This window comes from Arachis ipaensis, chromosome B6 (genome assembly GCF_059453495.1).
Source record: "Arachis ipaensis isolate K30076 ecotype BB chromosome B6, ASM5945349v1, whole genome shotgun sequence".
Lineage (NCBI taxonomy): Eukaryota > Viridiplantae > Streptophyta > Magnoliopsida > Fabales > Fabaceae > Arachis > Arachis ipaensis.
This window is the reverse complement of record NC_142441.1, coordinates 113,295,609-113,367,697: the sequence shown is the minus strand read 5'-3', so window position 1 is coordinate 113,367,697 and position 72,089 is coordinate 113,295,609. Positions and strand designations below refer to the sequence as shown.

General features: G+C 35.0%; 1 long non-coding RNA gene, 2 other non-coding genes and 1 pseudogene across 5 annotated transcripts; 3 read left to right on the top strand and 1 right to left on the bottom strand.

Annotated features, from left to right (window-relative positions):
• The first annotated feature begins 8,545 nt into the window (after positions 1-8,545).
• Positions 8,546-8,653, top strand: LOC148562355 (small nucleolar RNA R71). The gene has a single exon (XR_015886732.1). It is a non-coding gene; the product is annotated as a small nucleolar RNA R71 (small nucleolar RNA).
• A 22,845-nt stretch (positions 8,654-31,498) lies between these two features.
• LOC107647112 (transcription elongation factor SPT6 homolog) lies at positions 31,499-34,641 on the top strand (annotated as a pseudogene). Its single transcript, XR_015885922.1, has 6 exons — positions 31,499-31,622; positions 31,759-32,013; positions 32,101-32,195; positions 32,273-33,001; positions 33,569-33,641; positions 33,747-34,641. The product of XR_015885922.1 is annotated as a transcription elongation factor SPT6 homolog (transcript).
• Positions 34,642-35,887: 1,246 nt separating this feature from the next.
• Positions 35,888-69,891, top strand: LOC148562353 (uncharacterized). Of its 2 annotated transcripts, none has more exons than XR_015886225.1 (4): positions 35,888-36,038; positions 43,251-43,372; positions 66,216-66,466; positions 66,601-69,891. It is a non-coding gene; the product is annotated as an uncharacterized LOC148562353 (long non-coding RNA). The 2 variants fall into 2 exon arrangements; XR_015886224.1 differs by having other exon boundaries at positions 35,888-36,057.
• LOC148562354 (small nucleolar RNA R71) lies at positions 66,784-66,891 on the bottom strand. The gene has a single exon (XR_015887808.1). It is a non-coding gene; the product is annotated as a small nucleolar RNA R71 (small nucleolar RNA).
• Positions 69,892-72,089: the final 2,198 nt, after the last annotated feature.

Here is a 72,089-nt window from a genome sequence, read left to right as displayed (position 1 = left end):
TTCAAGCCATTGTGCAGCCTTATCCCTTAATGAGAACGGGAACAATAGAAGCTTGTAAGTTTCAGGATTCACGCCATTGGATTTGACAGTGTCACAGATCCTTAAGAAGGTAGATAGATGTTGATTTGGATCCTCCAATGGTCCTCCCCCAAATGAGCAATTGTTCTGGACCAATGTGATGAGTTGTGGCTTCAGTTCAAAGTTATTTGCATTGACATTAGGGGTGAGAATGCTACTTCCACAATGTCTAGCATTTGCAAAGGTATAGGAAGCCAATACTCTCCTCTGTTGTGGTTGATTATTGACTCCTCCTTCTGGATTAGATGTATCTCCTTCCATCTCGTGGAATTCTTCATCTGATTCCTCTTCTCCAACAATACTTTTCCCTCTTTCAGCTCTTCTTAACCTCCTGAGAGTTCTTTCGTCTTGTTCATGAAAATTGGGTATGGCTCTTCTTGTACCTGACATACAAGCAGAACATAAGAGCACACAAACCAGTTACACTTCAATCTACTGCTAGAATGAAGTTTTAGTTAGCTTAAGCAAAAATTCAAACAGTTAGTGGGTTAATCAAAAATTAAAGAAAAATAAAGAAAAAGTGCTTGATCTAGACCACCACCTCACTTAATCATTGTCAATCTAATCAATCCCCGGCAACGGCGCCAAAAACTTGATGAGATATTTTGGAGGAAATATAATCTCTCCCAAAACACCCAAAACTAACCGGCAAGTGTACCGGGTCGTATCAAGTAATAAAAACTCACGGGAGTGAGGTCGATCCCACAAGGATTGAAGGATTGAGCAATTTTAGTTTAGTGGTTGATTTAGTCAAGAGAATCGAGTGTTGGTTGGGTGAATTGTGATTTGCAGAACATAAATTGCATGAAAGTAAAGAGTGCAGGAAATTAAATTGCTGAATCTTAAAGAACAAGAAATTAAATGGCAGAAACTTAAAGTGCAAGAAATGTAAATTGCGGAATCTTAAAGTGCAAGGAATATAAATTGCTTGAAATGTAAAGGGAATTGGGGAATGGATTTGCAGAATTTAAACAAGGAAAAACTAAATTGCATCAAACAGAAGAGGGAAAGGGAATTGGGATTGAACCGGATCTTGAAGCAGTAAAGTAAATGAACAGAAAAAGCAATAAGCAGGGAATTGAAATGAGAAATTTAGATCTCAGGACCCAGAGACTAGAAAACCAAGTCTAGATCTCAATGCCTTCCTAGATCCAACAAGAACAATAGCAAGGAAATTGTAAATTGCAAAGAAAAGAGATGAAGAACAATGAACCGGAAATGAAATTCAATTAACAGTAAAGAAACAGAGAGATCCAAGATTGAGATTGAAACAGAATTTCTTCAATTCTCCAATCCAAGATCCAAGGCAAATGTAAAATGAAATTGAAAGCAATGAAAGCAAGAAATTAAAGTTCACTCAAGTTCAAAAGCTCTCCAAAAACTATTATGAAAATTCTAAAAGGAAAGCTCCCGAATAACTTGAATTCTATCCTATTTATACACTTTCCAAAATGATCTTCAAGCCTTGAGTTGGGCCTTTGTTCTTGGTGGAATTGGGTTGAAAGAGGCCTTGGTTGATTGCTCTTGAAGTTTGAAGAAGAACCGAAGTGAACCAATTGAACCGGTTTTGAAGTTAGCCATAGTTGGTCCCAACGTTAGGGCCAAAGTTAGGGGTCTAACTTTGACCCCAACTTTTCATAGCAGCAAGCATGATTTTCTGGTTTGGACGTTGGTGCCAACGTTAGGGGTCTAACTTTGACCCTAACGTTGGCCTTGCTTAGTGCTAGTGGTGCCAACGTTAGCCTCCAAGTTAGGGGGCTAACGTTGGCGCAAACGTTGGTGCCCCTCCCTTTGTGATTCATGTGCCAACGTTAGCCTCCAAGTTAGGGGGCTAACGTTGGCTCAAACGTTGGCCTTCTCCCACTTTATAACTCATGTGCCAACGTTAGCCTCCAAGTTAGGGGGCTAACGTTGGCGCAAACGTTGGCTTGCCCAGGGATGAATTTCAAGTTCCAACGTTAGCCTCCAAGTTAGGGGGCTAACGTTGGAGCTAACGTTGGCCTCTTTCTTGCAATGTCATGTGCCAACGTTAGCCTCCAAGTTAGGGGGCTAACGTTGGCTCAAACGTGGGGAGCCCAGGGAGTACTTCATGCCCAACGTTAGCCTCCAAGTTAGGGGGCTAACGTTGGGGCTAACTTCATGCCTCCAAGATCAACTTCCATTCTTCACTTCTAGCCATTCCTCTTTGCTTCAACCTTTCTCCAAGCTTTCTTCACCTATCATTAATCAACCAAACTAATCAAAGCTATGCTCAAAATCATGAGATATTCATTCTTTCATAATATGCAACAAATATAGCACAAAACCTCATGAAATGGCATGAATTCACATATGGTTGGTTCAATCAAGGGAAACATGAAAATCTACTCAATTAGCTTGCTTGTAGCTCAAGAAAATGCATAATTCTAATGAAAACTAAAGAAAAAGACTAGCTAAAATAGGCTAGGATGACTTGTCATCACCGATTACTTTGCCGGTGTTGTTGTCTCCATAGATCACGTTTCCTCCGTTTGTAGGCTCTATTGCGGTGAACTTTGATTCATCGCCGGTCATGTGTTTGGAGCATCCACTATCAACATACCAATTTGTATCCTTAGCTCCAACACGTACCTACAAAACAATTAAAATTGGGATTTAGGTACCCAAGTGAATTTGGGTCCTTGATGGTTAGTATGAGCATAATGCCCATAAGGTGCCCATCTCGTATCTTGACTACGAAAGTTTATATGTTTAATTCTAGTAAAGCATACGGGTGCTATATGACCTACTTTATTACAATAATGACATATGACATTTGGATTATGCATCCTATGCATGTTTCTAAATGGTTGCCTAGGTTGTTTCCTAAATGCAACATCTTTTGATCTATATGCATTGTGATTATAATTTCTAAATGAAGCATGTTGAGGAGGATGTTTAAAGGCTTCATTCCTTTTAGGCATGCTTGCCTTTTGGGCTTGCGGTTGCCTAATAGGAGTTTTAGTATTTTTAAATTTTCCTTTTTCAAAACCTAAACCTTCCTTATTATGAACATGCTTTTGGTTTTTCAACATTTTATCTAAGTTCTTTGAAGATTCATTGAACTTAGCTAAAGTGTTCTTAAGATTTGTAATTTCATTTTCATGCATTTTACAAGATTTGTATGGATCACTACTTGTGCTACACTTATCTTTTCCAAGATTGATATTCTCGTTTTTCAACATCTCATTTTGTTTTAAAAGATCCATATTCTTTTTCTTTAGGAGAGAATAATCTTGGGTAAGTTTTGTGTACACCTCAAGTAAGGCATCATATTCATCTTGTAAATTAAAAGAAGTGGAGTTGTCATCACTAACCTTTTCTTCGCTTGCCATTAAGTAAAGATTTGCAACCTCGTCGTCATCGGAGTCGGATTCATCCTCGTTCTCCCATGATATGTATGCTTTCTCCTTCTTCTTAAATTTCTTGTTTTTGTCCTCCTTTTGAAGTTTTGGACAATTGGGTTTAATGTGTCCAACTTCTCCACACTCATAGCATTTTGGTACCTTTGTTTTGCTCTTGAAGTTTTTCTTCATTGCAAACTTATTGAATCTTTTTAATAAGAGTGCAAATTCTTCATCTCCTTCTTCTTCATTATCATCACTCTCTTCTTGTAGTGATGTTATTTTAAGGGCGAGACTTTTCTTCTTGCTTTCTTCACCTTTTTGTCTATTTAGCATAGTCATTTTATAGGTGAGAAGATTACCTCGTAGTTGATCAAATGTAAGTTGATCATAGAGCCTTCCTTCCACAATGGCGTTCACTTTTGAGTTCCATTTTGGTGTAAGGCTTGTAAGCACCTTGGTCACAATTTGTTTATCATCGTATTTTGTGCCAAGCATGCTTAGGTTGTTGAAGATCTTGGAGAGTCTTTCAAGAGCTTCTTCAATGCTCTCTTCATCTTTCATTTTAAAATTTTCCCATTCATGAACCAACATAAATACCTTTGATTCTTTAACGTGGTCGGTTCCTTCGTAAGTGATTTGGAGTTTATCCCAAATCTCTTTAGCGGTTTCACATGTAGAGATCTTCATATAATCATGCTCGTTAAGTGCACAATGAATGAAGTTGATGGCTTTATCATTCATTGCCACTTTCTTCCAATCATCGTCACTATATTCATCTTCTCCTTTCGGTACTTGCTTTGAGACGGAGACTTCTCCTTCTTTAGCGCTTGTTGTCTTTGTTGGAATGTGATTTCCATTCTCAATCCCTTTCCAAATTCTCACATCTTGAGAACGGATCCAAATTCTCATCTTATTTTTCCAATAAGAGTAATTTGTTCCGCTAAAAAGAGGAAGTCTAGCGGTTGAGTTACCTTCACTAGTGTTGTTGTTGTTAAAGCTTGTGCTTGCCATGATCTTTTCCCTTAAACGGTTAAGTCTTTCAAAGGGTTAAGCTCTGATGCCACTTGTAGAACCTATGCACAATTACTCAAGAGGGGGGGTGAATTGAGTATTGCAACAACAATGAATCTTTTTGCGAAAGTTAAAGACAATATACAAAAGTGTTATTGTACTAGTATTTTTCCAAGAGCTTAACTCAATTGCTAAGCATTTATAAGGAGCTTTTACTTTCCAATAGACACCAACTCAAATAAATTGATCAAGCTTTTCACCAATCGGACTTAAGCTATTCCTTAAGTACTTACGAAGCTACTTTTCGATCACAATTTATTTGCTCAAAGGTAAAAGACAATAATATTGAAGAGATGAGTTTGGAGAGATGCAAACGCTATTTAGAGTGGTTCGGCACAATCCTTGTCCTACGTCCACTTTCTTTCTCAATCGCTATTGAGAAGTTCCACTATTGCCAAGCTTCAAGGTGCTCGCGCAAAACCTTTTACAATCCGAGTCCTTAGTTTCTAACACCTCACGGTATATGATCACCACTCGTATACTAACCCACTCCACTTAGAGATACCTTCTCTAAGATTTGCCTTGAGTACTTAGTATACTTCTTTGGTATCCTCACCGACTATAGTGTTTATAACTCTTGACTCAACCTTGGAGATCACACTCCAATTTACAAAGTGTACAAGAAAACAATTCTCAAAGAATTGTTGAGACGAAATGAGTACTCTCTAGAAGAGTGTATGATTACAAGTTTAGCACTATTGAACCAATTGATATTGCTCTCTCAAATTGTGTATTATAACACCTTAAAAAAATGTGTAGAATGAAAGAATATGAACAAGATAGTTTGCAAATACTCAAGTATCTGAAATAAGGCTTCAATCCATCTATTTATAGACTCCCCAAACCTTAGAAACGTTGGGGAGTTAATGGGATGGAGCCTTTTTGTCAAAACTAGCCGTTTTTTATGTTTTTGAATCATTTGCATCGATGCATAACACTTTGCATCGATGCAAATGTGTCTTTGAAGCTGAAATTTGAATTTTCAGCTAGGTTGCATCGATGCAAACATCTTTGCATCGATGCAACAAGTCGTCGCATGCTTTGCATCGATGCAAGATGAGTGTGCATCGATGCAAACCTTAAAGAATGGCTTAAAATCACTTCAAAATACTTAGGATTGATCTCAAACTTGTTGGAGTCAATTCTTATGCTTTTGTACCTTTGAAAACAAGTTTTTAAACCATTTGGCTAGCATCGAATTGCAAGATGTGCATCAAAACATTTTTGTGAGTGTGTGTTGAGAGATTTAGCAATTGGTTCTTAACAAGAAGTTACCTAAGTCCTAAGACACTATACTTGTCTTCAAATGTTGTGGACTTGAGTTTCTTGTTGTTGTTGTGTTGCTTTCAACTCTTCATTCCTCAACGTTGAATGTTGGTTGATCTTTCAACATGCTTGTTCATTCAAGTTGTTTGTTGGTTTGTCTTTCATGTCGTTTGTTGGTTTGTCATTCATCAAAACCTACGAATACAAACTTCGCATACAAGCAACATGATTTACACTCATGACATTCTACACATTTCATATTGTATCTTCTACGGCATGAGTCTCTAAACCCCATTTTTAGGGGTGAGGAGCTCTGCTGTGTTTCGATGAATTAATGCAATTACTACTGTTTTCCATTCTATCACGCTTGCTTCTATTCTAAGATATTCATTCGCACTTTAACCTGATGAATGTGATGATCCGTGACAATCATCATCATTCTCACCTATGAATGCATGTCTGACAACTACTTTTGTTCTACATGCAATCAAGCTTGAATATGTATCTCTTGGGTTTCTAATCTAAGATTAGAACCTTCGTGGTATATACTAGAATTATTGGCAGCCATTCCTGAGGTCCAAAAGTCTAAACCTTGTCTGTGGTATTCCGAGTAGGATCTGGGAAGGGATGACTATGACGAACTTCAAACTCGCGAGTGTTGGGCATGTGACAGACGCAAAAGGATCAATAGATCCTATTCCATCATGATCGAGAACCGACAAATGATTAGCCGTGCGGTGACAGCGCATTTGGAATATTTTCACTGAGAGGATGGGAAGTAGCCATTGACAATGGTGATGCCCAACATAAAGCTTGCCATGAAAGGAGCCTTGCGTGTGTGAAGAAGAAGATAGTAGGAAAGCAGAGATTCAGGGGACAGAGCATCTCCAAAACCTCAACCTATTCTTCATTACTGCATAACAAGTATTTATTCATGTTCTTTTACTTTTTACAATTAAATATGAGAATTATTGATATCTTGACTAAGAGTTACAAGATAACCATAGCTTGCTTCAAGCCAACAATCTCTGTGGGATCGACCCTTACTCACGTAAGGTATTACTTGGACGACCCAGTGCACTTGCTGGTTAGTTGTGCGGAGTTACAAAAGTGTGATTGTAATTTCGTGCACCATGGTTCAACACCAAACTTAGAGTTTGGTTGTGGCTTCCCAACACCAAACTTAGAGTTTGACTGTGGGGGCTTTGGTTGACTCTGTAGTGAGAGAAGCTTTTCATGCTTCCTCTCCATGGTTACAGAAGGAGATCCTTGAGTCTTAAACACAAGGTTGTCCTCATTCAATTGAAGGACCAACTCTCCTCTGTCCACATCAATCACAGCTCTTGCTGTGGCTAGGAAGGGTCTTCCAAGGATGATGGATTCATCCTCATCCTTCCCAGTGTCTAGGATTATAAAATCAGTAGGGATGTAAAGGCCTTCAACCTTTACTAACACGTCCTCTACTTGTCCATAAGCCTGTTTTCTTGAGTTGTCTGCCATCTCTAATGAGATTCTGGCAGCTTGCACCTCAAAGATTCCAAGTTTCTCCATTACAGAGAGTGGCATTAAGTTTATTCCTGACCCCAGGTCACACAGAGCCTTCTCAAAGGTCATGGTGCCTATGGTACAGGGTATTAAGAATTTTCCTGTATCCTGTTTCTTTTGAGGTAATTTCTGCCTATCCAATGCATTCAGTTCATTTGTGAGCAAGGGAGGTTCATCTTCCCAGTCTCATTACCAAATAATTTGGCATTCAACTTCATGATTGTACCAAGGTACTTAGCAACTTGCTCTTCAGTAACGTCTTCATTCTCTTCAGAAGAAGAATACTCATCAGAGCTCATGAAGGGCAGAAGGAGGTTCAATGGAATCTCTATGGTCTCTAGATGAGCCTCAAATTCCTTTGGTTCCTCAAAGGGATACTCCTTATTGGTCACTGATCGTCCCAGGAGGTCTTCCTCACTAGGATTCACGTCTTCCTCCTCCTTTGTAGGTTCGGCCATGATGGTTAAATCAATGGCCTTGCACTCTCTCTTTGGATTTTCTTCTGTATTGCTTGGGAGAGTACTAGGAGGAGTTTCAGTGACTCTTTTACTCAGCTGGCCCACTTGTGCCTCTAATTTTCTAATGGAGGACCTTGTTTCATTCATGAAACTCACAGTGGCCTTAGATAGATCAGAGACGATATTTGCTAAGCTAGATGGATTCTGCTCAGAATTCTCTGTCTGTTGCTAAGTGGATGATGGAAAAGGTTTGCTATTGCTAAACCTGTTTCTTCCACCATTATTAAAGCCTTGTTGAGGCTTTTGTTGATCCTTCCATGAGCAATTTGGATGATTTCTCCATGAGGGATTATAGGTGTTTCCATAGGGTTCACCCATGTAATTCACCTCTGCTATTGCAGAGTTCTCAGGATCATAAGCTTCTTCTTCAGAAGATGCCTCTTTAGTACTGTTGGATGATTCCTTCAATCCATTCAGACTCTGAGAGATCATATTAACTTACTGAGTCAATATTTTATTCTGAGCCAATATGGCATTCAGAGTATCAATTTCAAGAACTCCCTTCCTCATAGGCATCCCATTACTCACAGGATTCCTTTCAGAAGTGTACATGAACTGGTTATTTGCAACCATGTCAATGAGTTCTTGAGCTTCTGCAGGCGTTTTCTTTAGGTGAATGGATCCACCTGTAGAATGGTCCAATGACATTTTAGATAATTCAGACAGACCATCATAGAATATATCCAGGATGGTCCATTCTGAAAGCATGTCAGAAGGACACTTTTTGGTCAGTTCCTTGTATCTCTCCCAAGCTTCATAGAGGGACTCACCTTTTTTCTGTTTGAAGGTTTGAACATCCACTCTAAGCTTACTAAGCTTTTGAGGAGGAAAGAACTTGGCTAAGAAAGCTGTGACCAGCTTATCCCAAGAGTTCAGGCTGTCTTTAGGTTGAGAGTCCAACCATATTCTAGCTCTGTCTCTTACAGCAAACGGGAAAAGCATAAGCCTGTAGACCTCGGGATCAACCCCATTGGTCTTAACAGTATCACAGATTTGCAAGAATTCAGTTAAGAACTGAAAAGGATCTTCTGATGGAAGTCCATAAAACTTACAGTTCTGTTGCATCAGAGAAACTAATTGAGGTTTCAGCTCAAAATTGTTTGCTCCAATGGCAGGGATTGAGATGCTTCTTCCATGTAAATTAGAATTTGGTGCAGTAAAGTCACCAAGCATCTTCCTTGCATTGTTATTATTTTTGGCCATGTCTCCTTCTTTTTCGAAAATTTTTGTCAGATTTTCTCCAGAGAGTTGTGCTTTAGCTTCCCTTAGCTTCCTCTTCAGAGTCCTTTCAGGTTCAGGATCAGCTTCAACAAGAATGTTCTTATCCTTGTTCTTGCTCATATGAAAAAAGAAGAAAACAGAAAATAATAGGGATCCTCTTTGCCACAGTAGAGAGGTTCCTTTATGTGAGTAGAAGAGAAGAATAAAAGAAGGGGAAGAGAAAAACTCGAACACAGAGAGGAAGATGGTGTTCGAATTTTGGGTGGAAGAGAAGTGTTAGTAGATGAATAATTAAATAGAAGGAGATGAGAGATGAGAGAATTTGAAAATTAAATAAAATAAAATAAAAATATTTTTGTTTTTAATTTTAGATTAAAATTAAAATTCGAAAATTAAGAAAGGAAAATTAAATCAAATTAAATTAAATTTAAAACAATTAGTTAATTTAAAAAGGAATTTTGAAAAAGAGGAAGGTGATTTTCGAAAATTAGAGAGAGAATTAGTTAGGTAGTTTTGAAAAAGATATGATTGAAACAAAAAGATAGGATTAGTTTGAAAAAGATTTGAAAATCAATTTTAAAAAGATAAGAGGTTAGAAAAGATTTTGAAATTGAATTTGAAAAAGATGTGATTGAAACTTATTTTGAAAAAGATTTGAAAAAGAAATTTAGAAAGATTTGATTTTGAAAATTAGAGTTGATTACTTGACTAACAAGAAACAAAAAAGATATGATTTTAAAATTTAAAGATTGAATCTTTCTTAATAGGCAAGTAACAACTTGAAATTTTTGAATCAATCACATTAATTGTTAGTAAAGGTTTTGAAATTATGAAATAAAATAAGAAACAGATTTTTGAAAATCAATTTGAAATTTTCGAAAATTATGAAAGAAAAATAAAAAAGATTTGATTTTTTGAAAAAGATTTGAAAAAGATAGAATTTTTAAATTGAAAATTTGATTTGACTCATAAGAAACAACTAGATTTCAAAAAGTTTTGAAAAAGTCAACTCAAATTTTTGAAAATTTATGAGAGAAAAAGGGAAAGATATTTTTTTGTTTTTTGAATTTTTAATGATGAGAGAGAAAAATAATAAAATTGAAACAAAACATGAAAATTATGAATCAAAACAACTAATGCATGCAAGAACACTATGAATGTCAAGATGAACACCAAGAACACTTTGAAGATCAAGATGAACATCAAGACTTATTTTTAAAAAATTTTAAGAAAAGAAAAACATGCAAGACACCAAACTTAGAAATTTTTAATTTTTAGACACTATGAATGCAAGAATGCATATGAAAAACAAGATGCAACACACAACAAGAAAATATGAAGATCAAACAAGAGGATTCATCAAGAACAACTTGAAGATCATGAAGAATGCAATGCATGGATTTTTGAAAAATGCAAGAAAATTATAAAAGTATGCAATTGATACCAAACTTAAAATTTGATACTGGACTCGAACAAGAAACATCAAATTATTATTTTTTTATTTTATGATTTTATTAAAAATTTTTTGGTTTTTTTTTCGAAAAATTAATTGGAAAAAGAAAAATAAGGATTTCAAAATTTTTAATATGAATTCCAGGAATCATGCAACATTAGTCTAAAACTCCGATCCAGGAATTAGACATGGCTTACTAGCCAGCCAAGCTTTCAGTGAAAGCTCCGGTCCAAAATACTAGACATGGCCAATGGCCAGCCAAGCTTCAGCAGAACATTACATTCAACAGCTAATTTGCTAAGAAAGACAAAGAAGCTCTTCTCTTGAGAATAAGTGAAACCTCGGTCCAAAAGATTAGACATGGCTTAACAGCCAGCCAGGATTCAACATATCTCTTGAAACTCTAGAATTCATTCTTAAAAATTTTGAAGAACATAGAATAATTTAATAATTTTTTTTGAAATATTTTTTTGTATTATTTTCGAAAATAAGAAATAAAAATCTTGAAATTAAAATAAAATTACCTAATCTGAGCAATAAGATGAACCGTCAATTGTCCAAACTCGAACAATCCCCGGCAACGGCGCCAAAAACTTGGTGCACAAAATTGTGATCCTTAACAACGGCGCCAAAAACTTGGTGCTCAGAACGTAATTCACACACTTTGTCACAACTCCGCACAACTAACTAGCAAGTACACTGGGTCATCCAAGTAATAAACCTTACGTGAGTTAGGGTCGATCCCACGGAGATTGTCGGCTTGAAGCAAGCTATGGTCACCTTGTAAATCTCAATCAGGCAGATTCAATTGGTTATGGGGATTTAATAATTAAAAGATAAATAAAACGTAAAATAAGGATAGAGATACTTATGTAATTCATTGGTGAGAATTTCAGATAAGCGTATAGAGTTGCTTAATTCCTCCTGAATATCTTCTTTCCCACTGCTTTCATCCAATCCTTCATACTCCTTTCCATGGCAAGCTGTATGTTGGGCATCACCGTTGTCAATGGCTACATCCCGTCCTCTCTGTGAAAATGGTCCAATGCGCTGTCACTGCATGGCTAATCATTTTTCGGTTCTCGATCATACTGGAATAGGATTTACTATCCTTTTGCGTCTGTCACTACGCCCAGCACTCGCGAGTTTGAAGCTCGTCACAGCCATCCCTTCCCAGATCCTACTTGGAATACCACAGACAAGGTTTAGACTTTTCGAATCTCAGGAATGGCCATCCATGGGTTCTAACTTATACCACGAAGACTCTAATATCTCGGACTCGGTCCCCTGTATTAGATATCTAAGAGATACTCATTCTGTCTCGTCCTCATGTAGAACGGAAGTGGTTGTCAGGCACGCATTCATAGGTGAGAATGGTGATGAGCGTCACATAATCATCACATTCATCATGTTCTTGGGTGCGAATGAATATCTTAGAATAGGAATAAGCTTGAATTGAATAAAAAAACAATAGTACTTTGCATTAATACTCAAGGAACAGCAGAGCTCTACACCTTAATCTATGGTGTGTAGAAACTCTACCATTGAAAATACATAAGAACAAGGTCTAGGCATGGCCGAATGGCCAGCCCCCAAAATGTGATCAAAGGATCAAAAGATAATCCAAAGATAGATCCGAAGATGTAAATACAATAGTAAAAAGTCCTATTTATACTAAACTAGTTACTAGGGTTTACAGAAATGAGTAAATGATGCAGAAATCTACTTCCAGTGCCTACTTGGTGTGTGCTTGGGCTGAGCATTGAGCTTTACACGTGTAGAGGCTTCTCTTGGAGTTGAACGCCAGTTTGTAACCTGTTTCTGGCGTTTAACTCCAGAATAGGGCAGGAAGCTGGCGTTGAACGCCAGTTTGTGTCATCTAAACTTGGGCAAAGTATGGACTATTATATATTTCTGGAAAGCCCTGGATGTCTACTTTCCAACGCAATTGAGAGCGCGCCATTTAGAGTTCTATAGCTCCAGAAAATCCACTTCAAATGCAGGGAGGTCAGAATCCAACAGCATCTGCAGTCCTTCTTCAGCCTCTGAATCTGACTTTTGCTCAAGTCCCTCGATTTCAGCCATAAAATATCTGAAATCACAGAAAAATACACAAACTCATAGTAAAGTCCAGAAATGTGATTTTTTATTAAAAACTAATAAAAATATACTTAAAACTAACTAAATCATACTAAAAACTATATAAAAACAATGCCAAAAAGCGTATAAATTATCCGCTCATCAGTCTGCACCGCCATCATCGTCCTCTTTGTGAAGCCACTGCATGAGAGAGGGTGGGTCATACCTAGTCACCGTTGTCGTGCTTCGCCGTCGCCGTCGCGGAAGGAGTCAGAAGAGAGGGAGCTCGCGAGGGAGTCACCATTGCTGAGATGCTCGCCGTTTGGAGTCGCGCCATCATGTTTGTGGCCGTCGGGAACGTGGCTGTGACCGCCGAAAGTCGCTACGGGAGCCGTTGTTAATCCGATTTTTGGTTCTTCTCTAAGTACAAAGAGTTTCCTTGCCCCGGAGCCCTTACCGCTATTTTTTCTGTTATAAGTTATTGAGGATTTGACAACGTTGATATCTTAGGCTTGAGTTTTCGAGGTTGTATGTTGCGATTAGAGTTACTGCTATTGTTGTGGAAACAGTATGGAGCTGTAGTTACGGCTGCTGCTGTTGCGGGTCAGGAGAAAAATGGTATTAAAGCGTTTTGTGGCTTATGGTTTTGACAATCAAGGTAGGGGCATTTTCTTAAACTCATTTTACTTTAAAGAATTGTTACAAGTCGATATTAATATGAAAAATATATTTTTATGATTGCACGAGTCTTATGGATTGGACTGAACTGTTTTGGATGGGTGTAATTATTTATCTGATTGATTTATTGAATTATAAAGGAGGCTGATTATTCTGATTTGTTAATTTAGTTTGTTGAGTTGGTCGTTGTTGGACTGATTTCTTGAATTTGGTTTCTGCATTTGATAAAATGATTTGAGATATTGGAATTGGTTTTTGTTTGATTTATCGAAAATGATTTTGAGAATTGTAAATGTTTTGAGATATTGAAATTGGTCTGATTTTGGAAATGATGTGAGGAGAGTTTGAGAAATGGCTAGGTTGGGACCCGAGAAGGTTGGAAAAAGTTTGAGTTTTAAAGGAAATGCTGCTAAAATTTTATGAGAAATTGAAAGTTTTGTTTTTGTTAAAATTGATTAAAGAACTATGTTATTTGATTTTGATTTTACTAAAGGAAGGAGTATGTTTTAAGGCGTGTTAGTGAATTTTTAAGAATTATTGAAGTCTGTTAAATGAGTTTTGAATATTTTGAAAAGAATTTAAATTTTAAATGGTTTTAAAGGAAAAAGGATTCGAGGAAAAGGTATTGAATGGAGTGTTGTAAAGAAAGTGGGAATGTTTTGAAACTAAGAATGAAATGGATAAAAAGACAATGAATGTGATAAGTTTGACAAGGACGGTGGTTGATCCCGCTTGTCTATGATTTCTCGCTGGTTGCTTATGACAGGGTACATATTCCCTCTAATGGTAACAGGGTACGTATTCCCTTTAATAGTGACAGAGCACGTATTCCCTCGAATGGTGACAGGACATGTATTCTCTCTAATAATGATAGGGCATGTATTCCCTCTAATGGCTAGCCGATGGGCTGAGATATTAGTGCGCAACCTAGAGACACTGTCCAGGTTAGGTACCAGATATGTCGGGTTCTGGCAGTTTAATCGACACCTGAACTCATGGCCAATAGGACAAGCATGCATCATACTACATTTGTTTGCTATTGTTTGGGTGTGCTTAAGTGTTTTGGTTTGCCTATCTGATGAATCATGTTTAACTGTTGATTGTGGTACTTTTTGTAATTGTTCTCTGATTGTGTTTGCCTTGTATTGTTTGTGCATGTGATTGATTCTATTTTGGGACTGAACCAAGATTTGTTTATATGTTAGGCCGGAGGCCGAAATATGTTTGTATGTTGGGGCGGAGGCCTAGATTTGTTTACATGTTGGGCCGGAGGCTATGACTTGGTTTTGTATTGGGATATTACTTAAGCTTTGAAAATTCTTATAATTAAAGAAGAGAACTTTGAATCTTGGATAAGTAAATGTCGCGTTTTAAGAAAAAATATTCATAAGATGAACGGAGATCTCTATTTTAAAAATTCTATTCTTCTTTTTATACGTATCCTCTTATGACAATTCTTAAACCCTCTACTGAGAACTACGAAGACAATGTTCTCACCTCCTTACAGATTTCTCTTTTCAGGAAGGACGAGGAAGCTGATAAAGTTTTTGCTAAGTCCTTAGTTGTGCTGTTTCTATTTGTATATATATAAGTCATAGTATTTTTCTTGCATTTGTCATTATAACTGTATAAGAGGGATAGGAGTTGTATATTTTATATGTATATAATATTTATAAGTTACTTGTATAAGAATTTATATATATATATATATATATATATATATATATATATATATATATATATATAAGAATATATATATATATATATATATATATATATATATATGCATGTTTGTTATTATTGAAAAAGAGCTTTTGGTTTCTCAAAGAAATAGCAATTTGATATTCACGTTAAAGGCTCCTATTTTATTATTAAGTATAGAAGTCGTTGTAATATCCTAGCTATCAGAGTCGGCGTAGCCAGAAATGTGACATTCTAGTAGTAAGGATGTTACAATAGATATTTGTGTTAATTGTGACATGGATTGATTACTGAGTTATTAAAAAAAAGTGTTTGTACTTGATGACAAACCGAGTTGACTTCCACTTCAGTTTTAGGCATGAATAGGAAGGCTACATTGAAGACAAAAATAAATAATTGCTTTTGTTATGTTATTGAGTGTATTAATATGTTTAGAGTTGGTGAATTAATATGTTTAGAATTGAAAATTAATTGTGTTTTGATCAGCATTAGTAATATATATAATTTTTTTTGCAGACATGACGATAGGTAACAAAGATAGATCAAGTGGGTCACATGGTTGTGGTAGAGTGCGGGCTTCCACCGAATCCCCAAGGATTGCCGAGTCATTGCCCTATATCTCGATTACTTCGTCGACCCCTGTGACGTCACAGGCAGGTCCAACGGACTAGCAGTTCAACATGGTCCCAAACTCGAATTGGTGTAGTCTCAGTCTTTGGATCGTAAGGCTATACTGGCGGAGACGTTCAAGTATAGACATACCTTGAAGGCGAACAAGGAGAGATTTGCTGACGTGCGGTCTGCGGCCTAATATGTGAGTTTCAATTAATTCTAAGTTTGAAATTAATTTGGTTTACTTTAAAGTCAATTAAGCGTTATCCTAATCACAAGGAGTGTGACACAGGAGCAATACACGCAGAGACTAGAGGCCGCGATCCAGCAAAATCAGCTACCTAGTGGGGATGACGGAGCCAGCTCGGAGGCCTCAGTGGTAGATTCTGATATAGTTTGGCGCTAGACTGCCTCTGAACCTAACAAGAATTGTCGCTTTAGATTGGGGTCGTTCTTTGCCAGTGGCCTCTGCTCCTCCGCATTGGCGGCGTCCTCTGCTCAGCTTTGCCACCATCCCTACCAATCGCTAGGAAGTTGTAGACTTGAGGGAGGAGGTGCAGAAGCTGACACGGGAGCTTCACCAGCATGCGGAGTAGGCTGAGGAAAGGTACAACGACCTTCTTGCACATGTTGCCATGAACTCAAAACTCGAGCAGAAGCTTGAGCAGGTAGAGCATTTGCGGGAGCAGATGGACGTGTACGTCGCGCAGATGCAAGCTGGAGGCAGCGCTGCTGCTGATACCGGCGTCGCTGTTAGTTCCATCGGCACCGCTGCTGGTGGGGCACTGATATCAGCACCTACTCTGCTGCCTCAGTAGGGGGAGGACGAGGAGGAGGACGCCGACGACTATCGCGGTCTATAGGGTTTATGGATTTAGTTTTTTTTATTCCTACTTCTTTTGTATTCTACTTCTGTGAATGTTGAGTTTGGAAAACTGAAATGATGATCAAACATTATTAAAATATAAATTAGGAAATTATTAAAATATTAAGTGTTCAAATTATCTTCAATTGGTTGTTTGATGAATTTGGTGAGTGTGCAGGAAAACAATTCATTTTCCATAATGGGCCAGAAGCCAAACAAGCCCAAGCTGAACATTGAATTAATTTAACCTTGTGCAAAATTAATAATAGCTGAAACCTTGGAATTAAAGAAAAAGAATCCTAGGCCCAAATCAAAAGCCCATGAACCAAAGTTGATAAGTCAAAGAATGGAACCTAAGGTTCACAAAGCAAGCTTCGGTTACCTACCCCTGTGGTGCAAGTAACATGTTTTCCAAGTTTCAATTCAATTTGATTTACTTTCTTGGTAACTGAAACTTGGAATTCAATATGATTTAATTTCCCTAATAGCTTCCACCGAAAGCTTTCTTCTTCATCTCTTCTCTCTCCTCTGCTTTGGTCACATCAATCCCTCAAAGAAGAACCTAATTTTCATATGAGATAAGTTTGAAAGAATTTGGAGGTCAGGAAGTCGAGTTATGGCTCGCCAAAGTTCGGCCAAAAATTAGATTTTCACCAAAGTTCTCAAACCTCTATTTTCATCAAATTACAACTCAAAACCAACTTTCTATGCTTATAAACAGCACCAAAACATACCATATTACATCAACACAACCCCATATCCTACTACAACTAATCATACCTCAATTTTTAAACAATCTCATATAAATCCATGAAGCTCAACTTCAATAATCAACAGAATCTCATATTCAAACATTTATATATTACTATCATTCATTCAATTCATCATCTCATCAACTATCCACCACATTCATATCATTAGCCAACACCCAATTATTCACAACCAAACTCAACACACATTGTATTAACCAAAGTCACTAAACATGTATCAAACGTATAATTCAACTTATCCTATGTCGTCTAGCCTAAGTTTTCACGACACCGTACATATTATATACGAGAAACCAAAATCATACCTTGGTTAATTTCCTTGTATAGCTCAAAGACACTCAAGGTCACCGATCCTCAAAATTACACAGCCCCAAGGTTACTCCGAATGAAAATTCAACCACCAAGATACCCAATTCAAGCTCCCAATCTCTTCAAAAGTGTTCCACAATCATATATTCACTACCTAATACATATTACCACATCCATATACAAAATTTCAACACCCAACACACAATAGTCCAAGAATCCACAAGGTTTAGAGAGACCTTACCTCACTCGTGCCTTAATTGAACAAAACTCGCTAATCCATCAAGTTAATTTGATTCTAGAACATCAATTCAACCAAAATCTCAACATCCAACTCATAAAGTTTTTGAAAATTATGGAAGGAAAAAATCAAAATTGAAAAGAGACTTCCTTCCTTATTTAATTAATTACTGGGCTTTGTAGAGCTCGACGCTGTGGTTATGTGGCCGCAAACGGTGCGACGATTGGAGTTCGGAATAGGAAATTATCTTGATTTGAAATTGGAGTTAGGGTTTGAGCTCCATGTTCGGCCTCTCCCCTCTTGATTCAGCGTTCCTCTTGGAATGAGAAAGATAGATGGTTGAGTTTGTTATTTATATGATGGGCTATGGGCCCATTTCGGGTCTGGTTCGTCTGGTTTGGCTCATTCGACCCAATTTTGGGCCAAATCTTTTAAAATTAGTGTCAAAATTATTGTTTTAATTAACTTTATCTTATTAAGCTATAAAATTCATATTTTTAATTTTTTAAATACTAATTAATTTATTGGTTAATTATTTACTAATCTTGCGGGTTTTACATTCTACTCCCCTAACAAAAATTTTTGCCCTCGAAAATTCTAGTTACTAAAGAAAACAGTTGGAAATACTCTCCTTGGCCTCAACTCCTAGTTTGATCCCAAGTTTAACACTATGTCTAACATTACCCGTCCTAAACTTTCAACTTTGTCATGTAACCTAGACGAATGCGGGGTTCCAGCTCCAAACAAAACAAATCCAACTTAGGTGTTCGGTATCACACTTAACTCGATCCAGTTGCGGCCATCCTGCACTTGTGGCTCTCCCATGCGGACAATCCCTAGACATGTGCCCCGATGCCCCACATCGAAAACACAACCCCAGTCCGGCCTTGTACGACTCATCTGGAGCAGTCTCATCACAGTCTTCCAGTTACAGCAGCCATTTCATGGAGCAATCTTCCACAAACTGGCTCTTGTTAACCAATTCGGTGAAATTCCTTATCATTTGTGGATATATATAATTAAAGATATCTCATCTAAGTCCTCTCTCGTACTTATCACAAACCCACTCTTCATAATTGGCTGGATTTCCTTGGCAAGTCTTTGAAAAACAGCACAAGTCGTTGAATTATCGGGTATACTCAGCAACAGACATATCCTTCTGCTTCAGTTGCATTAGCTCCAACTCTTTCGCAATGCAAATTGCGTGCGAGAAATATTTTTCGTAAAATTCTGTCTTGAACCTATTCTAAGGAATATCCGTTAACTCCACCTGCGAAGTATGACACAGCTCCTGATACCAATTCTGAGCATCTCCTTCTAACATATAAGTTACTATCTCCACCGACTGCACTTCAGGAACACGCTGAGTGTACAAAAACCTCTCCATGTCTCGAAACTACTGATCATCCTCCAAAGCGTTGACATTCCCATTAAACCGAGGTGGACCACTCTTAAGGAAGTCAGTGAGGGTCATAGACCTATAATGTCAACCCACGTTACTTGTACCAGCACCAGAGTTTTTGCCTTGACGTCTTTGCGTCAGTTCAACCACGGGATTTTCTCTCTGAGTACCTCGCCCGGATCCATGAGACGCCATTTGGTCCCTGTTCACACCAAATAATTGATATTAAGGTGATTAGTCTCAATATCTCAAGTTTAGTACCTTAGAGCCCCAAATGCATTCTCACGAACAAGTATGCTACACATATCAGTCAAATATCCTAAGTAGCACATATACAAAACATAGAGTATGCCCAGAAGCATAGTCAGTTCGTCCCTCAGGCTCTACAGGAACGAACTGCTCTGATACCATAATGTAACACCCTACCATACTTAATCTTATGCTTAAGTTATAAAACTGAGATGGTGAGGTATTACAACCTCTAAAAGTAAAATTATATAATATAATATAGGTAAAAAATTGTTTTATCTAGGAGCCTTTGAAAGAAAGTTAAAACAAAAGCGTTAAACCGAAAAGCGCAACACTCACGAATACGATAACATAAAACAGATAGGATAAGAGTAAAGCAAAATATTTATATACAAGAGGTGACTTCCAAGGATAAAGATAACAAAGCTTCTGACTTGGTTGGCAAAGTTAAAACCGATCAGAGTATATATATACATACATATATACAAGGATAACCCAAAATACATAAAAGTAACCCTAGTTCTCCATAAACTTCTACGAGGTGCAAAAGTAAAACATATATACATAAGGAGAGTCTATACGCTGTGGTCGTGTGGCTACAAACGGTGCGGCGATCGGAGCTCAGAATAGGAAGTTATCTTGATTTGAAATTAGAGTTAGGGTTTGAGCTCGATGTTCATCCCCTCCCCTCTTGATTCAGCGTTCCTCTTGGAATGAGGAAGAAATATGGCTGAGTTTTTTATTTATATGATGGGCCATGGGCCCATTTCGGGCCCGATTTGTCCAGTTTGGTCCGTTTAGCCCAATTTTGGGCCAAATCTTTTAAAATTAGTGTCAAAATTATTATTTCAATTAACTTTATCTTATTAAGCTATAAAATTCATATTTTTAATTTTTTAAATAATAATTAATTTATTAGTTAATTATTTACTAATCTTGCAGGTTTTACACAAGCTTTGTGTATCCTAGTCCCAAACTTTGAACCTTTCTTTCCTAGCTGCTATTACTACTACCACCAAGCAACTTGTTCAACTCCACAACTCTGCTAATACCTTTTACAAAATTAATTAACAACTTGGCTAAAGTCCAAAGCATCAAAAAAATCATTCAACTTACGATTCTTCTTCGATTTTTGCAGTTTGATATAGTGCTATACGAAAAAAATAACTAGAAATGAGATAGTGAAAAATATGAATTAAAAAATTAAAAATATAAAACAAAATTGCTTAACCTCAAAAAGAGGATTAAAAAAGGCCTATGAAGCACACCTGAACAAGACCATAAAGTGTTAACTTAGCCTCATCGTCCACATAAATTTCCATTGGCTGAAAGAAAAGAGTCATGAATAAGATGGCTAAGCCAAATCTCATTTAAGAAACATAATTTAGTTATTTGAAATTACAAAGCAGAATATTTGCAATAATAACAATGACTAAGACTTAAAGCTTTTAACACACATAATCACCAAAGAACAAAATTGACACAATAAATTCAAAGTATTTCAAGGAAAAGGAAAAATCAATGTGTTAAAGGTAGTTATGAAAACTATGCTTCTAGAATCAATCCACTAATAACCACATAAATAGAATATTACATCTTGCAAATATTTCTTGCAAACAGGTCAAATCTCTTTGCTAAGTGTAGCAGAAAACATCATGACTTGCTTTTCATAGGGAGTCAATTTGAAAATTTCTTGCACATCTCTCCTTATGTCTGCAACGGTCAAACGGTAAACATGCTAGTACCTAATAAGCACAAAAAGTAGAATAAGCTTTATGTACCATTGCATCAGCAAGAAAATTAAAAATTAAAAGCCATAATTAAAGCAATAGAACACAATCACAAAATCAAAAATTGCAGAGAGTGGACCAAAATCAAAATTTGATGGAACTAAGAAAGCCAAATAAGCAATCAATCATCATTATTATTATCCTCATTTTATTATTATTGTTGATCAAAATTACAAAAAGATAAACCCTAAATTCGAGAATTTGATAGTAGAACATCACAAGAAATGAACCAAAATAGAACTTTTATGAAACTACTAGGAAGAAATAAGCAATAAGGAACATCGAATCAATTATCAAAGTCGCATAAAAGATAAAATGCTAGAAACAATAATTAAGAGGGAATACAAAATTAAATCGAACTAAAACATTATTGAGAGAGGATGTAATTAGAATAATTAGCAGATAACAATTATTAAAGTAATTAGAACAAGAGGATGTGAATTTAGTTACAGATTTAGAAGTGAGAAGTTAGAACGCAAACTGAGAAACTGATCAAGGAGGAGAAGGCATGTTAATGGATGATGAGAAGCTAGCAGAGCAGAAGCTCGAGGAAGGAGGAGAAGCTCGCAGATTTGGAGAAAATCTTGACGAAAGAGGTGAAGCTCGAAGGAGGAGAACGAGTTGCTGGAGGAGATCATTGCTAGAGAGATCGTCCCTAGAGAAGGTAAGAAGGAGAGCATTTGGATTCACAACACAGAATCTCAATGGAAAGGAGATTCTAGACAGAGGAGAACGCCATTGAGAAGATCGTCATTGGAGCAGATCGTCGCTGGAGCATATCCCAATGGCAGTGTCTTTCGTCCTTCCTTTAACAGTGGCAGCGTCATTTTTGTTTAAGTGTGTAATTTTAGGGTTGAATCAGAGTTTTGGATTATTTTAAATAATGGGCGCACAGAAAATGGCGGTTTAAAACGGGCAAAATTTTCCAAAACTGCTATTTTATACAAATTAATTATGGCAACTAGGGGTGTTCAAAACCGATCCGAACCGAACTAAACCGACAAATCGAACCGAAATAACCGAAAACCGAAAAAACTGAAAAAAAACTTGTTTTGCTGTTTTTGCAGTTCGGTTCGGTTTTCGGTTCTTACCATGAAAACCCTAACCGAACCGAACCGAATCGGTTTAGCAAAAACCCTAAAAATTACTAACCCCACCCCCCACCCTCCAAATGAGTGCTAGTGTGCTAGTGCTACTGCTGCACGTCCCAGCCGTCCCTAACCCTAATCCCCAATCGAAACCTAACCCAGCCTCTCTTTTCTCCAAATCTCGCCCTTTGCGCACCCACCACCTAGCCACTCACGTCCTTGAGTCTCGAGGCCAGCGGCACCCACGTTCCTCCCACCACCTCGAAGACTTCCTCCGAAGAACCAACGCCAAAGCCTTCCTCTTCGCGGACAGAGCAAAGAGCCAGAGATCCCCCACCGCCGGTGTACCACGAACACGAAGCCGTTGCACAACAGGCCAGCACCCACTGACCCAACAGGCCAGCACAGTACCACGACAGAGAGGCGCCATCACCCAGCAGCGTTTCTGGGTTCTGGCCATTATCAACAGTTCAACACAGCACCTCCCAGTCTCCCACCCAGCCACCGATTGAAGTCAATATGGAGCTCGAGCCACCGATTCAGGTAATGTTTACCATTTGCTGTTTACTGATGCATTGTTGCTACTTGCTGTTTGTCAGATAAAGTTGGTAACTTGGTATTGAATTATTGATGAATTATTTAATTGTTGGTATTGTTGCTGGTTGCTGTTTATTGTTCAGTTTATTGAAATTAGTTTATTGTTCATTTTGTTGTTCATGTTATTTTTCAGTTTATTGTTGGTAATTTGGTATTGCTGGTTATTGATTTATTGTTCAATTTATTGAGATCAGTTTATTGTTCAATTTTTGTTCAGTTTATTCTTGATAATTTGGTTTGCTGGAATGCTGGTTATTGATTTATTGTTAAGTTTATTGAGATCAGTTTATTATTCAGTTTTTGTTCAGTTTATTCTTGATAATTTGGTATTGCTGGTTATTGATTTATTGTTCAGTTTATTGAGATCAGTTTTTTGTTCAGATTTTGTTTAGTTTATTCTTGATAATTTGGTATGTAATTTGGTTAAATCATTGATTCATTGTTGCTATTTGTTGTTATTGGTGTTGTTTACTAGTGTAAAACCCGATTTTGTTTAACCTTGCTGTTGGTATTGTTTACTATTGGTATTTTTGAACTTATTCTTGCTGTTAGTTTGGTTAAATTATACTCAGCATTGGTATTGTTTACTTTATGGTTGCTATTGGTTTAATCATTGCTGTTTATTGATTTATTGCTGACTTGGTATTGTTGCTGTTTATTGATTTCTTGAAGAACTCATCGAGGAATTGGAGAAGTTGGAATTAGGTATAGTTAAGTTTCGACTTATAATTTTCTTTATTTTAATCTAATTTTTATTTATATATATAATTTGTTATGATTATTTCTTGTTTTATATATTTTGTAGAAGTTGCACCCACTCCTAACCCTAATGAAGAAGATTCTGGTGTTGAGTCTGATTGAGTACATCTTGTTATGATATGAATTGTTTTCTTTATTATTAGAATGTATAATTAGATTAGAATGTTTTTTTACTAGTGTTATATTATTATTATTGTTGTTCTTATTATGTAACTGCTTTTTTATTTCAGGTTGGTTTGCGTTAAGAAGTTTAACTGTTTTATTCGAGAAGACACCATAACTTGGCTATCTTTTAATGGAATTTTATTTTTATTTTCAGTTGTGTTGATTGTTGAACTTTTAAACTTCTTTAATTGTTGTATTTGAATTTCTTTTGTCATTAAATTTTATTAGACCAAGACTTTGTTAGTTATTGTGTACTTGTGTTGCTCGATTTCAATGTTATGACTTTGTGAAATAGTATGGTAGTATTTTTTTGAATTGATTGAAAAAACCGAACAAACTGAACCAAACCAAACCAATTTTTGGTTTGGTTTGGTTTGGATGGCTTCGATAAAAAAACCGAACTAAACCAAATCGCAGTTTAATTAGATGATCGAATCGGATGACTTTTTCTTCAAAAACCGAACCAAACCGCACCGCGAACACCCCTAATGGCAACAATATAAAATGCCATAATTTCGAATATTATGGCAGTTCTTTAAAACCGCCGTAATATAAATACTATTTTAAACCACTTTTTTTGTAATGTCCGTGGAGAAGACTCTTTGTCGGTGGACTATTCTCTCCTTTCTCGAATCGTCAGTGAATGGGAATGATTTGTGAAGTCTTCGAGAAAATGAAAAATGAAAAGAAGATGAAGGGAGATTAAGGGAGGGAATTAGGTACTAAATACGAGAAATAATACGATGCATAGAGAATTTATTCTAAGTCATCTTGTGGCAAACGAAGTAAGGGTGTGTACGGCTCTAGCTAGTCTCCTGCTACACAGTTTTCACGGGATCTTTTTTGGCCAACTAATTTGCCACTGCATTCGTACTTCGCTGGATAAGCACAGAACGCAACTCCCAACTTGGGATATGTTTAAGCTAAAAAATTCTTTGCAATAAGTAATTCTCTTCATGGACTTCTAGATAACACCACTGATTAACAAGGAGAAAGGCATCCATTGAGCCAGTCTCACAAATCACGCGATTAACTCCAATCTTCAAAGCCATCAATAATTCATGTCAAATTGTCCAAATTTCTGCACGTATGACACTCACTTTAGGGATTTTATCGGAGTTGTCATGAATCCAATTTCCTGTTTCACCGCGGAAGACACATTCAAAGCTAAGTAGCTTCTCCTCTTTGAAGACGCTTGCATAATGATATAGGTTTAATTTCGTAAAATTTTTACTTTTTAAAAATAGTTTAATAAAAATAAATTTTAAGAAGATAATTTTTTTTAAAAATTATAATATTTATGGTTAGTAAATTAAATAAAATTAACTTTCAAAAAATACAAATAACAACAATTATGTTTAGTAAAATAATTTTTAAAATTAAAAAAATTATAATAAACATAATTACATAAATATAAGAGTTAAATTTAAAAATTAATTAATGTATGAAGATATATTAGATTTTTTAATTTTAATAAATATAAATTATATTTGAAAAGCTATATTTTAAGTGCTTTTTAAAAATATATTTATTTTTTAAAAATTACAAGTACAAACATAATTTTTTTTATTTATCAAATATAAAATGATGAAATTGTGCTTTCTAAAAGCATAAAGACCTTTTTAAAAAATTTTATCAGACGAAATTGTATTATACAAGACATGAAATTAATTATTAAGATCATTTGAGAGGCTAACCAATTTGTGTGGGATTTCTTTGGGTGTCCTGATCTGGTTAAGAGAAACACTAAGAAGTGCTGCCCTGCATTGTAAAAAATTATCATCAACAAAAATTATCTATCTTTCTATCAAATGAGCACAAACCAAAATCTTTTTCCTTATTCAATTTTGGGATTTACTAACAAATGCTATAAGAGTAATTGGCAAGGATCCAAAAGTAGAATTAAAAAAATTTCAAATAAAAATAAAACTTATACTTTTGTCCTTAAAAGAAATTAGGGGTAAGTACGATTTTGGTCCCTTAAGTTTAGTGCCAGAATCGAATTCGTCCCTCTTGTTATTTTGCCATTAAAGTCGTCCTTAATGTTTTTTTTCGTATTAAAATCGTCCTTTTTATTAAAATTTTTAATTTAATTCCTAAACTACCCCTATTCCTATTTTAATAATAAAAATTATAAAATAAAAAAAAAAACAAAACGCGTTTGGGGAGGGGGGGAAGAAAACGCGTGGGTGGGGGGGGGGTTACGAAGGTGCAGGTGCAGGGGCAGGGGAGGGGAAGGGAAGGGGGGGGGAGATGGCGCCGGGGAGGGGAGGGGAAGGGAAGGGGGGAGGGGGATGGCGCCGGGGAGGGAGCTGCTCACGTTGCTGCCGTCAGACCCTGTCGCCGCCGTTCGTGCTTCAGTCGCCGCTGCTGGTCGCCGCCTCGCCGCTGCTAGTCGTCGCCTCGCCGCTGCTGGTCGCCGCCTCGCCGCTGCTGCTCGTCGCCTCTGCTTCTTGCTTCGTCTTCTGCTTCTTCTTCTTCTTCGTCCCTTCTTCTTCTTCTTCTTATTATTATTATTGTTGTTACTGATTTGTTGCTGATTTGTGGAATATTATTGTTGTTTTCTGTTTCTGATTTGTTGATTTGGGGGAGGGGGAGACGGGGAGGGGGAGGTGACGCGGGATGGGGGTGGGGGTGCTGGGAAGGGAAGACGGGGAGGGGGGTGACGCGGGGTGGGGGTGGGGGTGGGGGTGCTGGGAAAGGAAAACGGGGAGGGGGAGGGGGAGGGGACGCGGGGTGGGGGGGAGGGAAGACGGGGAGGGGGGTGACGCGGGGTGGGGGTGCTGGGAAAGGAAAACGGGGAGGGTGCTGGGAAGGGAAGACGGGGAGGGGGGTGACGCAGGGTGGGGGTGCTGGGAAAGGAAAACGGGGAGGGGGAGGGGGAGGGGACGCGGGGTGGGGGGTGGGGGAGGGGGAAAGGGGGGAGGGGGACGACGGCGGCGTTGATGGTGGAGGTTGTGGCGGTGCTGGTGTGGTGGTGGTGGTGGTGGAGGAAGTAATTATGTTGGTAGTGGTGAGGGTATTTTTGTCCAAAAAAAATAAAAAGGACGATTTTAATACGAAAAAAAATATTAAGGACGACTTTAATGGCAAAATAACAAGAGGGACGAATTCGATTCTGGCACTAAACTTAAGAGACCAAAATCGTACTTACCCCAAGAAATTATTATTAGAGTATATGTTAATAATAAATCCCTACACTACTTTAAATTTTATAATTAGGTCATTCTTAGTGTAAAAAATGTTAGTTAACTGAATATTTTTTCACAAATTGAAGGTATTCATAATTAAAAATCTAACACTACAATATTTTGGGTCTATGACAACGATTTTTTAAAAAATAGTGACCTAAAAGGATCTATGATCACAGTTTTAGAGGTGACCTAAAGGAATCTATGATCACAGTTTTGGGGTGACCTAAAAGAATTTATAGTAACAATTTAAAAAAAAAGGATAACCTAAAAAAGTCTATGGTCACGGTTTTGGGAGGTGACCTAAAGGGATCTTTGGTCACGATTTTGGAGGGTGATCTAAAAAGGTCTATGGTCACGATTTTTCAAAAAAGGGTAACCTAAAGGGGTCTATAATCACAGTTTTAGAGGATGACCTAAAATGGTGTATGGTCACGATTTTTTGTGGTGACCTAAAAAGTTATACGCATTTGAAGTTTTTGGTAAAAAATTGAATTTCTACAACATATCAACTTTTCGGAAAACCTGGCAGTCATGCGTACGTGGTAGCATCATGCGTACGCGAGTAAATGGTTCTATCCAGTACTCTCGCGTATGCGACAGTGGTCTGCGTACGCGATAATTCCATTTTTGAACTCATGCGTACGCGGGAGTGTCATGCGTACACGAGCAAACGATTTTGTCCAATATCCTTACATACGCAAAGGTGGTCCGCGTACGCAACATTTCCAAACTTTTGAAATCATGTGTGCTGTGGAAGGTTTGCGTACCCATGACCACCCTGTTTTGCTAAAAATAAATTTTTAAATTTTCAACCATTCTTCTAGTCTTGTAAACCTCTATAAACCCCGTTATAATTTTAGAGTCGGTGTAATAGAGGGTAGAGGAGTTAAGAATGAGACTTAATGAGTCGAGATAGTGAATTGAAAAAAGATAAATTAAATGTAATAAAAGGTGTAATGAGTATGATTATGAAAATGAGAAATGATGATAATTGATTTTGATTATAATTTCGAATGAAGTGAAATGATATTGAGGGCGAATTTGATAACGAAATTGACTCTGATTGAGATATATTTACTTGGGTAGATGTAATTGCGTTGTTCTACTTGCTCCAGGTGATGGTTTGAGATCCTATGGTAGACGTAAGGATTGTGGTTTTGTCCCTCTTGCTTCCAGTTGAAATGCTGACCTTCTGTAGTAAGATGTGGTCGGACACTTAGACCTTTCCGGATAATTTTTCCAAGAGATGTGAATTCCTTTTGAGAGATGCGCGCACGTAGGAATTGTTCAGGCTTAGCTACCAAACATGTCGGGTTTGGTTGTATAACCATGATATCATCAGCCATAGGGCAGGCATAGATCATTTGCATTTGATTGATTTGTTTGAGTTTGCTACTTGTTTTGGTTTGTTTAGCTGTGCATATTAAGTGACTATGAGCTAATTGTGTTACCTGAATTTACTTTTCTATTATTTGTTTATCTTGCTTGTGTTTGAATATCTGAGAAGTTCCTCGTACTGGTGTCGATTGACGCTGAAGGCTGTTTTGGTTGGAATTTGGAGAGTTGTGGAGATAATGATAAAAGTGAATTAGATTAAAATTCGCTATGAGAATCTATGATAGAAAGGTTGTGACTAGTGACCACACACACTGCACAACACACCGCTTACACACACATACTATCTTTACTTTATTCTCCCTTTAATCTTTTAGTTTATTTTGCTTTTTTGAACGTGTTATATTTTTTATATGAGTGTATTTGCACTCACGAATTTTTTTAATTTTTTTCAGGTTTAACATTTAATAATTTATTTTAATTTTATATATATATATATATATATAACTTCACGTTAAATCGTATCACTTTATTATCATTGACTTATGATTCAAGTATAAAATATGAAGAGTAGGGTGTTACAAAGTTAAAAACTCCAATAAAAATTAACGTAAAATCCTAGTAACTATTAAACTACGTGTCACAAAAAGACTCACAAAAGAAAAATCTACTTCATACATCTTGTTTGTTTTTAGGACAATTCTATGATGCTGAAGGAAGAAATATTCCTCATCTGCTGAAATAGCGTGGCAAGCATTTAGAATAGACGCGTGTCCGTCCCATTTCAATGAATGTGAGAAAGTAAGGGTTGCTGTTCGTGGCAGTGCAACCAAGTGTGGGTCCTACCAATGCCAGTGGAGCTTTGACGATGTTTTAAGTTTTTAATTAATCCCCTTCTAATGGATTATTATTTGCAGCAATTTATGTTTATTGATTTATATTTTATACTATTTTAATGGATGAATTATGTTATTTAGAGTTGTGATTTTTGAATGAAAATAATTGAATTAACTTAAACAAAATCATATTAGGGTAGTTTTTAAGTTTTGTATCTCCATTGATGATAAACGACTTAACAAAAATAAAAAATTAATTACAATTAACTCATTTAATATAAATTATCATTAACGTTCTTTATAATTATTATTAGCCTTTATTGTGTTTTTAAATATAAAAGTCAAATCATAAAAAAAATATTAAATATTGATTACAAGAATGTCTAACAGTATCATATTTAATGTCATTAATAAATGAAACTGATAAGAATATGATAAGTAAATTGATAGGAGAGTGAGATAAAAAATAAAATTGTTATTAAATTATATAAATAAAGTAAATTATAGAAAATTTTGATTAATTATAACTGTTACCAAACTTTTTTTATTGTTTAACAACCACACAAAGTTTATTGGCCAACTGTTTTTCCATAACTTATACTTCATTTTTTAAATAAATTTCTCACAAATTAAACTAAAAAAAAAAATAAAAAATAGCCCCTGACAATTACCTCAAAAGACAACGAGATGCTTGACAACGAGACCCAAAATAGCCTCTGATTTTTATATTTAAAAATACAATAAAGACTAATAATAATTATAAAGAATGGTAATGATAATTTATATTAAATGAGTTAATTGTAATTGATTTTTTTATTTTTGTTAAGTCATTTATCATCATTTAATGGAGATACAAAACTTAAAAATTACCCTAATATAATTTTGTTTCGGTTAATTCAATTATTTTCATTCAAAAATTGCAACTCTAAATAACATAATTCATCCATTAAAATAGTATAAAATATAAATCAATAAACATAAATTGCTACAAATAATAATCCATTAGAAGGGGATTAATTAAAAACTTAAAACTTCGTCAAAGCTCCACTGATATTTGTAAGACCCACACTTGGTTGCACTGCCATGAACAGCAACCCTTACTTTTTCACATTCGTTGAAATGGGATGGACACGTTATTTCAGCAGATGAGGAATATTTCTTCCTTCAGCATCATAGAATTGTCCTTATTTTTAATGTATTTATCTTATCATATATTTTTTAAACACATATTAACTATTTTTTTATTATAATGAATTATTTTTATCTGTCTTTTGTATATTTAGAGCAACTCCAATGCTAAGAAATAAAGTTCCTCTTCTAACATACGGGGACTCAATTACCATTGGAGTGAAAAATGAAGGAAGGCTCTTCATGTGTATCAAGGTTGAGAATCCCTCTGAATAAAAACTTGCAACAACCAATAAAATCATACAATGTGGTAAGTTAATAAAATAAAAATAAAAATATATTAAATACTTATATATCTATTTAATTAATTATTTATATTAATTATTTAATAATTAGTTATATTAAATTATAATTAATATAAATAATTATATTAAATTTATTTTACATAAAAAATAAATTTAATTTGTACGTATTATAAAATAATTTTTAGTTAAATTATTTTTTTTATTTATAAAATTTAAAATACTAATTAAATTTGAGTTATTTATTTTAATATTTTATAATATTGAATTATTTTAAATTTATAAATTTAAATAATATTATTATAAAAAATAATAATTATATTAATTTTAATTACTTTAATTAATTAATTAAGTGAGACCACAATAGAAATTAAAGTTAGTTTTTTCTAATGAAAAAGAGAGAGATTTTTTTGAGTTTCTATTTATTGTTTATGATGCAAAAGCTGATGTGGAGTTACTTTTTATGCTGGAGATGATCTTACTCTCTCTTTGATTGAAATTACATTTATATCATTTATCAACAATTATGAAGAAGGCATTAAATTCATCGTTCTTGTTGAAAGACAATGGGGGAGACAAATAGATCAAGGAAAGCATGGTTAGAGATATATGATATGCCTTTGCATGCATAAAATGAGGATAACTTCCTTAAAGTGGCGTCTGTGTGGGGGGAGCCATTGGTCGGGGTGAAAAAATCGGTTGTTTCAGGAGGAATTTAATATGGAAAAATTTATGGTGGTAATTAACAAACTGGATGACTAAAATCCATGCTATTGTGACTTCAGACGTTGACGGTGACAAGTTTGACATATGCGTGAACCAAATTCTCCGGTGTCGATGTATGATATGATGGTCTGAAGAAGAAGCTTGGAGGTAGCTTGACAATGGAGAATAAAGTTCCGGCGGGTAATGAAGAGGCGGTTAAATCCCAAGTGCAAAAGGATGGTGGGGGTGAAGAACATGACCACGTGGGAATCGTAAATGTGGGGCCTAGGAACAATAATGAGGGTGGGGGAGAACATTTTGATTTTTGACTATGGATTAATGACTTATCGGGAGTTGGATAGATATGACTTGGATATACAAATTACAAAATGTAGAAAGCACATTCCCATTACAAAATTGAAATTCCACAAATGTTTAGTCAATGATATGTATATTGAGGAGATTATTCGGGAAACTCGAATGGGCCTTCAAAATAGCCCAAAGAAGCATGATAGTCAATCGAATGAGAACGGATACAGAAGAGGGGCCGAACAAGTGGAAGACAATATAACCCTCATTGATCCATCAATTCCTCCAGGATTCGAAGAGCATATAACAAAAATAAAGACCCAGAGGGAAGTAAAAACTCTGGTAGCCAGGAAGACAGATCCCATGTCACTTGTTGCTCTGGTAAGTATACTTAAATTTGATATTGCCATTTGTTTTAACACTAAACTTAAGGTTCTATTTTCCCTTATCTGTATTGTAGCTTGAGTTGGAGGATCCAAAGGAAACACCAGAGAGGAGATGGCTACAAATTTTACATATGCCATGTATGATACCCCTCAAGAAGTACCTAAGTGTGCTAGGCACATGGTATGCATATTTGACCTTGCTCAGGTTTATCCTTAAAAGTGACCTTTGATTTTATTCTAATGGATATTTTGTTTCAGGCAGCCGTTGAGATAAGTTGTGAGCCTAGCATTGGGAAGCATGTTCGCACTCACTCTCTTGATCATGCGGCGGTGTCTACTGTCCTACTGCTGATGGAAATACAACAATAGATTCTTTCCATCAGTTTGCTGGTGTGAAGTGGTTGCGCGAGAAGCCATTGTCTAAGTTTGAGGATGCTCAATGGCTCCTTATACAGAAGGCAGAGGAGGAGAAACTTCTCCAAGTTACTATTAAGCTTCCTGAAGAGTATCTTAATAAGTTAATAGACCAATTTAATGAGTATTATATTAGTGATAGTGTTAGCAGATTTGCTCAGCTGTGGAACGAACAGAGGAAGCTGATATTGAATGATGCAATTTTTCGGTTTCTCTTACCATCTATGGAAAAGGAGGCAAGAGGTGTTTTGTCAAGCAAGGCAAAGAATTGGTTACTTATGGAGTATGGGGAGGCATTGTGGAATAAGGTTTCTGTGGGACCTTATCAGCAGAAGGAAAATGATCTTAGCTCTGATGAAGAGGCTGCTCCTAGGGTTATCGCATGTTGTTGGGGACCTGGCAAACCACAAACAACTTCTGTTATGTTGGATTCTTCAGGAGAAGTGCTAGATGTGCTTTACACTGAAGAATGACCAGGAACGTGTGCTTAAGTTTATGACAGATCACCAACCACATGTTGTTTTGGGAGCTGTAAATTTGTCTTGCACTCGTCTAAAGGAAGATATAAATGAGGTTGGCATCTTGGTTTTCTTGTTACGCAATAATTTTTACCTCTCCTTATATTATGATGCTTCACCTGTTCCTGCAACTCGATTCTCCTAAGCAACATATGCAGTTTGTGGATGCTTATCTTCTAAAGTATTCATGCTAGGCTGGGCTTGCACTAGTTACTAGTCCCATTACTTGACCTTGAGTAGGAAATAGTTGTTGCTGTCTTGTACTATTGTTTGTATATAAAGAAATCAAGTATGTTTTGACGTCATAATTATAACCATTGTGACCCTATAATACTTCTGCATTGAAGCATGGACTGAATTCTTTTGTAGTTAGAGCTTGGGTAAAACCATTTGATAAGTAAATTTGGTTTACAGTTGCCTTTCTCTGATGTTTATTGGTTCTTTTACTCTATAATATGATATTTTTGTCCAAGTCATGTATTATCCATTCATTGTTTTATTTTATTTGTATATGGCAGTTCCTTTTGAATTGTGTGGAACTTCATTCCATGTAGCTGACCTTGTCGATGAGGGATTTATTATTTTATTGTAGGTCTCATGTGGTATACTTTATTTCTATTAGGTCATTTTTAAGATGGTGGAGGAAAACCCTCGAGATGTTGGGCATGAAATGGATCATGGATGGGCTCAGCATTGTGTATGGGGATGAATCTCTTCCCCGTCTTTATGAAAATCAACGAATTTCCTCCAACCAACTTCCTTCCCAACTAGGTAAGTACTACTGCTTTGATTGGGCTCAGATCCTTCCCCATTGGTGAGAGCTGGTGCAATTTTTACTCGGAAAGACTTCCTGACAGAACATAAACTTGGTAAAAAGGTGTTTGTCAATGCAGTTGGTTTTTTTGCGTGTACGACGAAGTGGGTTGGCTGCTAGCAGCAGTCAGTTTATTGATTTGCTGGATGATACAAGAATCCATCCAGAATCATATAGTCTTGCTATAGAGTTGGCTAAAGATGTCTATGAGGAGGATGGAACAGCTGATACAAACAATGATGATGATGCTGAGATGGCCATTGAGCATGTGAGAGACCGGCCTAGCTATTTGAAAAACCTAGACGTCGAGGAATATGCTGCTGGAAAGAAACGCCTGAACAAGATAGAAACTCTCTGACATAAAAAGAGAACTGATTCAAGGTTTCCAGGAATGGCGTAAGCAATATGAAGAACCAAGCCCGGATGAGGAGTTCTATATATAATTTCAGGTGAGACTGAGGAGACTCTGGCGGAAGGTAAAATTGTCCAAGCCACTGTTCGCAGAGTGCAAGCCCAGAAAGCAATATGTGGGCTTGAATCTGAAATGAGTGGAATCCTTATGAAACAAGACTACTGATGACTGGAGAGACGTAGTTGAACTTTCTGATAGGTTACTTGAGGGTGACATACTCACGTGTAAAATCAAGTCAATTCAAAAGAATAGGTATCAAGTCTTCCTTGTTTGTATAGAGAGTGAAATGAGAAGCAACCGGTTTCAAAACAACCGTGATCTTGATCCTTACTACCACGAAGACAGAAGCTCTCTGCAGAGTGATCAAGACAAAGGTCAGAAAGAAAAGGAGCTTGCAAAGAAGCATTTCAAGCCAAGGCTGATTGTCCATCCACGCTTTCAAAACATAACTGCTGATGAAGCAATGTAGGTTTGTTTGAGTAATTTTATATCATGATGTGTGTTCTATTGACCTTTTATTTCAATGGTATGATTTTCTTGTATTGCAAAATTAGCCTCTAGTCCTCTATTTATGCACATCTCAACAGTCTTAGACTTCAGAACTGAATGCTTGACAAAGACTAGAGAAAAACTACTAAATTATGTTGTTGATTTTAACATGTAGCAGACTCAATTAATACATTTACTCTATCTAGTTGGATAATAAGCACAGAATTCTGAATGGCTTTATATTTTTGTCTTCTATATCTGTTGTTATTATTTAAGACACCCAAGCAAGTAGCAATACCTGTGGGTTTCACTCATTTTGGGGGACAAATGAGCTTTGATAGATGGTCTGCTGGATGCTTTGGTGGGGATTCTCACATTTTTAAAATGTTGTTTTTGTTTATTTTGGATTTTCTTTTTTACAATTTTTGATTGGGAGGTTCAAATGATGGTTGCAACTTACTGTTTGATCAATCCCTCGGAGGCAGAAATGTGATTGTTGCCAACTTGGTCTAGCTTCCTTTTTGCTTATGTGAATCTAATCTTTCAGTTGGTATCTTATTATCTGTAACTAGTCATGGGACTAATATTATCCTTCATAAGCTTTAAATGATGCTTTGTATTGTTACTGATACTCTGCTGCTTTTCCTTCTCAATTCAGAAGGGCAGGATGAATATGAAAATGATGGATTTATAGTGGATGATGTTGAAGATGAAGATGAGCAAGATGAAGAAGAGAGGCCAGAAAGTGATGATGAGCGGCAGAAGAAGAAAAAGCCGAAGAAAAAGTAAGTTATTTATTTTGTGTATACCCCTCTTCAGAAAAAAAAAGAAATTTGTTTGAAAATAACTGTACTCTCTTTTGTATTTCTTGCTTGAAATTTTAATAAATATGTGATGTTATTCTTTTAAATTTTGATGAATTATTCCAACTGTTCAGGGTGGAGTATGTCCTTGATGAGGATGATTATGACTTGCATATATTTTCAATTATTGGCTTATAGTTGATAGAAAAATGATTGGGAATCTTAAACCATCTTTATTTTCCTCCTAATTTCTAAATAAAAATAAACAACTTTAAACTTTTTGGATTTTTATACCTTTTATGTTTTCAAAAATAAAAATATAATTATTTTTTACTTGAAAATTAGGAGAAAGATTTAAGAATCCCAATCATTAACTCTACTTGATAATATACAAGTCAACAATAATTTTCAATTTTCCATCAGGAGAGCAAAAAGTTCAAACGGCTGAAAATGGGTCAGAGGGATACCGAGGAGGAGCCCTCTGGATTATCTGGTGAGGAGTTTGATGGGAGTGGTAAAGTTGGGTGAACTGCTGAGGAGAAGCGTAAACGCAGTTTATTTGGTGATGACGAAGGTACTTCCTAATTCCACAGGTTTGTAGTTTGGTTTCTAATTGAGAATGCCCTCTTTTGGAAGATGGGTATTTTGAATGTTTACCAAATAGTTTTCTATTTCATGATACTGTTTGGTAAAATAAGGCGGAAACTTGCTCCCAATAAGCAGGAAGATACACGAGAATAGTGTTTGGTCTAGTTGGTTGGAAAATCTAAATAAAATAGCCATAATAAACATTAGGAAGCATTTCAAGTGCACCGGGAATACGGTACACCAATTATTTTAACCGTTGATCTGAATTATAAAAAAAATATATAATATATATTAATTGAAATCAACGGTTAAAACAACTGGTGCACCGGTACTCCCTAGTGCACTTGAAATGTTTCCTAAACATTATATCAAAGAGCTAAAGTTTATAAGTTGAAATCCTAAATTAATGGAAGACTAGAATGTTCTTTTTTAATTTTTGGGAGCATATGCCAACTCTGAGAAATATCTCATGAGAGTTCTCAAGAAGGGTGCCTGGCTTTTAAAAGATCAGATTAATATGAGTGAAAAGGCTTATGGGCTACTATAGAATAACAAACTTTAAGCATAACTGACTCCTCTATAGAACATTTTCATTAAATGTTATAATAAAGTTGTTATCTAAAATGGTTTTGTACAATCTATTTTGCATATACCCTAATGCTGTTCACTTACTATTGGTGCTGTTGGAAAATACACTGATGTAGTTGGTTGTTTGTCCCTTGGCACGAAGTCCGCAATTTTATTGAGGCGGTGAGCTTCTCCTTAACGAGTTTCTCAATAGAATACCTTCCCCGTTTATGAAGAACTAAGAAAATGAACCAACGATCCTTTATGTCTACATAAATATACAAATTCAACCCATATTAACAGAATTCAGTCTAGTCCACCTTGAATCTTCTCGTAGGTCCGTATCTCACGTAGGCCCAGTATCTCATATAGGAGACTATCTCAGGGACGGATCCAGAAATATTATTCTGGAAGGTCAATAACATATATAATATTAAAAAATTATACAAAAAATTATATAATGTAAAATGTATTTCAAAATTATATCGATAGAGAATATATTTTAAAGTACAAAAATATGTATGTATTTTTTATTAACGAAGTGGTCGATTCTTCCTATCATAAAATTTATCGATAATAGAATCTGTGTCAAATTTTTCTGCAATTTTCTTTTCAATATAATTAAAAGACAATTAGCAAGAAATTAATCTTTCATTTTGTTTATGAGTTATTTTTCATAATATTCATCCAGTAGTTCCAACAAAAAGATCACAAAAATAAAAAAATAAAAAAATAATTAATAAAAATTACTAAAATTTTAGAAAAAATAAAAATTATCAACATAAAGATTATAAAAAATAAATAAAAAAATAATTAAGAATATATTTGTCTCTTTATAAAAAAATTTGGTTTTTCTTCTTAAATATTATAAAATAATTTGGTCCTTTTTAATAATTTTGGTATTAAAGGTTCTTTTTAATAATTAAATCTTCCTAACGGTCCTTTACAATATTTTTTTCTAAATATATAATGTGATAGTTATGTATTTAAAATTATATTATTTATTCTGTTTTTCTAAAAAAATTGAAAAAGATGAAAAAAGTTAATATTTTCATGTATTATATATAATATTTTAAATAAATTATATTTTAAAAATATTTTTATGAAAAATTATATTATATAATAATATCTTTAATAAAAATAGTTAGTTAATAAATTTTGAATATAATAATCTAATTATTTTTCAAGTAATATAAAATAAAATTTTAATTATTTTATATTTTTATGTTACAGTTTAAAATATTATTTTAATATAATTTTTTAATATTATAAAATTTTTTTCCATAATAATTAATTTTAATAAATAAAAAATACTCATATATTTTGTATTTATATATTTTATATTTAATTATTTAAGAATAAAAGATTCTGTTGCCATTTAAAGTATTGTGCATTAAAGTATTGCCATTTAAAACATTTATTTATGTATTAGGATATTCTGTATTTATTAGAGTCCATCAATGTTCTTATTTTATATTAGTCTTTGATTTTCATCTAATAAAATCCAATGGTCTATATAAGTATTGCCATTTAAAGCATTTATTTATGTATTAGGATATTCTGTATTTATTAGAGTTCATCAATGTTCTTATTTTATATTATCCTTTGATTTTCATCTAATAAAATCCAATGATCTATATAAGTGTGGCTCATTCAATAAGTATATAATTGTTGAACTTATTTTAGACATATCCGGATATTAGACTGTAACAAGGATAATAACCCGTGCTATGCACGTGATAAGATTGAAATTATAATTTTAAATTATTTTATTAAAATTAATTTGAATTATGATAATTTGATTAATAAAATGTAACATATTATATATTGTTTGTTTTTTCTTAATCTAGTGTTAAATGTATTAACTCTAAAATAGTTATTAATTGGTTTTAATAATCTACTTTTTTCAATAAATCAAACATATATTCTCAATGTGACCATAAATAACCTAGTAATACTTAGACCCACTAACAAATTTTTATATATTATTTTACTGTCAAGTAAGAACATATCAAAATCAGTTTAAAATAAATAATAAATTATTAGAGAATTCTAATGTACAAAATTCTCTAATAAATAATAAATAATTTAAACCTACCAAAAAATAACTCAACACTTTTCTTTGATACCTGCAAAATATATACCTGAAATAATATTATATCAATGTCAGTATACAGTTTTACAATCATCGACCGTATTTACTACGTGACTCCTTCTTAAAAGTTATTCTACACACGTGTGCAGTCGGAACATAAATTACTGGACTTTATTTTATTTTTCTAATTAAATTATTATAATTATGCGTTATTCATTAAATGCTAATTATAATATAATTGTAATATTGTAATATAATTATAATAAAGGTATTTTTCTAAAATAAATTTAGAAGAGAGAATAGTGCTTTCATTTTGAAGAAAAAATGAATAATTTTAATTACATCATAAGCTTAATTACGTCATACCTATGGTCTAAAGGCACAGTTATAATAACCCATTAAAAAGTATTTAATTAGTTAATACAAATAATTAGTATAACTCATTTAGTTCCATAAATTAAAAGAAATAAATGTGAAAAGAAGAGATAAAGAGAAAGTGAAATTATAAAAACGTGTAGCCATTAAAAAGCAATAAAAAAGTTTCTTTTAGTTTTTTATTTATTAATTATTAATTTATTATAATTAATTTCACAACATTTATTATACGTTATTCTTCTTACAAATTAATACAATCAATTAATTGATATCAATTATCAATAATTAAAAATGCATGTCTCAATTTTTTGTTAAAGTAAAATAAAATAAAATACATATATAAAAATGCACGTCTCATTTTATATATATATATATATATATATATATGAATTGAAATACACATGACAAAATAGAATATTACAAAACAAAATTATAGTAAGATTATTTAAAAACAACATAAAGATAACACATCTTTTTTAATCAGAAGCTAAATGAAAAAAAAAGTATGCACCTAATAATAAGAAATTAAAATAAATAAAAATTTAAAAAAATATAAAAAAATAAAATATATAAATAAAAATTAAAAAATTAAATAAATTACAAAAATGGTACCTTAAACATGAGAGAGAGGGAGATAAATAAAAATAAAAGAAACAAAAATTAAATAAATTATAAAAATTGTACCCTAAACATGAAAGAGAGAGGGAGGGAGGGAGGGACGGAGAGAGGGAGAGAAAAAAGATAGTAAATGAGTAAAAAATATTTGATCTTGTATAAATAGATAGTATTGAGAAAAATAAATTAATTAAATTAGTTCATATATTTCGTTATCATATTTATTATTTATTAAATAATTTGATATTTACTCCAATCAAATCAAATAATTAATATAATTAGAAAAATTAATTAATTGATATAATTAATTATAATTAATCAATTCATATAAATTATAATAAATTGTGAGATTTGAATGTTTAATCAAATTAATTAGTTGATATAATTAATTATATATAATTGATTTGCTTTAACGAATTAAATGAAATAGATCAGAAAACATCTCAAGAGTGTGCCACATCAGTTCCATCATTAAGTGCAAAAATTTAATTTTTATATAATAAAATAGAATAGAATAGATAGATAATAAAGATATTTTCTTAAATTAGTATATTTATACATTATTCATTGAATATTAATTATAATATTGTAATATAATTATAATAAAAATATTTTTTTTAAAATAAATTTATTTAAAAAATATAAATTGATTATTAATAATTGGTATTATTATTAATAAAAATTGATTATTAATAAGATTGAATTATAATTTTTTGGAAGAAAAACATGCATTCATCTTGATATTGTTCGTGGATTCTTATCAGATTGAATTATAATTATCATTAGAATAGATAAAATTATTTTAATCTTATTACTCGATTGTAGAATAAAAAATAATCATATATCTATAAAAAATTATAACAAAAAAATAATTAATATATGTAACTTAAATTTTATATGTATAATATATATAAATAAACAAATATTTAAAATTATTAAACAAAATTATTATATATGTATAGATAAATAAAAAAATTGTTATAATTTATGAAAATTACACCTATGGTGATATTAATAATAAAGGATAAAAAAATTATCGAATAATTGTAGGCTCAAAATAAAATTAATTATGATCAGAAAATAATTAATATATGCGATTTAAATATATTTACATACAATTAATATATATATATATATATATATATTTAGAATTATTTAACAAAATAAATATATTCTAAAAATAAAAAATATTAACTAAACAATTGATATATATACATATAAATAAATACGGAAATTAGTATGATTTATGAATATTATTATGCGTATAATGGTATTAATGGAATAACAAAATTATTGAATGATTGTAGGCTAAAAAAATATTTATAATAAAAAAATAAAAAAATAATTAATATATATGACTTAATATATATGTATACTTGAATAAAGAAAGATTTAAAATTATTTAAACAAAATAAATAAATATATCATACGAATAAAAAAATTATTGACTAATCGATCAATATATACTGGTAGTATAAATAAAAAAAACTATTAAATAAAAAATAAATAATATATTTTTAATTTTGTGAATAAAACGTAAATAACTATAATATAATAATTTGTTTAATTATTAATATTTACAATTGTTATTTTAAATCATAAATTTAGAAAAAAAAAGTAGATTAACAAAAATCATTAATAACTATATTAGAATTGATAAAATAAAATATATAAATAAAGATAAAAAAATTAAATAAATTACAAAAATTGTACCTTAAACATGAGAGAGAGGGAGAGAGGGAGGGATGGAGATAAATAAAGATAAAAGAAATTAAATAAATTACAAAAATTGTGCTTTAAACATGAGAGAGAGAGGAGGAGGGAGGGAGAGAGGGAGATAAATAAAGATAAAAGAAACAAAAATTAAATAAATTATAAAAATTGTACCCTAAAACATGAGAGAGAGGAAGTGAGGGAGGGAGAGAGGGAGAGAGAAAAGAGAGTGAATGAGTAAAAAACATTTGATCTTGTATAAATAGATGGTATTGAGAAAAATAAATTAATTAAATTAATTCATATATTTCGTTATTCATATTTATTATTTATTAAATAATTTGATATTTACTCCAATCAAATCAAATAATTAATATAATTAATCAAATTAATTAATTGATATAATTAATTATAATTAATCAATTCATATAAATTATAATAAATGGTGGGATTTGAATGTTTAATTAAATTAATTAATTGATATAATTAATTAAATATAATTCATTTGCTTTAACGAATTAAATGAAATATATTAGAAAACACCTTAAGAACGTGCCACATCAGTTCCATCATTAAGTGCAAAAATTCGATTTTTATATAATAGAATAGAATAGAATAAAATAGATAGACAATAAAGATATTTTCTTAAATTAGTATATTTATACATTATTCATTAAATATTAATTGTAATATTGTAATATAATTATAATAAAGATATTTTTTAAAATAAATTTATTTAGAGAAATATAAATTGGTTATTAATAACCGGTGCCATTATCATATAATTAAAATGATTAAAAATATTTTCGATTGATAATTGATAAGTAGATTAATAATGTATTAAATATTAATTTTATATAACTATATATAGTAAATATATTTTCCTAAATTAGTATAATTATGTATTATTAATTAAATGCTAATTATAGTATAATTATAATAAAGATATTTTTATAAAATAAACTTAGAAGAGAAAATAGTGCATTCATTTTGGCAAAAAAATAGATTCATGAAGAATCAACACCTCACTTCTATTAGTTGGGGGAAAATCCAATTTTAGTATATTAAGTAAATTATTATTATTATTATTATTATTATTATTATTATTATTATTATTATTATTATTATTATTGGATAATAAATAAGAATTAGAATTATATCAATAGTTTTAAAATTAATATAATTAAAATGACTAAAAATATTTAAAATCAACATGCGTAATTAATATCATAAGATTTGATCATTTTATGATTAGAATCAAATATTCTTATCATGATTATCACGATCTGTGCTATTATTATATCATTATCATATATTATTATTATTATTATTATTATTATTATTATTATTATTATTAAAAGTATTTTTAATTGATAATTGATAAGTAGTTTAATAATGTATTAAATATTGATTTGATATAATTATAATGAAGATATGTTTCTAAATTAGTATAATTATGTATTATTCATTAAATATTAATTATAATATAATTATAATAAAAATATTTTTTATAAAATAATTTAGAATAGAGAAAGTGCATTTATTTTGGAGGAAAAACGGAGTCACGAGAAATCGACACCTCATTTTTATTAGTCGGGAGAAAACCAAATTTTAGTATATTAAGTAGATAAGAGGAGAAGAATTCTAATTTTTCCAGGATGTGAAACAGGCTCATGGGAAAGATGATATAATTTTCTATGATCGTTGAAATTTTTGATAAAACCAGGCAAGTGAATAAATCTTGAGTCATTGGTATAGGGATTATAAATCTTTATACCTTTATTTTTTTTTTTTCATAAAGCATGAAAAACCCATTACTTTCCTTGATCGCAGATTCTCCAGGTTCTTGCATGAGAAATCCAAAATTAATTGATCTTCTGCATAATGTGGAGCTAGGGAAGATTTGGACAACTTGAGGTGATGGTACTTCTATTTGATGAGCAAGAAGCAGCAAGGTATGTGTTTTCGGGGTAGTGTTAAACTTTGCATGAGCCTTCCCGAATTCCTCACTGTTGATAAGCTGATTAGTTAATTCCATTTCTTGTTGACAAGTTTGAAAGGTAGAAACAATTCAGGAGACACGTTAATAAGAATCTTTGTTAATAAATCATGGGTAGAGCTCATCTTCTTTGATAACCACATGTTCTGGAAAAGGACTAAAAGTGTTCTTGACGATTTTGAAATGGAAAGTGGTAAAATCTAGTTGAGAGTTTTAGAACGAAGTTCTTGATAAGGGGTTAAGAGAGAATTCTTGTGTTCTTTGACGATTGTGACACAAAGGGTACGGTAGAATGTTAAGACTTCAGAGGGGGAAAAGATGTTTAAATATAATTTCCTTTAATAAACACGTTAATAAAAATATAAACATGTTAATAATAAAAATGATTTATAAATATTAAAAATTAGCAAATAAATTTGTGTGCGCGCGTGTATTATTTAGTGAATTTCTCCATAAAATGATCACTTATATATTAGAATATAATAAAAATTTTCATAACAAAATAATAAATAACAACAACAAAGTCTTGTCCATTAGGTAGGTCAGCTACATATAATAAAATAATAAATATTTTATACGTGATTAAAATTTTTTATGTATTCAATCAATTGATATATATATATATATATATGAAATGTGACAAAATGCGAATAGAGGACAAACTATTGGAAGGTGACGAAAAATATATAGTTTCTACATGAAAAAGAGTAAGTAGCGGGCGGATGAGCTAATAATCAGTAAAGTTAGAAAAGTATCAAAGTATTGACAAAAGAATGAACAATTTCATATCATTCCGTAGAGAGAATGAGAGAAGGAGAGAGCGGGAGAGAACGTTTGAGGGTGAAACACGGTGAAGAAGATGGCCATGCCATCGAAAGAGATAAGGGGGAGAGTGTGGGAGGGTTTGCATCAGGTGTGAAGGAGGGATCAAGTAAGGGCGACCTTAGTTCCAGGGTGACTTCCAAGATTTCGTTCCGTGACAAGGTTATTGGTTCTACGGTAGCCACAGGGATAAATCGGGCTGAAGCTCTAGATGAGGATTCCATGGCAGTGGTCACTGAAAAACAAGGAGATCCTATGCCTCCAAGAGTTTGCTTCTCCGAAGAGGCTAGGAACATCCTTTCTGAACCATACAAGGAAGCAATTGTGATTAAGGTTCTTGGAAAAAACTGTTGTTACACGGCCATATTTCACAAATTGAAAGGAGTACGGAGGATCACAGGTGGATATGAAATCTTGGATGTGGGTTTTGGGTACTTCCTCGTTAAATTTGATCGCATGGACGATCGAGAGAAGGTTTTACTAGGGGGGGCCATGGATGATCTTCGGTCACTATATTGCGGTCAAGCCATGGACACCGGATTTTAAACCTTGTGAGGACACTTTCGGGGAGACTATGGTTTGGGTTCGAATCTCTGGTTTGAGCATATGGTACTATCAGGATAAAGCCATGATGAGAATCGCTTCTGCTGTGGGAAGACCAGTCAAGGTGGATCTGGCTACTAAGTTGGCGAAAAGGGGAAAATTTGCTCGGGCTTGCGTGCAAATTAATCTTGGTTTGCTGGTGGTCCGGAGTGTGATTGTCGATGAGTTTGAATATAAGGTGGAGTATGAATGCTTACACCTTATTTGTGACAAGTGCAATTGTTTCGGGCATCCAGCAACTGACTGCAAAATGACCCCAATAGATTCGGAAAGGGTGGATCGAAAGGAAACATCAGTGACCGAGACGGCAGCCCGGGTGGTGCAGCCACAGGAAGCTTCAAAAGAGAAAATTTTTGAATTTGGATGCAATCCCAAAGAGTCAGTGATAGTTGCAGAAATTGGGGAGGAATTAGATGATACGTTGCATGGGAAGGAAGTGGGGTCCCAACATTTGGAAAATGAGGCTGGCTGGACCAAAGTCAGCGGTAAAAGGAGAGGAAAACTGAGTCAATCAAACAAAGCCCAACAAACATCTAAAGATAAAATGCCGGTGCGCTCAAATCAGAAATTGGACCAGAACCGTGACTTTGGGCTACGTATGAGAGGAGCCGAATCAGGGGTGAAGACCGGGTCGGTTAGCGGATCTAAGGCACGCATGGCATCTTCCAAACAGCAAGGGGTGAAGGGCAAATCTGTCTCTGTTGCGGTGCCGACTTTCACTGCCATTATCAAAAACAGACACAAGAGGTTGCGCCCTTCTTCTTTGCAGAATTCGCCGTCGACTCCGGACTGCCTTGGCAACACCAGCAAGCAGCAAATCGGCAAATTGGAAGGGTTGTCAGTGGAGGGACACAGACAAACCGGGCAACAACCGAACAAGGACAAGCAAGGCTCAGGGGGATATGATGGTGGATCTTCATCATCTCGTTAGGGACTTCAGCTGAGGTTGGTCCTTTTTACAATACAAATTGTTTTATGGATTATTTAGATTTAAGCTTTCTATTTTGGAATATTAGAGGTGCCTCTAATAAATTGGCCCGGGTTCATAGTAAGGAGTTAGCGAATAAATTTCATCCTACTTTTTTCATTCTGTTTGAAACCCATATTGCTTTCGAGAGGATGAAATCTTTTTGGAATAATCTAGGTTACCATGGTGTTGGTATCGTTGAGGCTAATGGTCATAGTGGGGGTATCTGGGTTCTATGTTCTAATTCAAATATTTCTGTGAGAGTATTGGATGTAGTTGATCAATGTATCAGTTTTGAAATCACTATGGGCAATACATCTAGTTACTGCAGTGCGGTGTATGCTAATCCGCATATACATCGGCGTAAAGAACTGTGGGGTGACTTGACAAGGATTGCTAATATGATCCACGGACCTTGGATTGTGTTAGGGGACTTTAATGATGTTTTGTTGCAGAGTGAAGTTAGAGAGGGGCAATTTAGACTTGCCAGAGCAGAACAATTTGCAGAAACATTGGAGGATTGTGGGCTATTTGATATGGGGGCTATTGGGAGAAGATTCACTTGGTACAGGAAGGTGAAAGGTGGGGTGCAGGTGGCCAAGAAGCTTGATAGAGCAGTCATCAACCAGGACTGGCGACTAATGTTTCCGGAGGTTTATACTGAGGTGCTGGCGCGCCTTCACTCTGATCATTGCCCATTATTCACTAGGTGCAAGATGGCAAAGAGGGCTACCAAGGGCCATCGTCCGTTCAGATTCCAGGCTGCGTGGATGACTCATCCTCTTTTTAGGAATGTTGTTGATACAGCTTGGAATAGAGGAGCTCCGGATGTAGTCAAATGTTTGTTGGAGGTTCAAAAAGATGCAACTAGCTTCAATAAAAAGGTTTTTGGCAATATTTTTGTCAAGAAAAGGGAGTTGGAGAGGCTTTTGAATGACGTTCAAATTACTCTGGAAAGTTGGGAGGATCAACAGCTTAGGATCAAAGAGCAAGTTTTGCATCAGGAACTGAATGCTGTCCTTCTTCAGGAAGAGTTGTTGTGGTATCAAAAATCTAGAGAACAATGGGTGAGATGTGGAGACAGAAATACAAAATTCTTTCATCTGCAAACAGTTATCAGGAGAAAGAGGAACAAAATTCATGGGTTATTTTTGGAGGATGGGTCTTGGGCCATGGAGACTACGACTCTAGAAATGGCGGCAAATTCTTTCTTTCAAAAGCTCTTTTCTACAAGGGAGGATATTGACCTGGACGCCATGGGGCCTTTTCCTTGCCCGTCTCTTAGTACTGAGGCTTGTCAAAAGTTAGTGGAACCGGTGACGTCTGAAGAGGTTAAAAGAGCTGTGATGACCATGAGTTCATTTAAAGCCCCAGGGCCAGATGGATTTCAAGCAATTTTCTACAAAGAGTTCTGGGACTCTCTTAGCAACGATGTGTGTAGACTGGTCAAGCGAGCCTTTGAGGGTGAGCCCTTGAATGCGGCTATTTTCGATACTCTCATTGTTCTAATTCCTAAAGTGGAAGTTCCCTCTTCCTTACGGGAGTTTCGGCCTATTAGCTTATGTAATGTAATTTATAAAATTGTCACAAAGGTTCTAGTTAACAGGTTCAGACCTTTTCTGTCGGAGATCATTGGTCCTTTGCAAGGAGGGTTCATTCCAGGAAGAGGAACCACAGAGAATATTATCATTGCTCAAGAGATTATGCACTTCATGAGGAACACCAAGTCTCGAAAAGGGACCATGACATTCAAGATTGATTTGGAAAAAGCTTATGACAGGGTAGACTGGCGTTTTCTGGAAGCTACTTTGGTCCGATTTGGGTTTCCAAAGGCTACCATTAATCTTATATTGAATTGTGTGACTTCCTCTTTGTTGGCAGTTTTGTGGAATGGGAATAGGCTCCAAAATTTCAATCCGAAGAGAGGGTTGAGGCAAGGAGATCCTATGACTCCTTATCTATTTGTACTCTGTATGGAAATGCTTGCCTGCTTTATCTCTCATAGAGTTTCCCAAGGTTTGTGGAACCCAGTTGCAGTTTCTAGGAATGGACCACGACTCTCTCATTTGATGTTTGCAGATGATCTTTTGCTTTTCTGTAAGGCATCAAAAGCTCAAGTAATAGAGGTCATGCATTGTTTGGACTTGTTTTCTAGAGCGTCAGGTTTAAAGGTAAATCTTCATAAGTCAAAGGCCCAGTGTTCCAAGAGGGTGTCAGAGAGGAGAAAAGAGGTTCTCTCAAGGGTCTCTAACATCCGGTTCTGCAATGATTTGGGTAAATACCTGGGAATTAACATCGGTCATGCCAGAGCTTCCAGGAAGACGGCTCAGGAGATTATTGAAAAAATTTCGAGAAAGCTCTCCAGTTGGAAAGGACGCCTACTGAATAAGGCAGGGAGGCTTTGTCTTGTTAAATCGGTTATGGCCTCTATCCCAGTTTATGAAATGCAAATTTCTCTTCTCCCGAAGTATGCATGTAATAAAATTGATTCCTTGATGAGACAATTCTTGTGGAAAGGCCAAGCGACTGGAAAAGGGCTACCTCTGGTCAGGTGGGAGGTCGCCATAACTCCTAAAAAGGCAGGAGGATTGGGTATTAGGGATACTTCTTGTGCTAACATGGCGCTTCTGGGAAAGTTGGTATGGGATTGTCTAAATAATAGTGAGAAGTTATGGGTGCAGGTTTTGAAGCATAAATATCTCAGGAATCAATCTGGTATGAACGGAAACAGTAGAAATTCTTCATCGGCTACCTGGAAGAACATTGTTAGTGCCTATGAGCATCTCAAGGAAGGGCTTCATTGGAATATTGGAGATGTCCACAAATCAGTTTGGTATGATGAGTGGACTCCTTTTGGTAAGCTTTGCAACCTTGTTCCTTATGTACATATTTCTGAATCAGATTTCATGGTGGCTGACTTGTGGAAAGGGGTGTCTTGGGAGGTTGATAGTCTTACCACGCCTATTCCGCATGAGATTAAGCAGTTTATTTGTGGTCTGAGATATCCTAGTTGGACTGAGTTGGAGCCACAGTGGGAGTGGTGGCCTGCAGCAACAAAAAAGTATAGTGCAAGGGAGGGTTACAGATGGTTATTAAAGAAAACATTAAATTGGAATGCCAACAGTAATTGGAACTGGTTGTGGAACACAAACATTCCAGAGAAGTTCAAATTTACTATGTGGCTTAGCTTACATGATGCTCTACCAACTGAGACCTTTCGATTCAAGCGGCATTTAGCTTCTTCAGATATGTGTAAGAGATGTAACAAGGCGCAGGAGACTATGGAGCATTGCCTTAGAGACTGTGAACGATCAAAGGCAATCTGGTATATATTGGATCCTAGTATCCTGGACTCGACGGCTAGTACTGCTCTTGAAGAGTGGTTTCGGAAGGCCTTGGCTAACAATGAGGCGTCCTTTGGTGCAGGGCTTTGGTGGGTATGGAGACATAGGTGCAATGACATATTCAACACTGACAACCCTTGGACAGGCCATAAGGTTGTTGCCTTGGCCAGAATTACCGCCAAGGACTTACAGGTTTACAGGAATCGAAGCAATGCCTTTAGGTTTCTCCGAAATTGCCTGTGTTGGGAACCACCGGTAGGCAATAGTTTTAAAGTTAATTGTGATGCAAGCTTGTATATGGATTCAAATTTAGCGGGATTTGGGTGTATTATTAGAGATTCTAAGGGAGATTGGATCTCGGGCTGCTCTGGAAGCATTCCCCCTTGGTCTATAATCAGATGTGAATTATTTGCTGCTTGGAGGGGGCTGGTTTTAGCTTGGGATTGCGGTTTGAGGGATATTATATGTGAAACAGAGATCCTTGACATTCTGCCCATCATGCATGAGCTTACAAGTGGGTATCCATCTGAAGTAACAGATTTGGTTCACAAGATTCAGGAGCTTTTATCTCGTCCTTGGCTTGTTCACGTTGAATGGGTGTCCCGAGAAGCAAATAGAGCTGCGGATTGGATGGCTAAATATGGTGCCAAAAGTAACTCTAATAATGTTATTTGGTCTGAGCCTGGTGTTGATCTCCAACGAATCATCCGCTCGGATTTAGAATAATTTTTGCTTTGTTTCTTTCCTTGTTTAGTCACCAAAAAAAAGTATTGACAAAAGAGAAAAAAAAAATAGCATGAAAGAAAAGTATGAAAAGTAGGGTAATTTTACTAGAAAATCAATTTATCATCCTCAAAGAAGATATCATGTTATATATATATTTTAGTTTAAAAAATTCAATTTTTATGATAAAATAATGTCATTTTCATTTATTATTTCAACAACCATGTCATACAAATATTATGTCTTGTTAATTATGTTTTATTTTATACAATTAATTTGTTTATAAAAAATATTTTTTTTATTTTTTTATTTGTTTGCATATATTAATGTTATTTCTATTCTTTAGATGTTTGTGATATAAATTGATATTTTTTAATCCTTACGTAGAATTTTTTTTTTTAATTTCCTACCATTCTTTAGAGTAATATGTTTTTGCATTGATTAACCTTGGAATAGAATTCTCTGAATTCTATTTCATGTTTTGGTATAAAAAAATAGCACTGATTTGATGATTTCAATTTTAATGAGATTTCAATTCTCATGTTAAGACTATATATATAAATTAGACTAAAATAGGTCTGATTTCTAATTTCATTTGATTTGTTCCTCTTCGTAGCACCCATACTTTAACAAAGTAAAAATAGAAAAGGGAATTCCCAAAAAAAAATTGGAGAAAAAACAGGGAACAAAAATGGCGGAGTACGAAGTGTGAAGACAAACAATTGAAGAAGAAAAACGCAGCAACTAAAAGAATTCATAGTGTAGTGAATGATGAGTCAACAAGGAAGAAAAGCAAACAAGCATTTGAGTGTCTTTGCCGTGGTTAACATGGAATTATTTTTTTTTCGAAAATTTGTAACTTTTATTATTATTTAGTCGTGGCTAATTGAACAGTTTTAATATATTAAAAATTATACTTCAAATAATATCTATATATTTTTAATACATGACGAAAACTGCCATAGCTAATAAAACAAAATTTTATATATACAAATTGATGAATACGTTATTTTTGCATGATTATAACGTTTCAAGAAAAAAGGACGCAATATTAAAACAATCCATTATTTATATTGATAAACAAAAACAATATAAAATATCAATTTAGTTCTAAACTTCTTTATAATAACAAATAAGATTTGCTCTAACATCTAAAATAAACACAACTAAAGATTAAACCAATAGTTATAAAATGCACCAAGTGTGTGGCATTTCCCCAAAGATAGCAAGCACTTCTCATGATCATGCTGGCAAGATATGATGGCAGTGCTTGAAGATTATCAGAAAGAACTTTGTGGTACATCTTCCCTTTCATTTCAACTTTCTCTGAGTTACATACTCCAAACTTTGACACAAATAAATAAAGAAAAATTGTTTAGTAACACCCAATTTCACATGATGCACGGTATTTGAATCAATATATGGGAAACTGAAAATATGAAAATGAAACTATGTAAAGTTGCAATTGATCAAACAATTTATTCAATGTTCATATATTTGAAGACCATTTGTCACGACCCACTCTAACTGTGACTGGCGCTTAGGAAAATCTTCCCAAGCAAGCCTCAGAAATCGATATTATAGAAAACAGAACAAATAGAATTTTCGATTATACTAAAAGGCAACACATTCTCAACCTCATATTTACAACATACTCAGCATATTTATATAAAATTTGACTTTAGTATTTACAACAAAACATAGTCTATTAGCTTCATCTACTATAATATTTACAAAGCAACAGACTCAAGTCACTAAAGTCTGATCCTGCCTGTGTCACATGGAGCAGTTTAACAAGTCTAACGAGTTCTAAAACTATTTACACAAAACATCAAGCCCTTAAACAGTAAAGGGCTCACCAACACAAACAAAACTAGAACAGAACTGATGAAGTTAGATTAGAATCGATGCCCATATCTGTAAAAAATGAAAGAACAATAGAGTGAGTTTTGCAACTCAGTGAGTAAGCAGAGCATCTATAGCCCCACAAGAGACAGTTGTATAATTAGTAAACTCTCAGTTAAAATAAATCCACCTTAATAATAGTGACAAAATTATACTCAAACACAATGATAATTAATTATAAATATCAAACATTCAAACTTCTTTATTTATAACAATATAGGCGGAAGGTTATCTAATTCAAAAAAGTTAAAATAACAGAAAGAAATTACACTTAGGTTATTTTCCTTCGTGTGAGTTCTGAAACAGACATGTTCCACTAGTTTTGTGGACATGAAACAAATAGGAACCATTTCATCTCATATGGTCCTGAAAAATGCAATTATATACTGACAAGGTGCACCAAGTCTAGCGCTTACTGCCGCTAGCTGTAGTTTCTGTCATAGAACCTTCCAAAATATTTTGGCATACAAATTTTGATCAAGCTAAAGGTTGTGAACAAATCAATAAATACATCATCAATTCAATAGTAATAATTCATGTAATAACTTTATCCAAATTCAATACTAAATTTACTTTCAAATTGTATATACAAGATAATATTTACATTATAGTTTAATTTCTTAAATAACCACTTCATTCATTTCAACGTAAAATATCACGTCTCAAGTGAGATTTTTTTTGTAAAATATTTAACATAAACATCATATTAACAAATAAGTTAGTAAATAATTAAATAATAAATTATAAAATTATTTTCAATAGTTATAAAAATGATACGATGCTAAAATTTAACTATAGATACAAAGTTTACTCACAGACTAAAATTCAAGAGAGGAATTTCTACTCCACAGGTTCCAACAAGCAAGGAGAGTGGTTCCTTTGAGTATCTAATACCACAAACATAACAATAATAACTCTATTAAGTTAATCTTAATATCAATTGATATAATAAAACCAATATACCAAATAATCCCAAATTCTATCTTACCCTAACTCTAAATTTTTGGATTTATTAATACCCATAATTATAAACATGACAAAAATTAAAGATATAGATAATTATCAAGCTAAAGAATCACCTTAATGTCTTAATAATTGGTAATGCTTGAATTAAAGGTGATTTTCCTCTTCTTCAAGTTTAGACTACTTCAATGGAGTTTTGGAATAAAAGCCAACATAAGAAAGCACACTTGATAGGGTATAATAGAGTTGGAATAGAAGAGGAGTAGTGAAATTAATTGAAATAAAAAGGTATGGAATTATTGTTGAAAAAGTGATATGAAGGAGGAAAGAATTATTGATGAAGTGACATGAGGGAGGGACGAAGCATTAGCGGTGAAGATTCTGAAGTGATGCAACAAAAATATGTGTGTGTATTACTTTCGTGTGTGCCGTTGAAGCAGAAGGGAAAGAGTGAAAAGTGATGGGCTTGGCCCATCTTCTTTTTTTTATTAGGCCCTACAATCTCCCCATCTTAAAAAAATTCGGTCCCCGATTTTCAAACATAAAAAATACCTTAAGTTTTGAACAAATACGGATATTTGTCGTGCATTATATTCTCAGGTTCCCAGGTTGCTTCTTTCTCAGAATGGATCTTCTAGACTACTTTTACCGAGACTATTTCTTTAGAACGTAACTTCCTTACTTGTTGATCAATTATAGCAATAGGTTCTTCTTCAAATGATAAATTCTCTTTCAGTTCCATTGATTGGGGTGTAAATACATGAGATGGATCATGAAGATATTTACATAACATGGACACATGAAATACTCGATGAATCATAGACAATTCAGGTGTTAGTGCCAAGCGATACGCTACTACGCCTATTCGTTCGAAGATCTCAAAAGGACCAATATAGTGAGGACTAAGCTTACCCTTTTTGCCAAACCTCATCACACCCTTCATATAGGTGACACTCGGAGAAAAACTTGATCACCCACCGAGAATTCTAAGTTACGTCTCCTATGATTAGCATAGGCCTTCTGTCTACTTTGGGCCTTGATCAAGCGAACTTTTTCAATCGTATCTTGTACCAAATCGGGTCCCAACAGTTTGGTTTCACCAAATTCAAACCATCTGACTGGTGATCTACATCGCCTTCCATAAAGAGCTTCAAATGGTTCCATTTGGATACTGGCTTGATAACTATTATTATAAGAAAACTCAATCAAAGGTAGATAGCTATCCCAATTCCCACCAAAATCCAAAACACAACATCTCAACAAATCTTCCAAAATTTGAATTGTTCTCTCAAATTGTTCGTCTATCTGTGGATGGAAGGCTGTACTAAGTTCTACTCTTGTTCCAAGTGCATTCTGAAAGGATTTCCAAAAATAAGAGTTAAATTGTGGCCCACGATCTGAGATAATGGACACTAGGGCTCCATGAAGCTTGAATATTTCATTAACATAAAGCTTAGCATAATTAGGTAGCGGTATAAGTAGTTTTCACAGGAAGAAAGTGAGCTGACTTCGTCATTCTATCTACTATCACCCAAACTGAATCGTAGCCCTTAAAACTATGAGGTAAACCTATCACATAGTCCATGGTAATTCTCTCCCATTTCCATTCAGGTATCTCAATATGTTGTAGCAACCCTGCAGGCCTTTGATGTTCAGCTTTAACTTGTTGATAAGTCAAACAATGAGAAACAAAAGTACTTACATCTTTCTTCATGCCTTCCCACCAAAACAATTGCTTCAAATCTTGGTACATCCTATTAGTGCCCGGATGAATGGTGTATTTAGAATTGTGAGCCTACTCCATAATAGCTTTCTTTAAGTCATTATTATTTGGCACACATAAACGGTTACCACAACGTAAAACATCTTGATCAAGAGAAAAATCTGAGTTCTTTCTATTGTGAATATCTTCCATTAGCTTTCTCAACTTTGGATCATCACCTTGCGCAGACTTGATTTGTTCTATTAGAGAGGACTGAGATCGTACATAAGCTAAGAGTGGTCCTAACTCTTCGAGCTTAAAGTATACGCCCTCAGATTCCAACTTGTGAATCTCTTGCACTAAAGGTCTCCTTGATAGAGCAATGTGACTCAAACTACACATAGATTTTCTACTCAATGCATCAGCAACTACATTAGCCTTACCTGGATGGTATAAGATGGTACAATCATAATCCTTAAGCAACTCCATCCATCTACGTTGTTTGAGGTTAAGATCTTTTTGTTGAAAGATGTACTTTAAACTCTTGTGATCTGTATAAACCTCACATATTTCACCATAAAGATAGTGTCTCTAGATCTTTAAGGCAAAAATCACTACTGCCATTTCTAAATCATGAGTTGGGTAATTCTGCTCGTGCTTCTTAAGTTGTCTAGATGCATAGGCGATGACTCTACCATGCTGCATAAGAACACATCGAAGTCTGACCCGAGATGCATCACAATATACCGAATATCCTCCGGATCCTGAAGGTAAAACTAGAACTGGGGCAGTAGTCAAACACTTCTTAAGCTTTTGAAAGCTTTGTTCACATTCATCAGTCCACTGAAATTTTACATTCTTCTGAGTCAGCTTGGTCAAAGTAGCTGATATCTTTGAGAAATCTTTGACAAAACATCTGTAGTAGCTTGCGAACCCTAAAAAGGTACAGATCTCTTTTACTGATGTAGGTCTTGGCCACTGTTGGACGGCTTCCACTTTCTTTGGATCCACTTTGATTCCATCCTTTGATACAACATGATCTAAGAATGCTACTTGGTCCAACCAAAACTCACACTTAGAAAATTTTGCATACAATTTGTGATTTCTTAGAGTTTGCAAAATAACTCTTAGATGATGTTCATGTTCTTCCTCACTCTTGGAATATACTAGAATGTCATCAATAAAGACAATCACAAAGTGATCTAAAAAAGGCTTGAATACACGGTTCATCAAGTCCATAAAAGCAGCTGGGGCATTGGTTAAACCAAAAGGCATCACCAAAAATTCATAGTGCCCATATCGAGTTCGAAAAGCCATTTTTGGAATGTCTTCTCCCTTAATCTTTTAATTGATGGTATCCAGAACGAAGATCTATGTTGGAAAAACAAGAAGCTCCTTGGAGTTGGTCAAACAAATCATTAATCCTTGGTAAGGGATACTTGTTGCGAATAGTTACTTTGTTAAGTTGCCGATAATCGACGCACAATCGCATTGAACCATCCTTTTTCTTTACAAAGAGGATCGGAGCTCCCCAAGGAGAAATACTAGGACAAATAAATCCCTTGTCTAATAGCTCTTGTAACTGAATTTTCAACTCTCGTAATTCCGCGGGAGCCATGCGATAAGGAGGGATTGACACAGGAGAAACCCCTGGGGCTAGGTCTATGGAAAACTCTACCTCCCAATTCGGTGGTATGCCTGGTAGTTCCGCTGGAAATACATCTAAAAATTCCCTAACTATGGGAACTTGATCTATGCTAGGTACTTTGGCTTCAACGTCCCTAACTACTGCAAGAAATCCTTGATTTCCTTTATCCATCAAGTGTGAAGCACTTGTAGAAGAGATAAGATCAGCCAAGGTAGAACAACCCTCACCAAAGAAAACAAAGGGTGGAATGCTCGGAATATCAAATTTTACTATTTTGGAGAAGCAACTTACATCGGTATGATAAGATGATAACCAATTCATACCCAAGATGACATCAAATTCATCCATCATTTCAAGAAGGATCAAATCAACTAAGGTATCAACAATGTTCACTCTAACAATGCAAGATCGATAAACATACTGAACTATTGCAGAAACTCCAAGTGCAGTACCAACATAAAATGGACAGTCTAATATTTGAACTTGCTTATCTAAACGAGATGCAAAATATGGGGATATATAAGAGTGATGAGAACCTGGATCAAACAATACTTGAGCATATATGGAGTAAACTTGTAACGTACCTGCTATCGCTGCATTTGAAGCCTGAGCATCCTGACCGGTTAAAGCATGAATTTGTGACTGACCTTTGCCACCTTGTGCTACACCTTTGTTATTAGACCCTCGACCACCAGATCCTCTACCTGCGCCCTTAACTAATGAAGCTGAAGAATTTTCAAGCGACATAGCTGAGAAAGATGGAGTGGATGTTGCAGGTAATGTTGAACTTTGAATGGAACTTCCCCGAGGATGAGGACAATCTCTATAAAGGTGAACAGTCTGTCCACAACCATAACATGCTCCAGTAATCTTGAAGCATGCTCCAGAATGATATTTCTCATAATGCTGACATAGTGACCTAAGAATTTCTGAAGGCTTGGATCTCTGCATGCTTGGTTCAATACCGTAAGCAGCATGTACAATTTCTGAATAGGTCATGCTCCCAACCATGGGTGAAAGAGTAGTGAAGTAAGAGTTTGCTAGTCCTCGAACAAATCTCTTGACTCTCATGATATCCGGAGTCACTAAGCACTCAGCATATCTAGAAAGCTCAGTGAAACGATTCTCATACTACATCACAGACATACCAGGAGTTTGCCTCAACTTCTCAAAATCAACAGCATTTTTCTCCTTTATGCTAGTAGGAAGGAATCTTTCCAAAAAGATCTTAACAAACTCATCCCACAAAAGAGGTGGCATTCGACGTGCCCTTCTACTTTGAAGAAGTGTTTCATACCAATGATAAGCATGCCCTGTTAAATTGTATGTAGCTAGATCTACCGCTGTGTTATCTAGGCATCTGAGGGCTCGAAAAGCTTTGTTCAAGCTATCAATAAAGAACTGAGGATCGTCCTCCAAAAGATTTCCAGAGAAGGTAGGTGGATTCAGTTTAAGGAAAGATTGGAGAGTGACAGCTCGTTCCCCAAGAGGTTGTTGGTTTTCTTGATTAAGGATATTTGGCCTCGTAGAAGGTGGGGCTCTAACCTCTCTTTGATCAGTCAAGGACTCCACAAGATTATTAACAACTTGATGAAGTCCTCGTATCTCAGTAGCAACATTCACTGGATCTTCTGCAATAGTCGCACCTCTGCCTTGCCCTATTGGTCTTCTATGACCACCACCCCATTGACTGAGTGAGGGAGAAGGTGCTCTATTAGTTTCAATATTAGGAGCATTACGCGCTCCTGCCCCTGGAGTAGGAATACGACGTTTAGGTGGCATCTTCCACCTAAGAATGAATGATTATATCAAATACAGATAGGCTTAAACACAGAAAACAATGAAAACACACTTTAAAGACCTTATTTTACGAACATTCCTATAAGTCCTTAGTAACATGACAACTTGTGAAAATGGGCCGGCTTCTATTTACACATTCATGATCTTACTATAGGACAACTGCTCCATATTACACAGGAAAACCTGAGCTCTAATACCAATTTGTCACGACCCACTCTAACCGTGAGTGGTGCTTAGGAAAATCTTCCCAAGCAAGCCTCAGAAATCGATATTATAGAAAACAGAACAAATAGAATTTTCGATTATACTAAAAGGCAACACATTCTCAACCTCATATTTAAAACATACTCTGCATATTTATATAAAATTCGACTTAAGTATTTACAACAAATCATAGTCTATTAGCTTCATCTACTAAAATATTTACAAAGCAACAGACTCAAGTCACTAAAGTATGATCCTACCTGTGTCACATAGAGCAGTTTAACACGTCTACAGAGTTTTAAAACTATTTACATAAAACATCAAGCCCTTTAACAGTAAAGGGCTCACCAACACAAACAAAGCTAGAGCGAAACTGATGAAGTTGGATTAGGATCGATGCCTATATCTGAAAAATGAAAGAACAATAGAGTGAGTTTTGCAACTCAGTGAGTAAGCAGAGCATCTATAGCCCCACAAGAGACAGTTGTATAATTAGTAAACTCTCAGTTAAAATAAATCCACCTTAATAATAGTGACAAAATTATACTCAAACACAATGATAATTAATTATAAATATCAAACATTCAAACTTCTTTATTTATAACAATATACGCGGAAAGTTATCTAATCCAGAAAAGTCAAAATAACAGACAGAAATCACACTTAGGTTATTTTCCTTCGTGTGAGTTCTGAAACAGACATGTTCCACTAGTTTTGTGGACATGAAACAAAAAGAAACCATTTCATCTCATATGGTCCTGAAAAATGCAATTATATACTGACAAGGTGCACCAAGTCTAGCGCTTACTGCCGCTAGCTGCAGTTTCTTTCATAGAACCTTCCAAAATATTTTAACATACAAATCATGATCAAGCTAAAGGTTGTGAATAAATTAATAAATACATCATCAATTCAATAGTAATAATTCATGTAATAACTTTATCCAAATTCAATACTAAATTTATTTTCAAATTGTATATGCAAGATAATATTTACATTATAGTTTAATTTCTCAAATAACCACTTCATTCATTTCAACGTAAAATATCACGTCTCAAGTGGGATTTTTTTTGTAAAATATTTAACATAAATATCATATTAACAAATAAGTTAGTAAATAATTAAATAATAAATTATAAAATTGTTTTCAATCGTTATAAAAATGATACAATGCTAAAATTTAAGTATAGATACAAAGTTTACTCACAAACTAAAATCCAAGAGAGGAATTTCTACTCCACAAGTTCTAACAAGCAAGGAGAGTGGTTCCCTTGAGTATCTAATACCACAAACATAACAATAGTAACTCTAATAAGTTAATCTTAATATCAATTGATATAATAGAACCTATATACCAAATAATCCTAAATTTTATCTTACCCTAACCCTAAATTTTTGGATTTATTAATCCCCATAATTATCAGCATGACAAAAATTAAAGATATAGGTAATTATTAAGTTAAAGAATCACCTTAATGTCTTAATAATTGGTAATGCTTGAATTAAAGATGATTTTCCTCTTCTTCAAGCTTAGACTATTTCAATGGAGTTTTGGAATAAAAGCCAACATAAGAAAGCACACTTGATAGGGTATAATAGAGTTGGAATAGAAGAGGAGTAGTAAAATTAATTGAAATAAAAAGGTATGAAATTGTTGTTGAAAAAGTGATATGAAGGAGGAAAGAATTATTGATGAAGTGACATGAGGGAGGGACAAAGCATTGGCAGTGAAGATTTTGAAGTGATTCAACAAAAATATGTGTGTATTACTTTCGTGTGTGCCCATTGAAGCAGAAGGGAAAGAGTGAAAAGTGATGGGCTTGGCCCATCTTCTTTTTGTTAGGCCCTACAATCAACTTGATGCAACTTCTCTTGCTACTTTTTAAGTCAATTGATGTTAATAACAAAAGAGTAGGGGTGGAAAAAGGCCCGGCGGCCTGCCAGGGGCCTGCAGCCTGGTCTATTATAAAATAGGCATAGGCTCAGGCTCTTATAAAAGCTTTATTATGTTAATAGGCCAGTCCCAAACTCACTAATTAGCCTTATTGGCCTGTCAGGCCTGCTTGAGCCTTTTAATACATAATTACATATATAAATAACTTTTTATTATTAACAAAATTATGAGATATTTTAAATTTATTATATTTAATTATAAATAATTTTTTATATTTTAAATACTTTAAAATTTAAAATTTTTATAAATATTAAATATAACATTTTACATATAGATATGTTTATTAAAAAATATTTTTTTAAATAATATTTTTATTTTTGTAAAAGAAAAATTAGCAGGCCTTTTAATAGGCTTTAGGCCAGGCCAAGCTGAATAACAGGCCAGACTTAATACTTTGAAAAAAGCCTATAGCAGGCTGTAGATCAGGCTCAGGCCTATCAACTACATGACAGGCCAGGCCTGTTAAGAACAAAGCCTGGCCTGTTTCCACCCCTACGAAAGAGACAAAAAAGCCACCTGAATAAAGCTTTGGGCAGTAACTTTAAGCACTCTCGGGAGTCGTATGACAAACAAACCACCAAGGTGATTTGGAGAGTGCTCTTGCAGCAGCAAATAACAAGATTTCATTATTTGCATGGTAACTTTTATTGGAAACATCCCTGCAAAGTCCGCTAAGACAGTAATTTGGAGATAATGATAGCATAACATTAGTTTTAAAATTTTTAAGCTCTTGAAAGAGTTCAGGTAACCAGTAATCAGATTCTAAAATTTTGAAGTAATGAATGCACAACAACAATATAGCAATCGTAATTATCTAAGCAAATAAAATAAGAACTAGAATTTAATATACTTAAATATGATATATTGTCGGATTTTCTCCTTATTTCTAACACTACATTTCCAGAAAAATGAAGTCATATTGTAAAAAATAAATTAAGCAAATTACAAAATGAATATATATATATATATATAAAGTCTACCAACCTTTATTAGTCCTCCTTGAAATAAAATCTCAATCACTTCCTTTAGAATTGGAATTAAACCAGAATGATGCACTCCTATTCCCCGTTTTAGCAAAGTCAGTATGTTTGAAACTTAATCAAATCCATAAGAATGGAGGTGAAAAACTTAGATAGCTTCAAAATGATGAGACCCACAATATTCAATTAAAATAAAATAATCGAATTCAAGACAAAAGCAAAACCAAAACCAAATCAAGAGAAAAGAGGTGAAGAGCGAGACATACTAAAGGAAGAAAACCTTTATTAGTTCTTTATGCACTAACTTTCTTCTTTTTCTTTTAGTACGTTATTTCTTTTTTTTTAATCCAAACAAGATTATACAACAACAAAAATTCAACAATAAAAATTTTATCATTTATTTTAATCAGTTCAAAACAAGATACAACTTGAGCAAAATTCAATAAATAAATTCAGTTCAATGAAGCAGAGAAGACTCAATCATAATAAAAGCATGTTTAGTATGCTTATGTTACTTTTTAGGTCCGGAATATGAGATTTAGCTGGAAAAATATGAAAAATTTTCATATGGAAACTTAAAATCCAACTCATGTACGCTGTTGGACATTGGTTAGAGTTTTCACATATCAGAATATTCTATTTACATTGATTTTTTTTTTATTTTTGAAGTTTTTTAAGGACACAATTACAAAATTTTGAAGCATGAAGATTTATTTGGAATTCTCTAAAAATTCCAGGGATTAACATATTAATTTAACCAAAAAGAATACATTGTTAAAAAGTATAATCCAATATTCACAGCTTACACTCACAAAGAACATAATTTAACATAATTTTAACAAGGATTATCAAAAGTTTAGCACATTTTTTTTCAACATAACACAAGAAAAGGTAACAAAATAAAGTACAACACAGTAGCAGAGAGCATAGTTAAAAAGAATGAGGAATGAAAAATTAAAAAAAAAATGAAGAAACCAATCTGAGTAGCAGAATTCTAAACCTTTGTTCTGACTTCGGAGCAATCTGAGAAGAGGGGCAGGAGTGCGACGGAGACGAAGGCTAGACGATGAGCACAACGGACGGCGGCTTCCTGTGGCTGATCAAACAAAGAGCAGACTCGAAGATGCTGAGCTTGAGGAAGAAGCTACGATTGGTGGGTTGGGGACTTCGAGCACCACGACCAGACGAAGACGGTAGTGCTTAAGCACGACAGACGGCAATAAGAGAGCGATGGAGGATGGCAGGAGCGCAACGGAGCAGATGAATGCCAGGGACTGACACCGAGCTCGTGGAAGAAGTTGCGACGAACGACACAGCGGCAATCCTTGCAGCAGTCCATGCGACGGTGGTTTGACAACCCTTACGACGGTGGGGGAGAGGCTAGAGTTTCTCACCTTCATGCTTCAACTTTCTTTTTATTTTGGGAAGAAGTGGAGAGGAGAACGCGTTTTTAGTTTCAGCTCACCGTTTTCTTTCCTTTTTTATTTTTAAGTGTTCATGGTGGTGTTGATAGTGGGCTAGTTGTAAACTCCGTAAAATTAACGAATAATTAAAAAATAAATTAATTTTTTAGTAAAGAAAATTAGAAATGTAAATTTGATAGTAAAATGTGATAGAGTTAATTAAAACAAGAATTTTGACACTAATTTCAAAGAATTTGGCCCAAGATTGGGCCGAACCCAGCCCAAAATGGGCCCAAGGGACCAACCTAAGCCTCATTAATTAGAGGCTCAGCATCTTCTTCTTCCCCCAAATGATATCCACACTGCACAAGAAAGGGGAAGGAGGAAGCAGAGCTTCCAACCCTAACATTCATTTCAAACTACCATATCTTTTCGCTTCAAGCTCCGATCGTCGCACTGTTTGCGCCCACGCGTCTGCGGCGTAGAGCTCTACGAATCTCGGTGACTAATTCGGTAAGGAAGTCTCAATTTCAATTCATTTTCTTCCTTCTCCTATTTTTCAAAAATTAGATATGGCGGGTGTTGAGATTTTGGTCCTTTGGTGTTATAGGATTCGATTAGCTTGTAAAAAATGCTCACTCTTGCTCATTTGGCACTTGGTTACAGTAAGGATCTAAGGATCATTAACCCTACTCAATTCTTTGGTTTAGTGTGTTGGAAATTAAATTTTGGGTATGTATATGTGATAATTGTGTTAGGTGTATGTATATATGTGATAAGAAACAAAATTCAAAACATTAGAAGCTTGGTTAGGAGTTTGGGAGGCAGGATTATGGTGTTGAGGGCTTGCTTTTTCACCTAAGTGGGTTGTCTCGGGTTATACGAGAAAATCGGCCAAGGTATAGTTTTGGTTTCTCGTATTTAATATATAATGTCTTGTGAAAACTTAGGCTAGACGACCATAGGATAGGAATGAATGAATGAGTATGTAAATTATTTCATGCTTTAATGAGATATGTTGAAAAAGGTTGAGTTTTGGTTTGTTGTTGAGATTGGTGATAAAATGCTAAATGATAAATTAATGATGTTTGACAAGGTATGAGGGTGAATATGTATTTTGTGATAGATTGTTGGTGGATCTTGTTGATTTAAGTTATGAATTTAGGTATGAGATTGTGTATATAGGAGTATAATTGATTGAGGTAGGGTGTGGAGGTTTTGGCATTTTAAATGGTATGTGTTGTGCTGAATATATGCATAGGAAGTGGGATTTGAGTTTGGTTTTTAATGAAAATTGAGGTTTGAGGTTTTTGTGTAAAACTAATTTTTGGCCGAACTTTGGTGAGCCATAACCCGGCTTCCGAACCCCCAAATTGTTTCAAATTTGTTTCACATGAAAATTGGGTCCGTGAAATTTATGCCGTTTGAAGAACAGATGAAAAATATTTAAAAAAAAAAAGTTATGCGCGTCAGAAGTTTGGAGGGCAAAACTGAAAATTCTGCAGCATTCAGCATTTTAGCTGTTCTGCATAGCTTGTGTACGCGACCATTGCACACGACGTGACCAACCTATTTGGGTTGGGCATCTTGTGTACACGAGTAGGGTGCTGGCATACGTGAGCAGTGATTTTTGAGGGGTTGCATACAAGACCACCTACACAAGACGTGACCAACCTATTCAGGTTGGGTATCTCGCGTACGCGAGCAGGGTGCTTGCATATGCTAGCATTTCAAAACGCACGCCCACACGCGCGTATGATGCGTGAGCATCTTTTTTATATTTTCCTAGTGAATTTGCATTCAAATTGTTGAGTTTAATCAAGAATTAATTATCTTACAGCCACCATGGATGCTACTTTGAGTCGTGTGCAATTCTGTTTATTTCAGGTAGCATTTGGATAGATTTAATGGAGTTTCCGTAGAAAAAGAGAAGAAAGCGAATGATGCTGTCAACCCTGACCTCTCTGCATTCTAACCTGAATAACTCGAGCTACAAAAGTCCAATTGATGTGATTTTAGTGGTGTTGGAAAGCTAATTTCCAGAGCTTTCCAAAGATGTATAATAGTCCATACTTCTCTTCCATCAATTCTGCAAGGGTGGCGCTTAACTTGAGGTTTCTCAAGTTAGGCGCCAAGATCAACTAAATCCATTAATCCAAGGCTGCATGGTTGGTGCCTAACTTGGGTTTTACCTAGTTAGGCACCAGTACAAGGAATGCTTGAAGAGAAGTCTGCCAAGGTAGCGCCTAACTTGAGATTCCAAGCACAACAAAGCACACTAATTGGATTTAGCAACCTTGGAGTTAGGCGCCACACCAACCCAAGTTAGGTGCTAACTCAAGCACTTCAAGCCACTCTCCACTGCCTCCTCCAAGTTAGGCGCTGATCCTTGCCAAGTTAGGCGCCAATATTAATGAACCAAGTGGTCCCCATTCGTTCCTCAAGGCTTGCACGAAATGTTAATTGATTTTCTGATTAAACTTTATTTCGTTTCAAAATAGGAAAAGATATTATTTAGTTTTAGGAAATATAATTTACATTAATTAGGATTAGATATAAAATGAAAAAGAATTAGCCCTTCGAGCTCTTCTCTCTTCTCTTCTACATCATTTCATAATTTACATTTTTTCAGAATCTTAGTTTTCTCTCTGAACCATGAGCAGCTAAACCTCCACTGTTAAGGTTAGGAGCTCTGTCTATTGTATGGATTGATACTATTATTTTTCTATTTTAATTTATGTACTGTTTTTTGTTTCAAGAATTGTTTTCGTTCTTTATCTTATGAATATGGGTGGAACAGAAGTATGACCCTGGTTCTAATTGAGTTCTTGTATAACTTGAAAAAGCTCTTTACTTGAACAACAGATTGAAAATAATTTCTCCTAAACATCTAATTATCTGGACTTAACGGGATACGTGACATATAATCCTCTTATATTTGGGTAATTAGGGTTTCTGTGGCATATAAACTAGAATTGGACTTCACCCTCTAATTGGAATTAAGTGACCAAGGAATTGGCGGTTGATGAAGGTTAGAGGAGACTAAAAAGGTCTAAGGAATTAGGGTTTAGTCACATATAGTTTGCCATGAATTGAATCTTGCATGATTAAAATAGTTAGTAAGAAAAGTCAATCTGGAAGATAGACAACTCTGAAGCTTTAACTGTTTCTCCATATATATTTCACAACTTGCTTAGTGCTTGCTTTTCTGATTCTCTGAATTGCTATTTGATGCAATTGAACTCAAAATACCATTTCTGTTTGTCTAACTAAGTAAATCATTTAACCATTGTTGCTTAGTCCATCAATCCTCATGGGATCGACCCTCATTCACTTGAGGAACTACTTGGTATGACCCGGTGCACTTGCCGGTTAGTTTGTGGACTTTAAATTTGGCACCAATTTTTTGGTGCCGTTGCCGGGGATTGACTGTGATTGACAACTATTAGTTGTTTGATTGCTTAGATTAGGTGCTTTAGCTTTAATTTTACTTAATTTTACACTTTAATTTTCAAAATTTTTAGCTACAATTTTTCTGTAATTTACGAAATTAAATTTGGTATCCCCTAGTTATTTTTATTTTAATCTTTCCTGTTTAATTTTCAAAAAAAATATCGAAAATTTTTTGTCCTAGTTTTGCTATAATTTTTGAATTTTATTACTTAATTTATTTAGTTGCTTCATTTTATTTCTTTTACACAGGTTACCTCACTGGGAATTCTCTGCACTCTGATGTGGAGATTCTCACTTTTTTTCTTGTTTTCTGTCTGTTTATGAGCAGGAACAGGGATAAGGAACCCCTTACAGATTTTGATCCAGAACCTGAAAGGACTTTGAGGAGGCGTTTGCAACAAGCTAGACTTTACAAGGCTAGTAAAAATCTGAGTGAAACTCTTGAAAGGGAAGCTGCAGAGTCTACCATAGATCAGAATCATGATGTAAATGCCAATATGGCAAATCTGAATCAGAATGAGCAACCTAGAAGAGTGCTTGGCTCACACACTACTCCCAATGCAGATCTTTATGACAAAAGTATTGTGGTGCCTCCCATAACTGCAAACAAATTTTAACTGAAGCCACATCTGGTCACTCTTGTGCAACAAAATTGCCAATATCATTGACTTCCTTATGAAGACCTAAATCAGTTTATTTCTAATTTTTTGCAGATTTGTGATACTATGAAGACTAATGGAGTGAATCCTGAGGTATACAAACTCAAGCTCTTTCCATTTGCTGTGAGGGATAGAGCAAAGCTGTGGTTAAATTCTCAACCCAAGGAGAGTCTGGATACTTGGGATAAGATGGTCACTGCATTTCTGACTAAATTTTTCCCACCACAAAAGCTGACTATGCTAAGGGTGGAGGTCCAGACCTTCAGACAGAAAGATGGTGAGACCCTTTATAAAGCATAGGAGAGATTCAAGCTACTGACTAGGCAATGCCCTCCGGACATGTTTTCTGAATGGACTCAGCTGGATATCTTCTATGAGGGCTTATGTGAAATGTGCAAGATGTGTTTAGATAATTTTGCAGGTGGTTCATTGCACATGAAGAAGACACCAGAGGATACTACTGAGCTTATTGAGTTGGTTGCTAACAACCAATACTTATACTCATCTAACAGGAATCCTGTGAACTCTGGGACTCCTCAGAAGAAAAGCATTATGGAAGTAGAAGCTTTTGATGCTCTTCTTGCTCAGAACAAAATTTTGTCTCAGCAGATGAATTTTCTTACTCAACAATTGAGTGGGATGCAGGTTTCAGCTGTCAACACTCAGAATGTACCTAAAGAGGCCCTTTATGACATGACTGGTAGCTCTATTCAAGGTGAGAATTATGATTATGCTCAATCTTCTACTGAATAGGTCAATTACACGGGGAATTCTCCTAGAAATCCCAATAATGATCCATACTCTAAGACCTATAATCAGAGGTGGAGAAATCACCCAAATTTTGGGTGGAGAGAGCAACCTTAGAGATCACAGAATTTCAACAATAATTCTCAGGGCGGTTTTCAACAAAACAATCAAAATAACCGCTAGTTTCAATCTCATTAACAACAACCACCTCAGCAGGCAAAGTCTCAGCCCTAGAAGAACACTGATTGGGAAACAATGTTAAATAATTTTATGCAGAAAACTAGAGCTTCCATAAAAAACTTGGAGGTGCAAGTGGGCCAGTTGAGCAAGCAAATACCTGGGAGGCCTCCAAGTACATTTCCTGGTGATACAGTGGTGACCCAAAAGAAGATTGCAAGGCCATTCAATTGAGAAGTGGTAAAGTAGCTGGTTCTGAGACTAAGGTCAATAAAGAGCTAGTTGAAAAAGAAGCTCCAGAGGAGAAGAAAGAAGAGGTGGAGCAAGTCCCTCCTAGGCGTGCAGATAACCCATTCTCATTCTCTCTTAACACTCATCCTACATTGCCAAAGGCTCCTGAGTACAAGCCTAAAATGCCATATCTTCAGAGACTTAAAAAGGCTTCCAAAGACAATCAATTTTCTAAATTTTTTGAAGTCTTAAAGAAGCTGTAGATCAACATTCCTTTTTCTGAGGCTCTTGAGCAAATGCCTCTCTATGCTAAATTCATGAAAGAACTGTTAACTAACAAGAGTAATTGGAAGGAACAAGAGACAGTGGTGTTAACTAAGGAATGCAGTGCTATTATTCAACATAACTTTCCTGAGAAGCTGCAGGATCCATGGAGCTTTGTAATTTCTTGCACCATTGGAGATGTCACTATTCAGAGAGCTTTGTGTGATCTTGGATCTAGCATCAATATCATTCCACTTTCAGTTATGAAAAAGCTCCAAATTGAGGAGGTAAAACCCACTCGTATTTCTCTTCAACTTGCTAATCTTTCTATTAAATTTTATGTGGGGGTTGTTGAGGATTTACTTGTAAAAGTAGAGCCATTTATTTTTCCTGCTGATTTTGTTATATTGGATGTGGAAGAGGATAAAAAGTCCTCTATTATTCTTGGAAGACCCATTTTAGCTAAAGGTAGAGCTCTGATTGATGTGCAAAAGGGTGAATTAACCCTGATGGTCAATGAAGAACATGTGGTCCTTAATGTATTTGAAGCCCTCAAACACCCTAATGATTCTGAAGGGTGTATGAGAGTTGATGTTGTTGAACCACGTGTTCAAAAGGTACTAGAAGCTGAGGTACTTGATGATATTCTGGATCCTGTCTCTGAGTATGAACACGCCTAAGGTGGAGGAATAAGTCCCTAAGCTTGAGCTAAAGCCTTTGCCTTCTTCTCTGAAATATGTATTCTTAGGTGAAAATGATTCATATCCAGTGATTATTAGCTCTTCCTTGAAGCCTGGTGAGGAAGAGGCGTTTATTACAGTGCTCAGGAGCCATAAAACAGCTCTTGGGTGGACCATTGGTGATTTAAAGGGGATTAGTCCAACCAAATATATGCACAAGATCCTTCTTGAAGATGATGCTAAACCGGTTGTGCAACCACAAAGGAGACTCAATTCAACTATGAAAGTGGTGGTCCAAAAAGAGGTAATGAAACTATGGAAAGTCGGCATTATATGCCATATTTTTGACAGCCCTTGGGTGAGTCCTGTGTAGGTAGTTCCCAAGAAAGGAGGGATGACAGTGATCAAGAAAGAAAAGAATAAGCTAATTCCTACAAGGACCGTCACAGGATGGAGAATGTGCATAGACTACAGGAGAGTCAACACTGTTACAAAGAAGGATCACTTCTCCCTACCTTTCGTTGATCAGATGCTTGAGAGGTTAGCTGGTCATGCTTTTTATTGTTTTTTAGATGGATATTCTGGATATAACCAAATTGCAGTGGACCCTCAAGATCAAGAAAAGACGGCATTCACATGTCCTTTTGGAGTATTTGCTTACAGGAGAATGCCATTTGGACTCTGTAATACCCCAACAACTTTTCAGAGGTGTATGCTTTCCATTTTTTCTAATATGGTTGAAAAGTTTATTGAGGTATTCATGGATGATTTTTCTATTTTTGGTAATTCTTTTGAATCCTACCTTAAGCATTTATCTCTGGTCTTGAAATAGTGTCAAGAATCAAACCTTGTTTCAAATTGGAAAAAATGTCATTTTATGGTTACAGAAGGTATTGTTCTTGGACACCGGAGTTCAAGCAAAGGGATTGAGGTTGATAGAGCCAAGGTGGAGGTAATTGAAAAATTACCACCACCATCTGATGTTAAGGCAATCCGGAGTTTCTTAGGTCATGCATGATTTTACAGAAGATTTATAAAGGATTTTTCTAAGATTGCTAAACCATTGAGCAACCTACTAGTTGCTGATGTTCCTTTTGTATTTGATACTGACCGTCTGTATGCTTTTAAAACTCTAAAAGCAAACCTTACCTCTGCTCCCATCATAGTACCCCCTGACTGGGATTTGCCATTTGAATTGATGTGTGATGCTAGTAATTATGCTATAGGAGCTGTTTTAGGACAGAGGCATGGCAAGCTTATGCATGTCATTTACTATGCTAGTCGTGTGTTAAATGATGCTCAAAAGAATTACACAACTACAGAAAAAGAATTATTAGCTATTGTGTATGCTATTGATAAGTTTAGATCTTATTTAATTGGTTCTAAGGTTATTGTTTATACTGATCATGCTGCTTTGAAGTACCTTCTAACCAAACAGGATTCTAAACCAAGATTAATTAGATGGGTGCTACTCCTTTAGGAGTTAGATATTGAGATCAAAGATAGAAAAGGGTCAGAAAATCAAGTAGCTGACCACCTTTCCAGGATTGAACCTGAAGAGGGCATGCACCCACCCACAGTTGTGACTGAGACATTTCTGGATGAGCAACTGTTCCTCATTCAGCAGGCTCCATGGTTTGTGGACATTGCAAATTACAAAGCCATGAATTTCATTCCAAAAGAGTATAGTAAACAACAAGTGAAGAAGCTACTGACTGATGCAAAGTACTACTTTTGGGAGGAACCATACCTTTTTAGAAGATGCTCAGATGGTATAATCCAGAGGTATGTCTCAGATGAGGAAACACATCAAATTCTTTGGCACTGTCATGGCTCTGATTATGGAGGCCACTTTGGTAGTGAAATGATAGCTACAAAGGTCTTTCAGAGCAGTTTTTAATGGCCGACTCTCTTCCGGGATTCAAGACCATTTGTGAAAAACTGTGACAGATGTGAAAGAGCTAAGACTCTCCCTTCTAACCATGAGATGCCATAGCTGGGGATTCTTGAGATTAAGTTGTTTGATGTGTGGGGTATTGACTTCATGGGACCTTTTCCACCCTCATATTCTAATAACTATATCTTGGTGGCAGTTGATTATGTATCCACGTGGGTGGAAGCTGTGGCTCTACCCACCAATGATGCCAAAGTGGTGATGAGCTTTCTTTAGAGATATATTTTCAGCCGGTATGGTGTCCCAAGGACACTCATTAGTGATGGTAGAAGTCACTTTTGTAACAAATAGCTAGACTCACTTGTGTAGAGGTATGGAGTCTGTCATAAAGTGGCAACTCCCTATCACCCTCAGACAAGTGGACAGGTTGAGGTTTCTAACAGGAAACTCAAGAGGATTCTAGAGAAGACTGTCAGTACCTCAAGGAAGGACTGGTCTAGGAAGCTTGATGTTGCTCTTTGGGCATACCGAATAGCTTACAAGACTCCTATTGGCATGTCCCCTTATCAGTTGGTCTATGGTAAAGCCTGTCACTTGCCAGTTGAGCTAGAACATAGAGCTTGCTGGGCAATCAAGTATCTAAATTTTGATGCTCAGGCTGCAGGAATAAAAAGAATGCTTCAGTTGAATGAGCTTGATGAATTCAGATATTCGGCCTATGAGAATGCCAAGCTTTATAAGGAGAGAACTAAGATATGGCATGACAATAAGATTGCCATCAGAGTCTTTGAGCCAGGTCAGAGGGTGCTTCTGTTTAATTCACGACTCAAACTTTTTCCCGGGAAGCTAAAATCCCGGTGGTCAGGACCGTTTGTGGTAACCAGAGCATCACCGTATGGTCATGTAGAGATTCGGGAAGAGAATTCTGACAGAAAGTTTACAGTTAATGGCCAGAGGTTGAAGTATTATTGGTGCACGAAATTGTGATCTCCAGGCTCGAACAAATCCTGGTAATGGCTCCAAAGCTTGGTGCTCTGATCTTAATTCATAATTGTCACAACTTCGATACAACTAACCAGCAAGTGCACTGGGTCGTCCAAGTAATACCTTACGTGAGTAAGGGTCGAATCCCACGGAGATTGTTGGTATGAAGCAAGCTATGGTCACCTTGTAAATCTCAGTCAGGCGGATTTAAACATGATACTTTATTAGATTAAAATAAACAATAAAAGGGATAGAGATACTTATGTAGATTTATTGGCAGGGATTTCAGATAAGCGAATGGAGATGCTTTTCGTTCCTCTGAACCTCTGCTTTTCTGCTATCTTCATCCAATCAGTCTTACTCCTTTCCATGGCTGGCTGTATGCAAGGGCATCACCGTTGTCAGTGGCTACATCCCCTCCTCTCAGTGAATCATATGCTCACGCACCCTGTCACGGCACGGCTATTCATCTGTTGGTTCTCGATCATGCTGGAATAGGATTCACCCTCCTTTTGCGTCTGTCACTAACGCCCAACAATCGCGAGTTTGAAGCTCGTCACAGTCAT